The 71,737-nt window shown below is 43.1% G+C and overlaps 2 protein-coding genes across 5 annotated transcripts; one reads left to right on the top strand and one right to left on the bottom strand.

Annotated features, from left to right (window-relative positions):
* Positions 1–12,607: 12,607 nt before the first annotated feature.
* On the bottom strand, positions 12,608–33,153 carry Znf274 (zinc finger protein 274). Of its 3 annotated transcripts, none has more exons than XM_005414379.2 (8): positions 33,061–33,153; positions 32,812–32,884; positions 31,897–32,023; positions 31,100–31,198; positions 17,871–18,359; positions 15,471–15,571; positions 14,425–14,551; positions 12,608–14,098 (listed from the first exon to the last, which is right to left on the bottom strand). In XM_005414379.2, the coding sequence occupies exons 2-8, from the start codon at positions 32,842–32,844 to the stop codon at positions 12,948–12,950; spliced, it is 2,127 nt and encodes a 708-aa protein (XP_005414436.1). In that variant the 5' UTR covers positions 32,845–32,884; positions 33,061–33,153; the 3' UTR covers positions 12,608–12,947. The 3 variants fall into 3 exon arrangements, with proteins under 3 accessions (XP_005414436.1, XP_005414437.1, XP_005414438.1); XM_005414380.2 differs by having other exon boundaries at positions 33,050–33,140; XM_005414381.2 differs by lacking the exon at positions 31,100–31,198.
* Positions 33,154–58,019: 24,866 nt separating this feature from the next.
* Positions 58,020–70,691, top strand: Znf329 (zinc finger protein 329). Of its 2 annotated transcripts, none has more exons than XM_005414382.2 (2): positions 58,020–58,442; positions 68,050–70,691. In XM_005414382.2, exon 2 carries the CDS (start codon positions 68,058–68,060, stop codon positions 69,678–69,680), a length of 1,623 nt encoding a protein of 540 aa, XP_005414439.1. In that variant the 5' UTR covers positions 58,020–58,442; positions 68,050–68,057; the 3' UTR covers positions 69,681–70,691. The 2 variants fall into 2 exon arrangements, with proteins under 2 accessions (XP_005414439.1, XP_005414440.1); XM_005414383.2 differs by lacking the exon at positions 58,020–58,442 and adding an exon at positions 60,228–60,317.
* The last annotated feature ends 1,046 nt before the right edge of the window (positions 70,692–71,737 follow it).

Below are 71,737 nucleotides of genomic sequence, written 5' to 3'. Positions count from 1 at the left end.
GGAAAATTTCATGGGAAAAAAATGAGGCTATATCTCACAAACCTCATCAGCAAAGTAGGACATCAAACTTGAATCTTTCTAAACTGACAGGCAAGAAACAGTGCCTCAGTGCACTGTTGTAATTCAAAATTGTAATCTGGATATCTTTAATTATGAATGACAATTTCTCTTAACTGTGAGCATCTGTAACCTCACGTTTAAGAGCTGTACTAGGAATAGTATCTTGTAATATAACTTACAAATTACAATTCTTCAATTTGTAGTTCTTTTATGTTGATACTAGTGTTGCATTTCTTTCATACAAAAATTTACTTTCATATCATCAAATTATCATTAAATTTATTGATGGCTTCCTTTGCTTCTGGATTTTGGTTCATAGGTAGACAATAATATCATGTTATAAGAAAATAATCTCATGTTTCTTCTCATACTTCTATGGCTTCAAATTGAACACTTAAATAGTTGATCCTCTTGGAATTCATCTCTACTTATCATGTGATTTCATATCATCATTTTCCATATGACTGGGCAGTTTCACCAACTTGTCTTAATAGTCTACATTTTTCCCACTTACTGTGCACTAAAATTCTACATGCAGTTGAGGCTGTTTTCTTTTCTGTTGGTTTGTCCATGTGACATTATCACAATTCTGAAATTACACTTGTGCTATGTTTTACTATTTTAGTAGACCCAGCCTTCCCACATTACCCTTCTGCTACGGTTTGTTTCCGGATGTGCCCTCATGCAGTCGCTCTTTTATGTTGATACTAGTGTTGCATTTCTTTCATACAAAAATTTACGGCTGAATCTACAGTTTGTGACTGATTTGTGGTCCAGCGCTGGCATTAAGGCGTACACCTGCCCTAGGGCGGGTAGCCTGCATACAATATAAGGCACAGAAAGAGTCGTCTGTCTCTCTCTTGTTGTTTTTGCTGTCTTCTGCTGCCATGAACGGCTGCCCCTCTGCCATGTGCCACCCTGTGTGGGAGCCACCTGATGACAGACTGAAACCTCTATAAACCGAGCTAAATAAAGATTCCATCTTTAACCTTGGGTGTTGGGTATTTTGTCTCAGCAATGAGAAAAATAACTAAGACACCTTTTCAGGATATTTCTGGCTGTCTTTGAATGTTTATTATTTAGCCTTTCTGCATTATGGAGAACTGAAAGAGGAGACAGTAGTAACAGTAACAGTAACAGTACCAGAGAACAAGGACTTACTAACTGCCAGACTGGGGAACCACGCATATTTTCTCAGTCTGTTGCTCAGCAACCTTACAAAATGGATGCTACATTATTTCCCCATGGAACATAAAAAGGAAGACAGGCACAGAGAGGTGAAGTAACTAGCCCGAGGTGGCACAGCTGGCATATGATAAGTCCACATATAAACCAAGGCCATCTTGCTCCAGAGCCAGGGCTTTCCCTGTTACCTACCTGCGTTAGCCCAGATTCCCTCTTTTCCTGACTTGGTCTTGGCTATGCCCCTCTCCTCCTGGAGATTCCACCTCTTTGTTGCTGTAGGAGAAGCCCTCAAGTGGGGCTGGCACAGTGGGAACAGAAGCTTTGTGCTGGTGCCCCTGGTTGGAGCCACTGGGCTCACATGGAGGAGGTGAGAGCACAGGCAGGAGTGCTGCATCTGCCAATGTAAACAACAACCAGAGATTCTGCAGAGTAATGTTACATGTGGGAATGGAAGAGGACAGGAACGCATGTGCCACAGTAAACAATGAGTGTATCCAAGGGAAGGGGAAGCCTTTGAAGACAAAAATGAGAAGGACTATGGACGATATTTTGAAACAATAATCCTTGACCACAGAACTAAAGAGAAGAATAGCGTGAATCTGCTACTGAACAGATAGTTGCTGGGCAGATTTCCCTGCAGAAGTTATTTTTGTGTAAGTTTATGGTGGCCTTTGTGCAATGTTGTGGTTCTGTCAAAGTCTCTTGTGATAATTACTGTCAGAAATTATGTAAGAACCCTTTTTTTGTTTGTTTTCTTTTTTCCGGCACCGGGAATTGAACTCATGACCTTGTGCTTGCCAGGCAGGCGCTGTGCCGCTGAGCTAAATCCCCAGCCCCAGAACCCCCCCTTTTTTTTTTTACAACCTGGCTCTTACTTACTTACCTATCCATTTTGTTAGAGTTGACATTTTGCCATTTTCCTACTCCATTTAGACATAACTTCCACACACCTCAGCTCGGGAAGGGTGGAACATCGCTGACCAGCTGTCCTTTGACCCTGCTGCCGGTCCACCGGTGTGCCGATCTCCAGCAACGCATGGCCATTTACAGTCCTTGGCTGGGCATTCTGTGCACAGCTGCAGGCGCTGCTTCTGTGTGGGTGCTGCTCACACATCCTTTTTCTCCCCATTTTGTGAATTTTTAGCTTCTGAAACCTGCCTTTTATTCTCCTGGTGTTACAAACGGAGTTCCCTCCCAGTGTGGGAGTACTGCAGTTATCCTCTTCCATGCACCTGGAGGCAGGGACTCTCCCTGTGGGGCAGGAGGCTGGCCTGCCCCCAGGACCTTGGATGCTACTGCTGTGTCCTCTGTGCATGAACACGAGAGTCTCAGTGAAATTTTTTGTTAAGAACTCTATTTCCTGGGGTAACGGGAACTTTACCCATGCCCTGTATGCCTAGAAAACAGCAGCCGTTAAGGAAATGTCTCCACTCTTTGTATCCAGGGATCATCTCACTGCAGAGAATCACCCTTTCCCATTTGGGCAATGCCCTGGTATACCTGGGATAAGATAGGTACTTTCCCACTCTTTTTTTTGGGGGGGGGGTAAATGGAATCAAACTCAGGACCTTGTACTTGCCAGGCAGGCGCTTGTGTCACTGAGATGTAAAGCCCTCCCACTCTGTCTTATACAGCACTGGCTGAGTTGTTTGTCCCCACTGACCAATCACAGGAAAATACTGTTGAAAGATTTCTGTTACTGTTCTCTCCTCCTCACAGGACCCTGAACTTTGACTCACTTTTAGCCTGGACCAGGATCAGAACGTGGACTAGTCCCTCATTAATAAATCAGCTGATAAAAATTAAAAATAAAAAAGCCAGATTGTGCTTGCTTCGGCAGCACATATACTAAAAAGCCAGATGTGGTGGCACACACTTATAATCTCAGACACTTGGGAAGGTGAGATGGGAGGATCACTTGAGTCCAGTTCAGAGCCAGGATGGGCAACATAGCAAGATCTTGCCTCTTTTAAATACATACATATATATGTACATACACACACACACAACATACATGCAAACTTTCCTGATCTACTGTCCAATCCCTTAATTCCAGCAAGCCTATAAAACCAACATCTTTTTCTCACTTTTGCAAGGCGTGCAGATCTTGATGTCAGAGCCTCTTCTTTTTACAAGTCTTTTGGAGTGTCTTCCAGATTGTACCAGTCATCAATGAGGATTACTGTTGCTATATATACTCACCAGCAAATGGTATTGTCAGTGTTTTGGATTTTAGCCATTTTAATAAGTATGTGGTGATACATCACTGTTGTTTTAATTTGCAGTTCATCTAATAACATGATACTGAGCATCTTTTCATATGCTTATTTTCCAGCTGTATGAATATTTTGATGAAATACCTGTTCAGATCTTTCATTGGACCATCTTCTAATTGGACAAGTGCCCCAACTACTATCACAATTACTGTTTAATTCACTCGGCCCAAGCAGATCTATCCCCTAGCTCTGTGTTTCTGGTTTAGTGTGATGGTTTCCTGGCCATGGGGCCCCAGAGATGAGAAAGTTTTCCTCTGTAAGCTCAGTGAGGCTCAAGCCTAGTCTACAACTGCAGGAATCTCACAATGGAGGGGAGGCACTGGGGACTCTTGCTTACTGAGCTTGTGTCCCATGAGGCAACCCATCAGCCCCTTCTTTAAGGATCAGTGAGAGAAACATGTTTTCACTCTGGTCCTCCTGCAGTCCTTCATCTCAGGTTCAAGGTAGAGAAGACCTCAGCTTCTGGCTGCACAATTAAGGTTTGGTGATATGTTACAGTTGTAATTCTGAGAACTTAAATGGCTCTAATTCTTACTACTATAAACCTTTTAAAATCAAGAAATCCCAAAACCTATACAATTCACATATTAAGATAAACCCCACACTTGTGGTTGCATTAAAACTTCAAGTGAAGCAGGGCACACTCATTTAGAAAGAGTTCCAGTTACTTCTTGTTCCTATTCAAAATGCAACCAATTATGTCATTCTAATTCTAATTATTCTGCCATGAAGTAGACTGTTTGTATCAGTCAGTGTTTTACTAGAGAAACATATATAACACAAGGTATAGAAAAGTATATGGAATTACAAGTTCAGTTTATGATGGTCACCCACAGAGCTGGATGAGGAAGTGTGCAGAGGGTAGCTGCACACTGGAGACCAAAGGTTTCAGTCCAAGGTCTGGAGTCCACTGCAGTGTCCCATGCAAGTCTGTATCAGGAGGCCAATGGGCCTGTGTTGAAAGGCTGAAGAGTCTACAATGGAAAGTTTGAAGGATCTGAGAAGGCGAAGAGTCTGTGCTAAAAACCAAGAGATGACATCCAAGCTGAAGGCGAAGACTGGAGCTCCTCTGAGGAACAGAGCACATCTCTCCTCCCTCATTTCCCCTTTTTACTCTCCATGTGACGAGCTGTCCTAGGGAGGGTCCTCTACACTCTAGAGTGTAAAATTGCTGAGCTGATTTAGTTAAGCTTCTAACCTTCTCAAAGTGACACAATCAATCAACTATTACACTATTCTTTTGCTTTTTACTCATTTGTCTAACCTCTAAAGCCAATTTATTTTCCTCACCTACTTCCATAAATTCTTGATGAAAAAAGTAACTGTCTTAGTTCATGAAATGTCGAGAGAGACAAAAAAGAAGAATAGTGGACAGTAACTAGGGAGAAGGGGAGAGGAGTTAATACTGCCCAGACCCATGCCAGTCCAACTTGGCAGCTGGAGTATCTTTCCCTACCTGAGCCCTCCATTTTCCCTCCAGAGCTGGATGCATTCTCTTACAGAATGCCCTCCCTCCCAAGGATTATTTATTGTAATTTGGGGTCTCTTCTCAAGATGGGAAGACACAGTAACTTTGGTCCTGGACCATACCCTCTCTTGGCTGGATGAAGTACTGCTGACAATGAATCTTGTGTAACACATCGTTTTCCAATTTTGCCATCATTTTATAAAATTTCTTCTGGCATTTTAGGGCAAGGAAGGCCAATAAAGTAATGCAGGGTTTGCAGGAACTGTGGCACAAGCAACCAACTATTTTCTTGCTCCAGCATTTCCTGGGACCCATACCCCTGTCCCGTCCTTGGATTGAATTCTGATGTTCTTCTTTCATCAACACCCATCCCAGGGAGAGAAGCCTACTCCGCCTCAAGCTCTGACTAATCTCAGCAGCTACCTGGTTAAGTAGATGTAACTTGAAGATGAGTGCTATGCAGTGGATCCCGAGCACCTGAAATACAGTGGTCCTTCCTTCCTGATGGCATATTATGATTATGCTGTGACTATTTTTCACAGAAAACAGCATGACATGTGTGGGGTCAGGTCATGGTGGACTTATATTTCAACTGAGGCAGCAAAAGAGGAGAGACATCTAGCCAGTTATGGAGATCGTACTTTGTATCTAATAGTGCAAAGTATCCAGAAGATGCCTAACTCATACTCAGCTTCCTAAGGATTTTCTACATGAAAATAAGAAATAAGTGGCTTGTTGTGAGAATTCTGTCAGGCATCTGCTGACACTATGTAACTTGCCATTTCTACATGCATAGAAGAAATACGGATGAACTGCAGGCACACACCACCCTGTTGAGAAACATAGACATACAACACTTACAGGACTAAAGCAATAGGCCCAGTGCACCATGAACTGAAACTTCATGAGCCTAAACAAACTTTTTCCCCTTTAAGTTGTGTCTGCTAGGTATCTGGTCACTGTGATGAAAATCTAACATTCATACCACTGGTTTTTCACTGGTATGAATTTGATGATACATATTGTTTTTGATCTACATATCCCCTCAAAGGCGCATGTGCTGAAGGGGGATTTTTGGAAAGTGACTGGATTACAGGGCTCACAGCTTGTTGGGGACCACAAATTATAAAGTGAGTCTAGAGCACATCAGAGGCTGTCCTTGTCCTTCCCTGTAAGCCAGACTGCATGTGGAAACTCTCTGCTTTGTCCTGGTCATTAGCTGAAGCCTCCAGCTAGTGATGCTGTGGCAATCACAGGGTAAGATAAGACCTGCTGAGGACAACAAGGATCTTTAAAGCTAAGTAGAAGCAGTACTAAACGCTTCTCCTGGGGAAACTACAGTTTCCTTATTGGCCCTTGTCTCATCCTCGCAGGAATGCTTTGCTCTTTTACTAGCCCACTGCAACTGCCTTACTGTTCCTGGAATCACTCACTACCCCTCCCCACGCACTGGCTAATAAAAATAGTGGCAAGCAACAAGTCTTTGTTTTTACCCATCCTCAGGCATTGACCTCCCAGCCCCACTTTACATACTACTAACTTTGTTTTTTTTTTTTTTTTTTTTTTGGTTTTTCTCCGGTACCGGGAACCGAACTCACGACCTTGCGCTTGCCAGGCAGGCGCTTTGCCGCTGAGCTAAATCCCCAGCCCCCATGCTACTAACTTTGTTTCTCTTGTTTCATCCTCTACAGCACCCTCATACCGACAGTTGGGGATCTTGGCCACGTTGCAACAGCTGACTTGGCATTAGAAGGTGGGGGTCTGAGGTGAGTCACTGGGTCAATGCTCTGGGAGGTTTTGTCTCCCTCCAAGCTTCTGGATTTATTTCTCCCTGCTCCCCAGTCATCACACCATAAGCAGTTTCCCCCTAACCTTCCACCATGTCACTCTGCCTTGGAGCCAGGCAACTATGGACTGAAAGCTCTACAAACTGTGAGCTAAAAATAAACTTTCTTCCTTTAAGTTGTGGGTTTCGGTACTGTGTCTCAGTAAACAAAAAGTAACTAAGACACACAGTAAGTTAAGAATTCCATCTGAAGAATTTCCCAAATTAACATTTAATGAGTTTCTCTCTAGTATGAGATTATGAGATCTCTGGTATTCTGTAAGGGGAAAATCCTCACTGACAGCATTTCCAACCTGGTGCTATTCATGAGGTTTCTGTCAGTGTCAATTTTTTTCTGATGCCTAGTAACAAAGACTTTGACACTCCAATGACTTTGACACTCAGGACCTTAAGCCATTTCTCTGTGGTATGACTTCTCTGATGCAGCAGAGAACTCCCAACTGTAGCATTTTGCAATCTGATTACACTAACACAGCTTCTCCTTTGGGTGAGTCTGATGGAAATAAGCCCTAACATTTGATAGGCCTTCTCAGCAATTACCCTCATAAGGCCTCTCTCAATTTTTATGTTCTTTGATGTGCATTAAAATCAAGGATATGTTGGGAAGGTTTCTCACACTGATTACAAGGAAAACGTTTTCTTCTGTGAGTTCCCTGATGCCTGCCTAGGTGAGAGCTCCTCCTGAAGGCTGTCCCACCTCATGACATTCATGAAGTGTCACTTCAGTATGAGTTTCGTAACATCTCATGCATTGGGAATGCTGGCTGCCTTTCCATATAGATCATTACATTCTGAGAGCTTCTTTCCAGCATGAGCTCTGTTATGTAAAACCAAGTTGGAGCTCCAGCTAAAGGACTTACCACATCCATAGGGGTTCTTTCCAACATAAGCTCTTCCTTTGTGAGAAAACCAAAGCTTTTAAAGGAGGTTTTTTCTCTCATTTATTACAATCACAAGGATTGCTTTCAATGGGTCTTGCCTGGTATTCATTAGGGCAATATATGTATTAAAAGCTCTCAGATTTTTATACTCAAAATTTTTTTCTTCTGCTTATTAAAGGATATATCATGACTAAAAGAATAAGCATTATATTTGTAGAACTTTTCTTCTATTTCTCTTTAGTTGACTAAGGGGAAAGGTCTGACAGACAGCTGTATACACTTATTTTTTAACTTCCATAGCTTGCCTGACGACTTGAAAAGGACTCATTTTTCAAACATTTTGAAGGTCAGGTTTATCTAAATGTTGTATACTATAAATCTGGAACTCAGCAAATAAGAGAAAATGTAACAGGGAATCCCATTTAAAATCAATCCACTGTTTCCACATGAGTAACTTTATATAGTTCCTACCCCAGGAAATTTTAACATATTTAGAAAACTTTAGGTAAACATACATAAAGTCTATATACATATTTCCCATTGTATTACTCAGCTTTCCCAATGTTGAGAGTACTGGACACTCAAAATTTAAAGGAACGAATTACTGGGCTCATGGTTACAGAGGCTTCCATCCATGTTCAGCTGGCTCCAAGGCAGAAGCATGGCAGATGTCCATGGCAGAACAAAGCTGCTTGCTTCGGGGCAGTCAGGAAGCAGAGCATGGGGGAAGAGCTCCACAGAAGAAAGGGCTAAGAATTAGATACAGAATTGAAAGTCATGCCTCCATTGCTCCACCCAGACACAACCTAGAATGTGTCTTACTAATTTGGTGGGTATCTCAATCCAGTCATGTTGACAATCACAATTAACCAGTCACATTCATGAACAGTATACAGCAGACAGCCTTTTATTTTGGTCCAGGATATTTTTCCCTTCCCCATTTACTCTCCTCCATCTCTCACACTTTCCATCACCTCTAAACATATACAACATAAGCAATGCAGTCGTAAGTAATCTTAGAAATCTGTAACTATTGCCTTCATTCTGTAGGTCAAATGACTGCCCATGTTCAGGAATAATTACCAGTAGGTATTGCAAAATGACTTTTAAGGTACTTCTATAGCTATTTTCTTTAGGGTTTTTGTCATAAATGGATAGTTTGATTTTGTCAAAGGCCTTTTCTGAGTATATTGATGATGAGTTTTTGTCCCTGCTTCTATTCATGTAATTAACATATTGATTTGCGTATGTCAAACCATCCCTGCATCCCTAGGATAAAGCATATTTGGTCATAATGTGTGATCTTTTTCAAGGTTTGTTGCATTGTTTGCTAGTATCTCCTTGAGAGGATATTTCCACGTATGATTAATGAGCTTGGCTTAGTTTTCTTTTTATTTGACCCCTTGTCTGTTTTGTTATCAATGTAATGCTAGCTTCCAGGAGTGAGTTTGATAGAGCCCCTTCCATTTTAATTTCATCATAAAGCTTAAGGAATACAGTGGACCCTTGACCTATGAGCTCAATTCATTTCTGAGTGCTCGTTTTAACTCAAGTTGCAACTTGAAGGCTCAGGCTCCTCTACACAGCCTTCAAAGTCTCTCTCCTATATACAGGCAGATCTCGGTGTCCTTAGAGAGACACTGGCCCAAGATTTCTTAATTAACCCTGAAAGGAAAGGATGTTTGAATGTTCCTTCCAGAACTCTTTTAAGGGTTAAATCTGGATGTGAGACCACCTGGCAGCACAAGGGGCTAGCATTCGGGTCATAACTCAAGACTTTGATTGTAAAATTAAAACTAAAATTCCAATCATAATGCAAGTTGTTTCTACATCAGGCTGGTCATAACTCGAGGGTCCACTTACTGGTGTTAGATCTCCCTGGATGTGCTTGTAGAATTCAGTGGTGACTCCACTGGGTCCCAGACTTTTCTTAATTGTTAATTTTTAAAAATTACTACCTTAATTTTCATTGCCTATTATTGGGTTATTCAAGGGTTTTATATGTTTTTGGTTCACTTTTGGTTATTCACATGAATTGTTTTGTATTAAATGTTTCTTGTATACAGCACACTGTTGGGTTCTGTTTTTGAATCCAATCTGCCAATCTGTCTTATGATGGGGAAGAGACCATTCACATTGATAGTTATTAAAATTTTTGGCATTGCTGGCTTCTCTCTTTCTAGGATATTCTTGAGAATTTTTGGGGATCTGGTTTGGTGCTTTTTAACTTTTAAGGTACTCTTTGTCATGGAAAGACTATAATTCTCTGTCAATTTTGAAAGATTGTAATGAAAGAATATGTAATTCTGGGTTGGAAGTTGTTTTCAAGCTCTCCTGGCTTTTAAGGTTTGTGTTGAGAAGTCTGTTACAGTTCTAACAGTTTACCTTTATAACATTTAGTTTCTTTTCTCTAACAGCTTTTTTCAGTGTAAAAACTTGTATACCACTTGTATCACAAATATTTTTCTCATCCCATTATATTCTTTTCCTTATGTTTTTTGGCACACAAGTTCTCATTTTAATGTAGATTATGTGTATCCATTATTTTATAAATGAGTACGTGTTTCCTTACTTTTTAACAGTACTGTAATCCATATATTTATATAGGATCTTAAACCTTGAACTTCTTTTAAAACATGGACTTCATCAGCCTAGCAGTAATTACTTTTGTGTAAGGTCTGACGCAGGTTTAAGCAACTCTAGACACCTGAGCATCCTCCACTAGCCATCTAATGGCTGAGAAACACAACTCTTCTTTGGCAGCTGTCCCCGGCCTGGTCCCCCCAGCCACAGCGGGTGTGGGACATTGTGGGACATTTGGCACACAGGTCATGGGAAGTGCCCTCGGTGGCAGCTCCCCAACCTCACCATGTCTTGGGCCCCACTTTTGCCTTAGTTTCTCTCTCCCAGGGACCTCAGCTCTTTCTCCCTAGTTTAGTCCAAAGAGCAAAAAGAACCCAATTTTAGCTGGAAAGCCTCTACGCACAGGAACTGCCAGCCCCAGAACACTAGAAGTAGTTTGTCAACTGCCGGGCTTAGGACAGGGGATCCCTAGGGTTAGTCTGGCCTCATATGGCTGGGACCCCTAAGGGCGCAGACCCTTCTTGCCAGGGCCACTGACCAGCTGCTGGCCACAGGCTAAGGTGACTCAGCCTGCTAAGTCACCCAGTAGCCCCCAGGTCACACTCTTTCCTGAACCAGCATCATGCCCACATTCTGTGGGAGTGACTCTTACAGGGAGATGAAAGGCTATCCAGTGGAGGACAGCACAGTGCCCGCCTCTGCACAGGAAGGTCTTCAGGTCTGACCTGCAGATTCTGTACATGAAGAGTGGATGATGAAGACAAGCAGAGGCTGCGTATGTGAGCAGACAGGCTAGACGTGGATCAGACAGGGCTGTAAACCTGGCGGTACCTTTTTAGACATGTAATGTTCAGCAGATGAAGGCACCTATGGTCCAGGTTTCATGTGTCCATCAGCAGGCTCCCTGGGAAGGACCATTTGGCCTCAGAAATCATGGAGCAGACAACTGTTCCTATGTTTGCCTCTGAATTTCTCCTCCACCAAATCCGAGAGATAGTAAAGTATGTCTGTAGTTTCCTCCTGGTAGATTTGCAGCTGCTGGTCCCATAGATCTATGCAACCATATTCCTCACTGTCCCTCCAACTGGCCTTGCATCTTCTAATCCTGTTCTCCCCTTTCTCCATGCTGCTAGCTCCTAGCCAGTGATGGTGAACCTTTTAAACACTGAGTGCCAAACTGCAAGCCAAAACCCACTTATCGCAAAGTGCCAATAATGCAATTAAACCTGAATACTGAGGGTTCAGTTTAGAAAAAAGAATTCCACATTAAATCTTTGGGCTTAGTAGAAAAACACACATGAGCCACAGGTTCACCACCACTGTCCTAGGCTACCTCGATTTGGGACCTAGTTCTAAGAAGTTAGTGAGTTCTGACTTTAGTCTCATCCCTTAGTTCACAGAGTGCTGAGGGGAGAATGTAGAACTGAGGACGCTCCAATGCTGGGGACACATTACTGGGCCAGTTCTTGAAGATGCTAACACTCAATCCAGGTTGCTGGAATGACTGACTGCCTTGTAACAGTTATGTCCTGTATCTGACACTACGGCTGCTGGTGTCCTCTTAGCACCTCACCTCCCGAACCTACACCACTCCTGTCTCCAAAGCCTGCTCATGTTTGCAGAGAAGAGTTAAGCATGTTCACCATGGAGGACCTAACTACACCTGCTTCAGATGCACAAGCTCATGTACAGCAGCACATGTCTGCTAAATGCATTTCTACTTTAGTTTTGGAATTTTTAAAATTTTGAGACAGGGTCTTGCTAAATTGCGGTGGCCACACTCCAAACTGATCCTCCTGCCTCAGCCTCCCAGAGTTCTGGGACTATAGATATGTGTCCACCAGACTTATAGAATACTTTTACTTTGGGGAAGCTAGGGACAAACCAACCCAGGGCCTTGTGCATGCTCTATTCCTGAGATACACCCCAGCCCTAAAATGTTTTTAAATGCCACACAGAACTGTGAAGAGCAACGGTAAACTCTTGGATGGAGTGTTCTCCGTGCTACAGGCTGTGCAACTTGAAGACAGACTCTCTGTGCATTTGTGGTAAAAGCAGGGATCAAATACACACCCTAGTACAGCCTGCATCCTACTGCTTTACTTTCTAGAAGGCCCCTTGCTCAGGGGCTTCCTGCCCTCTGGGCTGATTCCTCAGCAAGGGAGTGACTCTCCTGTCTGGACTTACCTGCAATTCTGGGCCTAGGTACTGCAGCTGTGTACAGCTGTGCTGGAAATGTCTTACAAGCTCATGCTCAAATGTTGCTTATTTTAAGCATCAAATCACTGTGTAAGCAAGGAACAAGTTCTAAACAGAAAAATATAGTTTATTTATCCATTCTCTTAAGACTCTGCTTGCACAAAATTATTTTATTACAGATATATTAGTGCACAGATTTGGTACCTCACTTTTTAAATTTATAAGCGTTTTCAGATTTCACTAATAGTACTTAAAAAAAAATAAATCTTTTCTTTCCAATATGTGTACTCATTAGCAGGGCCCCAGTTTGCCTATTCACTCATCATGTGCTGAGCATACTGTGCGGGTGTCCTCTGCTCAGTCACAGGATGTCCTCCGGCTTCCCTGTCACGTATCATCCCAGGTAGAGGCATCGCAGGGGGTGCTGGGATGGATGCTCCCACAGGGGGCTAGGAGGCAGGGGGTGGCTGCTTCTTGGGCTTCTTCTTGTGCTTCCTCCTGCCATGCGTGTTCTGGTGGCCAATGAGGTGGGAGCTCTGGGTGAAGGCTTTCCCGCACTTGCAGCACACATAGGGCCGCTCTCCAGTGTGTGTCCTCTGGTGCCGGGTGAGGTGGGAACTCTGCCGGAAGGCCTTGCCACAGTCCTGGCAGGCATAGGGCTTGGCTCCTGTGTGGGTGCGCAGGTGCTGCGTGACAGCTGAGCGGTCATTGAAGGTCCTGCCACACTCCTGGCACTTAAAGGGCCTCTCACCACTATGCACCCTTTGGTGCTGCGTGAGGGAGGAGCTCTGCACGAAGGCTTTCCCACAGTCCTGACAGACATACGGCTTTTCTCCTGTGTGGATTTTTTTATGTACTGAAAAGTATCTTGGATTTCGGAACAACTTCCCACATGCGCTGCATCGGCAAATTTGGCTCCCGCTGTGGATTTTTATAAACACGACCTGCTGAACCCGCTGGCCGACAGTTTTCTTACCAGCACTGCTCTCTCCAGCTTTCATCTGCTTACGGGCCTTCTGGTGAGCTTTCACACGTGAATGCGGTATCACCTGCCCATGGCTCTCCCTGGCTCTCCCTGGCTCACAGCCCCGCTGGTGGAGTTTCACTTGTGAGTGGTGGGTCACATGACCACCGCTCTCCCCAGCTCTGCCCTGCTCACAGCCCTTTTGTTGAACCTTCCCATGTGGACTCTGGGTCATGCAACCACTGTTGTCCCTGGCTTTGCCTAGTTCACAGCCCTTCTGATCTTTTGCGTGTGAACTCTGGGTCACATTTTTACACTGGGAGAGTGTTTTGCGCAAACATTTTCTAAGAGGAATTTTCTGAGGTGAAGCTCTGCTTATGTCAAGACCAGGTTCTGCCTGTGACTCAGGGTTTTCAGTGAGGTGCTTCTGGGGAATGGCTTTATCCTGAGCAAGCTCCTCTTCTTGAAGTGTTGCATGTAGAACTTCTGTGACACCACATTGCAAGATATCTTCCAAGGTAGAGGCCTGGGTGCCTTCCCTAGGTAATTCACTCACTTCTGGGTTATAAATGGGTTCTTCAGCAGGAACATCAGAATCAGGAATAAACTCTCTGTTTTCCACTGTAGTCTCCCACCCTGAAAGAAACCAGAAGGTGTGCAGTGCAGACATGGTGCCAGGATGGGATCCATACAGTCATTCAAACCAGGGAGCAACTGCGCAAGTTGAGAAGCAGTCAGGAGGGGAAGGCTTTGTGACCAACGGACGGCCAGGGGCAGGAAGTGCCCTTAGATTCTCCTGTGCCCAGGACGGGAGGACAGATTCTCCCTATCCGTCCACGCTTCTACGCTATAGGCCTGTGGTTCCAGTTAAAGGCCCTGAATAAAGCAAGAGACCTCGAGTGCATAGCCAGTCCCAAAAGAGGCGTGAGGTCTCCAGCACCCGGGAGGCAGCGCGGTCTTACCCACGGAGACCAGGTTCCCGAAGGTCTCCAGCATCACATCGTGGTACTCAGTCCTCTGCACTGGGCCCAGCAGGCCCCACTCCTCCCGGCTGAAGTCCACAGACACGTCCTGGAAGGTCACTGGCTCCTGTAAAGTCACATCTGTGTGTGCTGTGCCAGGGACTCTGCTACCTTGGGGGTTTGTTCAGTGATACTAACTCTGGGCCCACAAGTCCACTAGGACCCTTCACACAACCAGTGCCCGACAGGGCGGGAGGCAGAACCGCGAGAGTAACAAGATCTGCACCCTGCTTAGCCACGGCATCCCGCTGGGTGTTGCCCTGCCCCACATGGTGGACAAAACCCCTGGCTTCATGGACGGTCTGACCCAGGCTGTGCCATGCTGAGTCCTTTCTGGACAGTTGACCAGGACTCTCCACTCCCTTTGCCTGGATCTGGGAGGCATTTTGCCCAGATGGAGAAGAGCCCACTTGAAAAGGAATGGGAAAAAGCAGAGCCACAAGACGGGCTGGTTACAGATTCTTCCCATTACCTGGGGCACCTGGATGCAGCCTGGCCTGAAGCCTGACCCTATTACTCATTACACAAAAGCCAATGAATTCACTCAAATCTCTGAGCCAGTGTAAGCTACTTACAATGCAAAATGCACTAAGCAACACCATATACACCATTAGAGTTAGACCAGTCTTGCTGGATCCACATCCCAGCCTGTGGGAGAGGAATCTCAAACTTAATGGCTCACTCACAAACCCCAAGTTCTTTCTGCAGAAGCAGGGCTCTCATTCCCCACATCCAGCTGGTTGTCACTCTTCTTCTCTGTCAGCCCCCTTGTCCTGTAATGGGTTCTCTCTGCTCTAGGGTATGGTGGCCTGTCTTGGTCTTCAAGGATGCCTCAGCGGGCACAGCCAGTGCTGTTCTAAGCTTGTGCTGTTCTAAGCTTGCTTCAGAGTAGCCCAGCCTACAGCAGGCCTTGAAAAGCCAGAGGCGGTGGGGGACTGTCTCAGGGGACATTGTGCTAGAGGAGCAAAGGGTAAGGGCCCACTCACCTCAGGTGGCACCTCCACTGGCAAAATGGCTACATCTTTCTCTTTCCTCTGCTGCTGAATGGTGCCCTTGGGAAAGCGGGCAGGGACCTGAGCAGGCAGTGCTAGAAGAGACACCGCACGCAGGGTCAGCGTGGCGACAGCTTAAAGACAGCATGCCCTGGGTTTCCCTACTCTCAACCCTCTAGCCACTGCCTCTCACAGCTTGTGACCACACCCCCATATTCCTGGGCCCTGACCTTTCCTCAGGGACAGCCATCCTTCCTCATGCCTCAGGCCCCCGGCCTGGTCCGGTGGATACCCCGCCTGCCCTCCATCTCTTCTGATGCCTCAGGGAAGGTGGGTCTTGGCTACTGCAGTCCCTGTCAGTCTCTTCCACCTCAGGAAACACCTGCCCCGCCCTGCCCAGCCTCCAACTCTGTTTCTTCACATGTGGTCTTCATGTGTCCCCACATGGTCCCGTGACTTCTACCTGCTGTCAAGGGGGCACGTGATGTGACCCAGGCTGGCCCACCAGCTCTCTTCCTCTTGGAACGTACCCATTTCCTTCTTCCTTGAGCCACTCCGTGTAAGGTTTTATGGCAGTCATACTGAGTCCCATAACACTGAGCACAAATGCAGTATTTTTTGAGCTCTCTGGAGGCTGCTTCTTTTCTTTCTCTGTGAACTAAACAACTCTGTTCATCCTTCAGGTGTTAAACACAGGGTGACTGACCTCAGGAGCTCTACAACTGTCTCCCTAACATCTGTTTCAGTCACCTACTGGGGCTGTAACAAGTTGCACATTTAGTGGCTCACATGACACAAATCACCTTGAAGTTCTAGAACAGAGGGCTGGCATGAGCCTCACTGAGGTAAAGTGAAGGAGTCAGCAGGACTGTAGTCCTTCAGGAGGTCCAAGGGGAAAATCTATTTCTTGCTTTGTCAGCTGCTGCAGGCTGCTCCAAAATCCTGGCTCATGGCCATTCCCTGTATCAACTTTACTCCTGTCTCTTTCTTTTTTTTTTTTTGAGACAGGCCCTTGGTATGCAGACCAGGCTGGCCTTGAACTCATTATTTAGCCTAGGCTGGGCCCGAACTTGCAGCAGTCCTCCTGCCTCAGCCGCCCAAGGGCTGGGATGATAGGTGTGTGCCACCATGCCCAGCTGTTGTCATTCTATCTCCTTCCACGACTCCATGAAGTCCCTGCGGCCTCATCAGTTAACATCCTCTACTGATCTAGGTTCGGAAACATGAGCAGCTTTGAGGCAATGACTCTGCCAACCGTAACAGTTAGTGTATCTGAAATGCACAGCTCCTGTTTCTGCCTGCCTGCTTCTTTCTTCCTCTGCAAGCACAAATGTCAACTAGCCAACTATGTCTTCACTAGAAACATCTCGTAGGCACCTGGGCACGTGGAAAATAAAGGTGAGCAACATAAGAGCACTCATGCTCCTAAAACTCAGCCTGATGAAGAGTCAAGTCCCAGAGCCTCATCTGCAAACATTCCAAAGTGCCCTTGCCCCACCCACCTTTATCCCTGCAAAACCACTGGTCCCCACAGTGACCACACCATTGGCTCTGGGGTGACCAATGTCCCCATCCTCTACCTACATGCTATAGCCAGGAGACTAAGGCTCACATCAGAATGGGCTGCTCACACCTGTACCTCAGGGACAGATACCCACTGTCATAGCATAATACTGTCCAATGCTATAAGGCAACATGCAAATCCCTACAAGCTGGTATGCTGGCATGTGTGGTAGTTTCAGCTACTCAGGAGGCTAAGCCAGGAGAATCACCTGCACCTTGGGCAACAATGCAAGTACTGTCTCATTTTTAAAGAATAAAAAGAACCCTACTAGAACTTTACTAGGCTAGCCCCATCTGGCTTCTACCCCACCACAGATTGTATTATGATCACATCCATCTTGGGACCTCATAGTTGATGCTATTTCTGCTTGGCACATCCTTTCTGCCCTACTTCTTCACCTGACCAAGTTCTAGTTCACACAGGTGTCAGCCTCCGTAAGTCTTGCCGGTACCCTTGGCCTCTTTCCCACCCAGCAATGCCACAGGGATACTCATTTGTCACAGCTCCACCTCTCCTGCAGGGCCTCAGGCTCAGCAAGCTCTGCCTTAGTCACTACTTCATCCACACCCCTTTTGAAGATGTGGATGGCTATGTGTAGCCTGGATCCCAAAGGGATTACAGGAAAGAGCTGTATCCATGAGCTTCTGCAAGAAGCCTGTGGAAGGTTTGTTAAAAAACACACTGTAGGGCATCACTGTGGGATTTCAGTTACTCTGGCTAACACGTACGGGACCAGGAACCCTCGGTCTGTAAAGTAGGAATAGTCCTTCCCCTCCTCTCTAGCACGCTCTCAGAAGAAATCTCTCACCCCACCATTCTACTGTACTCACCGCCTTCCCTGGATATAGAGGTCACATCCTCCACCAGGGCTATGGCCGCCTGGCAGTCCTCAGGGTGCCGAGACTCTACCCATGCCTGGAACTTCACAGGCAGTGCACCCAGGAACTGCTCCAGCACCAGCAACTCCAGGATCTGCTCCTTGGAGTGCACCTCAGGCTGCAGCCACTGGTGGCACAGCTCACGAAGCTGGGCCACGGCCTCCCAGGCACCTGTAGCCTCATCATATTGGAACTGCCGGAACCTCTGGCGAGCAATCTCAGGGTCTGCTGGATGCTTCTCCAGTTGCTGGGCTGGCTCCCTGAGGGTGTCTGTGCTCAGGCCACTGTCTTCAGCGTAAAGGGCCTGGATCTGGGCATTCCGGGGACCAGCCACCTCCTGGTTCAGGGTGAGGACCTCAACAACCTTGATGTTTATTAGGGGATTCTCAGTAGGAAGAGGACTCAACTGAGAGTCCAGTGGAGACTCAGCACCAGGACATCCTGTAAGTGAAAAGCAGAGGAAGACAAAATGCCCCATAAACACAAGAAAAGATGTTCAAGGTTATTGCCCACCAAAAAAACTACAATCAAAGCCACACCCACAAGGATGGTTAATATCAAAGATGGATGGTGGGGCTGGTGTAGTAGCTCAGTGGTAGAACACTTTCCTAACATACACTAGGCCCTGGGTTCAATACTCCGCACTCAAAATAACCAAAAAACAAACAAACAAAAAACAAACAAACCAGAAACTCTGTAGAAATACAGAATCCTATAACAATTTAACTTAGCTGTTAGTCTGTTTCACATAGTTATACAACCCAGGAACTCTCCCCCGCCCTATTTATATATACCTAGTAGACCTTATACTAAAATGTTCATGACAGCATTATTTCTAGTAGCTAGAAACATGGAATCCCACAAATGTCTGTTACTTGAACATACAAAACCTCTTGTTTTATGATCACAAGCAATCTAAAATTTTATTAGTTGAAAATGTACTTCATACATCTAACCTACCAAATATCACATTACAGTTTCTATCAGATGCACAAGGTTTACACCATTAAGTCATAGAATCATTAAATCAAACTACCATGAAGCAAAGTGTGGTCTTTCATAGAATGAAAAGTTTGTCAATAAAAACGAATGAAAGGCTAATATGCCACAGGGACAAACCTTGAAAACATCTCCCTAAGTAAAAGAAGCCAGATATGAAAGACTACATGTAGTATAGTTATGTTTATATGAAATGTCCAGAACAGACAAATCCATAGACAGAAAGTAGATTAGTGGCTGTCAAGAGACAGGAATTAAACCAACTGGAGGGTGACAGCTAATGGATATAGATATTTTTAGTGATTAAAAAGTGTTCTGTAATTAAATGGTAGGGTGGTTGCACAACTTTGTGAACATACTAAAAACCATTCACACACTTTACAAGAGTCAACTTCCAAATATTTAAAACATTACAGCAAGAAGCAAAGAGGGTTGAGAAGATACCTATAAATACTGCACATGTACAAAACCTGAGACGAACCTACTTCTGCTTCCACTGGGGCCAAGAACAAATGCCTCCGAGAACAACAGGCACTCTGGGTCCCAGCGTAGCATCTACAAGAGCACACCTGATGAAATACACTCTGTGCCAGTCCCAAACACCTTGGGAGCACAAAACAGTAAAACAGTAAAAAAGAAAGGAATCTATCTTCCCCCCGAAGGAAATGCTACCTCTTAATGACTAAGGGAAAATTTTAAAAGTAGAAAAATATACATAAGCAGAGTATGACTCCTAATTATGCTTGTAATGCTCAATGGCATAAATGAAGTCAAGAGTAAACTTGCATCTGCACCCTTGAATAAATGTGCAAGTTAGGGAGTGTAGCCCTCAGTGCTTTGTCTTGGATTCCCAATTCCTGTTCTCTCCCAGCTTCTAGATCCTTGCCCTTCTCCCGCTTGTGAATTTTTTGACTCCCCATGATGGCCTGTGCTGGCTTTCTGGTATTCACTTCACAGACCTGACCTATAAAGTGATGCAAACTGCTGCAAAATGGACAAGTGAAGCCCCTTGTTTCTAAGTCTCAGCCATGGCAAAGTCTCTTGTCTATATTTCATAAGATTAATCAGATACACTGGAGCACCTGTTTCTAACCTCTCCCCAAAATAAACTCTTTTCCAGGGGTAGGTGGTAGTGGGCTGTCTCTTCAAATTACTTCTCAGGTGCTTAGTTCCCTTCCTGTTATGATTCCTAGAATTTTACTCCTCTACTCACACCCCTGATGACTAAAAAGTTTGTTCATTTATTTTCTTTCAATTAATACTCTTAGGCATACTTATCCTAAGGGTGACTCAGGAGGCCAGGAATAGGAATTTGTTAGAGACCCAACATCACAAGACTAAGTGCCTGGAGTAACCTGGGCTCCCTGGTGGATCTGTGCAGATATCATTAAGTGACTATTATAAATGGCACCTAAAAATAATTTAACTCTCCTTTGCTTCAAAGATTTATAACTTCCAAGGTTTTGTTTCCTTAACCAAGGGGGATTTTTATTTAGTGCTTTACCCCCTAGAAAATATCCGCTGAGGCTTTCTTTACTCTATTCCATGTGATTTACTTATCTTTTAATCTTGATCGTGTGTACTCTTTGGGGGCACCCAGGCACTTTTTCAGTATCTTTCATTGAGGCCCCACTCAGAAATGTCAATTAGTGAAGCATGTCCACAAAAGCCTGCCCTGATAGAGCCTCTGAGTATGGGTCTGGAAGTGAGGGGCTCTGCAGCTCTGTCCAATAGGTGCTGGAAACACGGTGGACATACAGCCACCATTCTTCTCCTGCCCTGTATCATAAGGCCTCAGTTATCTAAGACACCTACTGCGTGTGGTAGAACGAAGGACACCACAGTCAGTGAGACTAGCAATAGGCCTAGAAACTAGTGAGCAAGTGACTGGCCTCCTCATTTTATGCACATCAGACCTCTTAACCCAAGAACCATACTCCAAGACCTCCAAGGTAAGCCTTACCACTCTCCACGTCTGGAAAATATTTGCACTACTTCATGAAAGAGACAATGCTAGGTCTTAAATTCAAAGTCTACAGAGGTGAACCTGGTTTCCGATTCACTCAGTCCACAGCTGTGACTCACCCACCCACCTATCTACCTGGAGCTATATAATACTTATTAGTATGTGTCTAATACAATGGTCCAAAAATATTAAATGAAAAATTCCAAAAATAATTTGTTAGTTTTAAATCACATGCCATTCTTAGCAGGATCACAGAATCTTATGCCATCTTGCTCCATCCTGCCCAAGACAAGAATCATCCCTTTGTCCAGTGTACCAAAATACACGTTATTTAGTAGTTGTCACTTAGTGGTTTAGTCCCTGCAATGGTTCACACATTGTGTCAAGAGAAATCTACAAGCTTACCTAAGTAATTAGGCACTTCTATATCCTAGGGTGTAAAGGACATACCTTTACCCCTCTAGGATGTTCACTGTGTCAACTCGAGAAATTTAGAAGTTTAACTAAGTGACTCAGTAGGTGGTCAGGGTCTTTACTTTGTAAACATCCTCAGCCTGTGTAAGAGGAGGGCAGGGAGATGGTGTGAGTGCTATACCTACCCTGGGGGTGGGGTAGCCTGCTTACAATATAAGGGAGGAAAAGAGGCTTGCTTTTTCCCTCCTTTTTTGATTTTTTTTTAAATTTTTTTTTTTTTTGGGGGGGCTTTTTGGTTTTTCTCCGGTACCAGGAACCAAACTCACGACCTTGTGCTTGCCAAGCAGGCGCTTTTGCCACTGAGCTAAATCCCCAGCCCCTTTCCCTCCTTTTCTGATCTTGCTGCTTTTGATGTCTTTTGCTGCCTTGAACTGTTGCCCCTATGCCATGCCACCCTGACTTGGAGCCAGCTGATTAGGGACTGAAACCTCCACAGACTGTGAGCTAAATAAACCTTTCCTTCCTTAATTTTGGGTGTTGGGCATTTTGTCCCAGCAAAGAGAGAAAAGTAACTAAGAGAGAATTTGGTACCAGGAATGGGGTCAATGCTGTGCCTATACCTGACCATGTGATCCAAGAGCCTCCGGGAATGACTTGTAGGAAGATTTTGGAAAGGATCAAAGATGTTGCCTGAAAGAGTAGCTCTGGAGCACCTTAGGCTGTTCTGTATGGGAGATTCTGGTCAGAGCTCAGACCAGAAGGCTGACAGAAATCCTGCCAGTAAAGACCAGGTTTGGGAGGTTTCTGCTGAGAAGAAGGACTGCACTGGCTGTTGGAAGTCCAGATGATTATGTGCTATGGCTTGACAGTTTGTCTGCATTTTGCTTGTGTCCGGAGACTGCCTTAGACTGAGACTAAGGGTGGCAGACTAATTAATCTGGTGGAAGAAATTTCAAGGCAGTTGAAGGTAGAGGCTGTGATGTGGCAATTGTTGGAGGCTTTCAGGCAGACTTATGTTGCAAATCAAGAGCACAGATGGATAATCTAAAATGTTGTGAACTTGGCCAGAAAGGGAGTTCCAGTAAAGCTGTGGACTGCAAAGACAGGAACAGAGGAGATCTTAACTGCTGAGAAGAAACAGAATATAAAAGAAGACCTGAGGGCATCACAAGAAGCACCAAGTCTCCACCCTTTGCAGCCTCAAACTGCAAAAGTGAAAGACTTTGCTTTGAGGAGAAAGCCCCAGAGCACCATGTCCCAGAATGGTGGCAGCATAAGAAATTTTTTCTCAGAATTGGATTCAGAGTGTCCAGTGATCCAGGTGCTCAACCCCTGCAACCAAGACAGAGGAAAGCCTGGCTACTGCTCTAGCTGGCAGCAGACCTTGGCAGTATCCACATGGTGGTGGTTTCAGGCACATGTAGAATGCAAGAGCTGTGGTGTTAAGAAGGCTTCCACCCCAATTTCAGAAGGCCTGGGAGGCCAGGCAGTGTGCTTGAAAGGGCAGAGTATAAGGTGTGAGTGTGAAGCCAAAGGTGCAATGGAGACCTCTTAAGTCTGGAAAAGCCAGGAATGTGGATTGTCTGAGGAAACCTCCAAGGAGGGAACAAAGCCAGCCTGAGAAGCCATTGGGAGCTACAACCACCAGAAGTGCTGTAGGAGTAGAGCCACTAAAGCTCCTCTGGAGCTTACAACTTGCCACAGATTGCCTCAGATGTTTGTGCTGCAGGGTTGTGGACTTGTTTTGGTCTCATTCCTTTGTATTCCCTTGTCTAACTTTTGGAATGATAATGTTTACCTTGTGCCACTGAATGTCAGAAATGTCTAACTTTTCATTTGTACAGGCGCTTGCAGCTAAGAGTTTGCCTTACATCTTGGAGGAGACTTGGGACTTGGACTTTTCAGCAATGCTGAAACTGTCAGAAGTCTGGCAACTCTCGCAGATGGTCTAAATGACTTTTACATAAGAGGATGTGCATGACTCTCTGGGTCGCCAGGGCAGCATGTATGTTACAGTTCTAATGTAATGTAATGTAGATAGTCTTAATACTGGTTCTTAAAGATTATTAAACCTATATTATAATGTTCAAGTTGTGAGATGATAATAAGCATGTCTTTGTATCTGGAGACCAGCTTAAAGAAACGTGTCTGGTTGTCAAGTTGACAAAGGGTTGATTGTAATGACTGATACGTTGAGTTTAGAAGTTTAACTGAGTGACTGAGCAGAGGACCAGGGTTCTCACTTTGTAAACATCATCCTGTGCAAGAAGAGGGCTATAGATGGTGTGAGTGCTAGCCTGCCCTAGTGGGGCTGGCCTGCTTACAATATAAAGGAGGAAAAGAGGTTTGCTCTCTCTTTTTGCTCCTGTTGCTTTTGCTGTCTTCTGCTGTCTTGAACTGCTGCCCTTCACCCTGCCTTGGAGCCAGCTGACTATGGAATGAAACCTGCACAAACTGTGAGCTAAATAAACCTTTCCCTCTTTAACTTTGGGTGTCACATATTTTGTCCCAGCAAAGAGAACAAAGTAACCAAGACAGTCCCTTAGTCTTATCTCTCAACTACAGACTGCAGTACTTCTGTACTTATGTTTAGCTAAGCCTTAGTTCATTTAACTAAGCACCAAAGCAGTGATGCTGGCCATTTGGATACACAGAGAAGCTGTCAGAAGGTAAGAAGTTTATCTTGTGGATACAAGTATGGGGAAAACCAGCATATACATACGTAAAAGGTCTGATAATATATCTACAACTTCAGCTATCACTAGGGACCATGGACACATTGGCTTTCAACCCAGCAGCTGATTGATCCCATCTAATGGAGTCCCAGACCTCTAACTCCCAATCCTCTTGCCTCTACCTCTTACAGAGCCAGGATTACAGGTGTACACCACCACAGCCATCAAAAGACACTCCTCCTTGAAAACACTCTTGTCTTTTGCAATTTGTGTAGCTATTTATACACTCAGTAATAGATTACTGAGCTCCCAGTAATTGTTATTGTTCTTACTATGGGGACATAAAATCTAAAGATACTTGTTCTCATCTATATTTAATACCTGTTCTAGACAGTAAGGTCCAGTAACAAGAAATTTTTTTTTAAATTTTATTCTAAAGAGAAGAAAAAAAAATTTCAAAACAAGGTAATAGGAGAATAACAATGATTAATGTATTGCATACTATTATCTTTAGTTATTCAGAGCACAAAATATAGGCATTTGTCTAAATAATATTAGCACAAACCTTTCTTTAATGAGTTAAGAAAAATTAGTAGTGTAACTATCTTAATTAGACATATACATATATATAAAACAAATGAAAATTTCAAAAGATAGGATTTTTTCTACTACTTTTATATATTACACTATTAAGATTTTACTTAGTAGTTTGCTTTCTGTGCCGTATCTGATGTAAAGATAGGATGAAACATTTCGTTTTACTCTTCAGTGGAATTCTGTTTAAGTTTTTTTTACTTTGTCAAGAAGGTAGGAGGCAATGCTAGTGATTTGCCTGCAGAGATGACATTCCAATGGTTCTTGCCCATATGAGTTCTCTGACACAGAATACAATGAGGACTCCTACTGAAGGGCTTCCTTGTCATACTACTTGCAGGTCTGCTTACCAGTGAGTTGACACTGGATGCCTTCCTAACACTGATTATGTTCTTAAATTCTTTGTCATACCACTCCTATGATGGCGGGAAAGGAAACAATGCACATTCCCACAGCAATCACTTTCTCTTGGTTTTACAGCTCTTCAAAGTTAATTACAGTATTTGGTGTAAGAACTTTTCCATACTCAATGCAACTGTAATTTTTTTGCCCAGTATGAATTCTCTCAAAGTAAGACTTGAGAGCCCAGAAGTCACCTGCTATAATCATTCCTGAGATTTCTTCCCTGGATGCTTTTCAGGTGCTGAAAAACTCATGAAAGACACTTTTCCCAGCCAAAGTCTGTATAGGTCAATTTCCTGTATGAGCCCTCTTTAGATAAGATGGCCACACTGCACTGAAATTAGGATTTCTCACATTAATCATTTATTCAACCTTGTTCTTTGAAGAACTATGTTTTATATAAAACAATTGTTTTGTTGATTTCCCATATTCTCAAGTTTACTCTTGAAGTCTATGGGACTCCCCTCAGGTTACATGAAAGATGAAATCCAGAGAAGGATTTGCCTCTCTTACTTTAAAAAACACACAAATAAAAAGTCCCCTGTTATTTTTACTAAGCTTAAAATACACACACAATCCATTTGCAAGGTTTATTTCATGGCGCCCCCCCACCCCCAATAATGAGTATTGAATCCAGAGTGCTCCCATTGAGTTACATCCTGAGGCCTTTTGAGATAGGATCTCACTAAGTTGCCCAGGCTGGGCTCCAACTTGTGATCCTCCTGCCAGAGTATTAGAATTATTCCTCTTTAATGTTTTAAATTGAAAATGAAGATCTGCAAGCTTATCTCTTCTCTGCACTGCTTTCCTAATAATTAAACGTAGTTTACTTTCAAGTATTCCACCCAAGAGCCATGCATGTGGCAATATTTTCTTGAAGGGACACTAACTGACAGCATATATGAATACTGACTATTTCAATTTGAGTACTGGCTGTTATATTATCTTGACCAATGCAATGCTTTCCTCAAAATGAATGCCATTTGTCATAGCATTTATCCAGTTGAAGTTGCAGAGTCCCTGCTACCATCTTAGCTATGATGGAAAGCTCGAGAAGCACTCAGAGCTGAGTTTTCAAAAAGGTCCATCGTTGCATTAAAACCCAGTTCTGTGCATTAGTGAGAGGCAAAGCCACTGTAGTGTTCGAAGAAAGGCTACTGCAGGGGTGGATGTTTCATTTAATGGTAAAATATGCTGTTCTAAAACTCTTGCATTTTTATGTGCTCCATGAACCCACTTCTGAGGTCTAAAGAGATGCATACAAGTAGCTCTCCAAACCTCTTTGCTTGCCTCCACAGTCCCCTCAAGCATGTTTCATGGGAAGAACCAGTAATGACATAGGCTGTTTCAAACACTTAAATCAAGGTGCATGATTACTGCAACTTTTGGCTAAAAATTATTTCCATGTTAAAAAAAAAAACACACACATATATTTCTGCACTTGAAAGTATTCTATGCCTTTGCCAGACTTTTCCATGTAATTGGCTAACACAAAAATTTAGGAGTAATTTTTTCTCCCTCGTATGTTCAAAACAAAACAGAAACATATACAAAAACAGAATGCACTTTTATGTTTAAAGGTTACAAAGTTCACAGGAAATCCTGTAATGTTTTAGCTCACCAATGAGAATTCCTGGCAGCTTTCTTCTGTTCCCCTAAGGCAGTTACTTACCTAGCTTCACTGAGTCCCCTGTGAATCAAATTAACTCTGCTTCTCCCCAGCCTGCTACTATTCTCTCAAGCACTTCTCCCTTAGATGACAATGCAGCCTCCCATCTGCTTGTCTTTGCCTTTCCGAAGCTTTTTCTTCACAAGCTGCCAGAGCTGTGAAAAGCCACATCACCACCTTGCTCAAGAATGGAAATCAAACTCCCCTCATAGCTCATGAGGCCCTGGGGGTTCTGCCAAACATAACTTCCATGTCTTCATGCTCTAGGTACCTTCCCTGAACTCACTGGACAATTTTGTTTGCCAAAAAGTATCTAGGTCTTTCCTATCTCATGGTCATTCCAAGTGACATCTCCATGTCTGGGAGCTCTCTTCACCAGACAGCTTCTTTAATGTCCATAGACTTCTTTTCTGAACACATCAGCTAAATGTCAAGCCTGCACTGTGACAACATACCCCCTTCAACGACTGCTCCTTGCTGTTTCAATCGACATGTTTCCTCCTTTTTGGTGCTTCTCACACTTTGCCATTATACCTGAGGAACCTGTTTATAGGCTGTCATTTACTAGACTATAAGCCCTATGGCTCCAGGGATTATGTTTGGTCTTTGGTTTATTACCTGTTTACTGTATTGCAGAAAAAGGCAGAAACCCTCCATAAATATTTGTGAGGTGTAAGGAAAGAGAAGGAAAATATCTCATGAAAGACCCTCTGACAGAGCTGAGATGATTCAGGCCCCCATCATCTCAGGCCCAGCCCCAAGAAACTTCCTCACTTGGATTATACTGGCTGTATAAGGATTATCCTTTCTCCTCTTATCTGAGAAGCTAGCTCTCTTCAAATGTGGAGAAATGTAGATATCTACAGTGCCTCCTTCCTCAGTAGCCAGATTCAGGTAACTCTAGATCATGAAAAGTGCATGGCCAGGACATGGGATTTGGGCTCCAGGGAGAAAGGGAGAAGTGGATTGGAGCAAGAGGAGAAACCAGGGGGCAAAAACCAGATTAAGAAGGGTGTGTACTACTGGAGCTCTGGCAGATAAGGAGATAATGTACTAACAGAAAAATTTTCAATGAAAGGAACAGAAATATTTAAAGAGAAAAGATGGGCATGTTGGTGCAAACCTGTAATCCCAGCACTCAGGAGGCTGAGACAGGAGCATCACTATGAGTTCAAGGCCAGCCTGGGATATACAGGGAGTTTAAGGTCATTCTAAACTACACAGGCAGATTCTGTCTCAAAAAAGGGAGGCCTCCCAAAAAAACAATAATCCTGAACTATCAAGTTAAAATGTGGAGAAAATAGAAATAGGGTCCAGAAAAAGAGCCAAATATCCAGAGACTCCAGTCCATCCATGTGGTGGCAAATTAACGCTGGTGGCTAAGTGGAAATTTTATAGCTAAACACACCAGACGCAGGTGGTTCCAATGCCATTTATACCAAAGCCCAGGGCATAGAACCAGCCAGTGTGCTTTGTAGCCAGCACACTTGATGAAGACAGCAAACACAAAAAGAAAACTACAGTACCTTCCTAATCCCGTAAAACTTAAACAGAAATTCTTTCTTTCTTTCTGTTTTTTTTTTTTTTTTTTTTTCAGGTACCGGGAATTGAACTCACAACCTTGCACTTGCCAGGCAGGCGCTATGCCACTGAGCTAAATCCCCAGCCCTTAAACAGAAATTCTTAAAATCAACAGACTCCAGCAGCACCTTACACTAAACCTCTATGTCTACTATACAGCCAGGACAATTCAGAGGTAAAAATTCCTAGGCCTACCTTGGAAGGATTTAGAAGGTAAACTAGGAGTGTTAGTTGTTTTCATTCATTAGGAAAAACTAGATGACCTTTTTTTTTTTTGTCTTTTTTTTTGAGACAGGGTCTCTCTAAGCAGGCTGGCCTTGGGCTCACTTTGTAGCCCAGGCTGGTCTTAAACTAGCAACGATCCTCCTACCTCAGCCTCCCAAGTGCTGAGATTATAGGTATGCACCACCATGCCTGGCTTAGATGACTTTAATCACTGAGATAAAAACTAGCCTGGAGTGGTGGCACATGCCTGTAATCCCAGCTCTTGGGAGGCTGAGACAGGAGGATTGTTGCGAGTTTGAACTCAGCCTGGGCTACAAAGTGAGCTGAAGGCCAGCCTGAATTGGATAGCGAGACCTTGTCTCAGAAAGACAAAAAACAAAACAAAACAAAACGAAAAACTGATCTTTACAAAACAGATTTCAGCTGGGAGGGGATATAGCTCAGTGGTATAAGTGCCTGCCTGACAAACACAAGGTCCTGAGGTTGATTCCCAGTACCAAAAAAAAAAAAAACCCCAAAAAACCAAAAAACAGAATTCAGAATCATGCTCTTCAAAACCCAGAAACTTACCAATTTATATCAGCCTAGATACCCACTCTTTACAACTATCAGCATGTTTTGGAAATACCACTGGTGATAAAACCAACTGCACTACAAGACTGTTCAAAACAAAACTATAACTGCCTCTCCTTTTATACACATTGGTAAAATGACTTTATACCAGGAAATCTAATGAGAAATGCAACTGGTACAAACAGAAAGAGAATTTCGCAGTATGACAAGTTCATCTAGAACAATTGTGCAAGGCCCAGAATCAAGTAACACATCAGATAACAACACAGCCCAATCAAAAGTAACACATACTATAATAGGATTTTCTCAATTAACCCAAACAAGCTAAAGTACGTGATTACCTGAAGAACTAGATGGTCAATGACAGCTGAGTTGTTTTTTTTACTCTATCAGTGGAATAAATATTTATCCAAACTCATTATGAAGCTCTAATTAGTACAGCAATGTGGTTTCCTCACAGACAAGGTCAAAGGAACCCAGAGAAGGCCTGTGCTCTACAAATTTAATCCATGCAAAGATAGTATTTCCAATAAACAAGAACTGAGTCAGAAAATGATGCTGAACGAACCTGTGCCCCATGCCATATACTGAAGAAAATCTCAGACAAATTAAAAACTTTGAGTTACAAAATTTCTGCATAGAGAGTGGCACACACCTATAATATCAGCATATCAGCATTCTGGAAGGTTGAGGTATGAAGACTGCAAGTTTGAGTCTAGCCTAGACAATTTAGAAAAATGCTGCCTCAAAAACAAAAACAAAATCTTCTGTATGGAGACTACTATACTTAAAAATACAACAAAACTGGACATGGGGCACACACCTGTGATCCCAGCACTTGGGAGGATGAGGCAGGAGGACTGCCATGAATTTGAGGCCAGCCTGGAATACACAGCACAACCTTGTCTCCAAAAGAACCAAACAAACACACAAAAATATTTGTCTGATATATACACTTCAATACGAACAACTAAAATACATAGGACCCTGCCCCCCAATAAGATCAAAGGGTGAAATAGCTGGCCATGATGGTATATGTCTGTAATCCCAGCAACACAGGGAGGTGAGGCAGAAGGATTACAAACATCAGTCCAGCCTAGACTACTTAGTAAGATCTTGTCCCAAAATTTAAAATAAATTTAAAAAGGGATAGGGATGCACAGTACTTGCCTAGAATGTGGGAAGCCCTGGTTTTAATCCACAGTGCCACACAAGAAAGGAAAATAAAAAGGGAAAGGTTAAATATATGAGCTTACAAAAATCAGTCATTTTGTCTGTCATGAAAAAAATGTGAACTGAACTGAACACATTTTTCTTCGCCTGTAAGATATACAAACCTTAAAAACATCATTACAAACTGCTGGTGAAGAGGACTGCTAGTGTACTTCAGCAATGACCTGTATTAGGAAGGCTTTTAGACAGTGACTTATTGCTACCAGATTTTTAACCTACACATTTGTGAATCTTACCAATTCTAGAAATACAACCTACAAAAAGCCCAACTTAGACACACAGAAAAATGTATACAGGGAAGTTCTTTACAATAACTTGAATATCCATGAAGACAGGAGAAATAAAACGTGGAGTCCTTTAAAAAAACTGACACAGGACCTGCCTGTATTGTGTATAGTACTAGAAAATGTATTTGCACGCACACTTATATCAGAGAAAAGCCTGCCTAGCTGGGCATAGAGGTTCACACATGTAATCCAAACAATCAAGAGGCTGAGGAAGGAAGATCACAAGTTCAAGGTCAGCTTGAGCTACACACTAAGACCTTGTCTCAAAAAATCCCCAATAACCTGGCTAAAAAAACCACACCAAAATTATAGAAGATTGTACAAGGAAAGAACAGTAGATGATGAGTAGAAAAAGTGAAGGACCCCACATTAACTACCTGCCACTAGCAACAGGTTCACTTTCCACTAATCAGGATGTTGCTGAGGTCAGAGGAAAACTTGGAGCTTGGGTCTCCCCACAGCACCTCACCTGGTTCTCACACTCTCCATCTCTTCTAGGACACCAATCTCTGCTTAACCAGTTGGCCCATGCTCTGCAGAACTCCCATGTGCCTGGTTCTCACCTGGAATTGTATGTTGAAGAATCTCTCTCTCCACCGGCCAGAAGTCTTCTGCCTCCTCTAACTGAGATACCACATCTGGCTTGGAAAGCTGATGCTCTGCTTAAGGGAAAAGAGATAGTACTTGGGGAAGTCTGTGTTCAGAAAAAAAATGCTGTCCTGGTGCAACACACACTATCTCTAGTTTCTTCCTTTCTAGGGCATGAAAAGATTTTGGTCTACAGCAGTCACACAGACCACATCCAAACCTTTTGTATTTCCTAGATTCCTAGATTCCCTTGAGAAGAGAGGTGGCTGGGGGTGAAGATATGACAATCTGGGGAAGTTTCTGCTTTTTAGCTAAATATAACAGCTGTGAAAGAGCTGGACAGGGCTGTCCCTTTCCCTTGTTTATGCCTTGAACACAGATACAAAGACTGGAGCAACAGGGATGCAGTGCGCAGCCTGACAACAGAAAGGTTCACAAAAACCACAAAGGCAAGAGGGATCAGGAACTTTGATGAGCACAGTATACATCTGAGCTATGAGACCTCACCCTCTGGAACCATTACAAAACAAAAACATCCACTTCTGCAGCTGAAAACATCCCCAATAAGCCAACCCTAGTATTCAGGAGCTTGGAGGGATAGATTCAGTGAAGCTTCAGAAAGCATACCGAGAAACTGCCTTTTTCCAGTGAGTACAAGGAAAAGCCCTCTCTCTCAAGCTTAAATCCTTCCATTCAGACTCCTGAAGCCTGAGCCCGAGCAGCCACCTCGGTGCTGCAAAGCACGTATCTTTGGCATGGAGGCCAGCCTTACCCACTGAGACCAGGTTCTTGTAGTTCTCCAGCATCACTTCCCTGTACAGGGACTTCTGTTTGAGGTCCAGCACTCCCCACTCCTCCGGGGTAAAAGCCAGTGTTATATCTTCAAAGACCACCGGTTCCTAAAACCCACAGGATCCTATTCAGCCGGGGCAGAACCTCCTCCACGGTGACAGAAAGAGGGGCGAGGATGACTTAGAGCCTTCTTCCTATCTCATCTTAAACTCCTGTTTTCACACCTTGAGAAAACCTAAGCCTGGCCCTATTTAGGTCACAGTAAGGAGGGCACGTGAGACCTCTGGAGTGTGAAAACCTGTTCACTTAATTTGGGAATCTGACTTTTAAGTTTGGTGTGCACATACCTACTTCCTAGGGAATTCCCTGAGTTAAATCACCACACTCATCCCCCACCTCTGGCCCTCTTGCTTCTACCTCCTTCACCTACAGGGGATCCATCCCCACCTCTCTGTTACTCAACTAAACACACTCCCCCTACCCCTAGTACTGGAGATTGAACACAGGGCCTTCGCACTGAGAAACATCACTAGCCCTTCTAAATTTTTATTTTTAAAAATTTTGCGACAAGATCTCCTAAGTCCCCAAATTGCCCAGGCTCAACTCGTTATTTCGATCTTCCTGCTTCGGCTTCCCTGCTGGTATTACAGGAGTGTCCCACCCGGAGCGACTTCACATTACTTCATGGTTGATCCCAAAGTCAATGTTGAAGTCTAAGCATAAGCCCGATCCCTGCTGGGACAAGTCCTCGCCCGCGCCTTGTAGATCCACCCCAGGAGAGCACAGCAGCTCCTCCCGAAGGCGGGGTCCCTCTTGGGGCCTCCAGGGAGGAGGAGAATTCCACCCGCCGCCAACCTCGGGGACGAGGACTCAGAACGCAGACGCCGCTACTTACAGAGAACCACGGCTTCGGTAGCCTGGCGGCCATGCTGTCCTCGTCCTCAGCGACCCTCGCGGCGAGCGGAATCCTGGGAAACCGAGGTAAGGATGGCGCGCGGGTTCAGGGCGGGAGGCACCGCGGGCCCCCAGCGGCAGAACGCCCGGTTCGTGTCGCCTACGCCCGACCTCCCAGCACCACACACGTCACCCCCGAAGCTACGCCCGACCTGAGGACCCCGAAAGGGACAGCCCACCTTGTACTCACCGGCGCGTGCCGCACAATGGCGCCCTACAGCCGAGGTGAAGTGCGTCAGCGCGCCAGCCGGACTACAACTCCCAGACGCCCCTGCGCCCCCCAGTGGCGGCCATCTTGATGCGCCGTCTGGGAGGCCGGCGAAGCAGTGGTCCGTAGCGACGGGGTGTCGTCGGCTGCCCAACGGTGCGGAGGGAGGACTCGGGTGCGAGGTACCTGTGTTAGGTTGTCAGGGGCCAGCACCTCCGTGGGCAGCGACTGAGGCCGGAAAGGAATCGTGCTTTACCCCAAGGTTGACCACGCGTGGGCAGAGCTGCGCGGAGGAAAGGGGAGGCCCGACGAGGGGCGGGCCGGAACTGGCGCAGGGCGTGGGCCCGCTGAAGGCCTCGCGCTCGGAGGGATGAGGACGGAAGTGCGGGGGCGGGCCTCGCTGGCGGCGCACCTCGGGTGCGGGGAGCCGGGGCGGGGCGGGCGGGAAGTGTGTGGGCGGAGCTGATGTTCCCGCTAATTCCACGACGGGGCGGAGCTAGGCACCACCCTAAGCAGGTTCTGTGCGGAGAGGGCGGAAGCCCGCGGGACTTGGGACTGGAGTCCGCCGGAGTTTACAGGCGCGGCGGGCGGTGCCGGGTGTTCGCCCGGGTCGAGGTTAGGTTTGGGAGGGGCGTGGCAGACCGAAAGGTGCGGAGGGCCGGGCTAAGAGTTCCGCTAGTGCCTGGGAGCGGAGGGCCGGCCAGAGGTGTGAGTGGGGCTGAGCGTTTCCCAGTCCCGGGGAGGTTTGTCCTGCAGAAGCCTCCCAGGTCTGGAGAGAAGCGCACGGTTCACTGTAACCCAGGCCCTGTGAGCGGGTGTGCGCAGCAGGGGCCACCCACCACGACCTCACCTTGTAGGCGTGACAGCCAAGTGATCGCTTGTCTTCCCATAGACCACTGTCCGTGTTTTCTTCTCCCCCCACCCCGCCCGCCTGTGTGGTCTTGGCTTCCACTAGACTGGGCGTTCTAATGCTCTCTCCTGCTTCGGACGTAGGGCTCACTGACACCCATCCTTCTCTGCTCTAGGGTTTCCTGCAGGGTTTCAGAGCCCCGTGTCTCCCCATGCTCCTTTGCCCACTGGTTGCTAAGCTGGTCCCAGGGAGTGTTAATTTTTATTCCCATGGTGGAAATGACCCAGACTTGGGCTACGTATTTTTCACCTTGATTGTCGTTGCAGTTGGTAAAGTCTACATTTTTGTCTAAATTTTACCTGGAAACCAGTGTCACAGCCTTTTCTCAGAAAAGGGGCATTTTGGTCTATCTTTTATTGCTATTTGTATGTTCTTTACCTGTTTACTTCCAACATCAAAGATAAGGCCAACAAAATAATGTACACTGGACCTAGCACAGGAGAAAAGGCCAAGAATTTGTGAGCAGAGGCTGAGAACAACCTCCAGAAAATTGTCTACTTGAAGGTGTAATTTAGAAAGTCTGTAGAATACAGGACACAGGAGTGAAGAGGGTTTGGGATAATCAAGTTCATATCCTTCTACTGTATTTGCCAGGCTGTGATTGGTTGCAGATAACTGAAAAACCACATAAACAAGTTTCTTGACAGAATGGAAAGTTTGCAGGTGTGTGATTCTCTGTGCTGCTTCTGACGACTGATGTCATTCAGGACTGGGCTCTCGCTTTTCCCCTTGCTGTCCGCAGTGTGAGGATATCTTGTCTTTTGGCCACTAGAATGTAAGGAGCAATCTGAATACATAGGACTGCTGATTCTGAATACAACCCTGTTTAGCATTTCTCCTTACCTTAGAAAGTTTACCTTTTCCTCTCCGAGGAAAATTGACTTCTATTTTTCTTCAGTCTTTTTCATATTCTGTTTAACAACCCTGAATGGTTATGTACATTCAAACCAAAGAAGAAAAGCTGCTCTCACTAATCTGAATTTTAAAATTTCTAGTTGTTCTTCTAGTTACAAATAAGCTTATGAAAGGCTTAAGTACTATAGTGGAAGATCCCAAAGTCAGGATTATCCTGTGTACCTTAGGGATTTAGTGAGCTCTGTGGATTGTAGCTCACTGCAAAGGCCCTGGGTGCTTGTTCTCTGTGTTTCTCTTTCTCTCTCTGTTTCTCTCTGTCTCTTTGTCTCTCATTTTCTCTCTGTCACAGTCCCAAAGGAAAAGTCTTAAAATCACCTGAGATCAAAATAAACCAGGCAGATCGAGAAACAAAGTGGCATAAATCAACACTCAAATATGTATACGACGAATATACTGGGAGAAAAGACTTTCATAGTAGAATCATAAAAAATGAGATTGATCTGTTGGGAAATGCAGAGGGCTTATGTAAAAACAGGTTTTCGGAAATAATTGTAAGTTTACGTAGATGAAAATGCTTATGTTCCAGGACAGTAAGGCCAATGTTTAAGTGTCAGTTTTTCCAAATTTATCATCAGGCCCAGTAAAATAGCTAATAAAATTATAATAGAGGGCTAAGAGGCTTAGCCTGTATACATGGCTTTGTAGTCCCTTCCTCAAAATGTGAGGGAAGGAACTGCTGGCTTTCACAGGAACAAACTGGATTCAAACTTGAGAAATGCCCATATAAATTACTAGTTCAAAAGGGTTTCAGCTGGGTGTGGTGATGCATTCTAGGAGGCTGAGGCAAGAGGATTGCAAGTTTGAGTTACCCTGGGCAACTTGGTGATTTAGTGAGACCCTGGCTCAAAATTAAAAAAAAAAAAAATTAAGAATGGCTGGGGATGTAGCTCACTGCAAAGGCCCTGGGTTTAATTCCCAGTAGCATAGAAAAAAAACTGCTTCTCACTGCTTCCTGCAGCTTGATTTCCCTCCAGACTCTTGGGACTCTGGGTTATTATCTTTTTGTCACCTGCAACCCCATGGCTGTGCCCCTGAGATTGCAGCTGAGGTTTCCTTGGCCATTCCTACTGAACACAGTGAGTCTCTGCTTTGTGGTATCTTCGTCCCAGGGAGTGATTCTGAGTCAGGCTAGTGAGGGTCAGCCTGCCTGGAGGGCCTGGTCATCTGTGAGGGTTGCCTCTAGCATGCCCAGATCCTGACTCAGCATGACTGGTGGGTAACAAGGGATGCTCATCATGTAAGATATTTTTTTTGGCCACAGGTAATGGAATGTACCACCACTTTGTCTTAAATTGTGTGAAATCCAGAGGCAGGGCCCTCCAGGGCTGGTTCCTAGGCTCATCTGTGGCCTGCCGCTAGATGTTGTTCATCTTTGGTCTCAGCCCTGCTCAGTGTATTGTCTCAGTTAGTCCAAGGCTTAGGTCTTCATGGCCTCAAGGCCCAGTTCACAGTATCGCAGGGAAATGTGCAACATTTGACTGATGAAGTTGACATGACTGTATTTGCTTTCAGTTATCACTGTAACAGATATCAAAATTGGGTGGCTTTAAATAAGAACAAATTATTTCACAGCTCTGGAAGTGAAAGGTTCAAAATTTGCTTATTGGACAAAAATCAAGGTGTCAGTAGGGATGCTTTTCTTCTGGAAGGTCTAGAAAAATAAATTTCTTGGCTGGATATTTCTGCATTTTCTAATAGAGATGTGGAATGAAGAGTCAGTTTCTAGGGAGAAAGCAGAAGATGGGGACCCTGGTAGGAGTTCCAGTGAGTGCTGGAAAGCCAAGTTGGCACCAGGGAGTGTGAAGGTGGAGTGTGAGCTCCCCCTTGTGTTCAGGAAAGAAGGCAGCACCTCAATCTCAGAGTGAGATCTTCAGCTGTGAGGTACTCCCACTCTTCCTTCCCCATGAACACTCCAGTAACCCTTCTGGGAAGCCATAGGTGTGGTTGCCTCTCAGTCTCAGCTTCAGGGGATGGTCCCCAGTGGATTGGAGACACATGGCCTTATTCTGTTTCCATTGCCTCAGTTACTAATGCGGGTGCTCTGGCTCATGCCAGTTGGTGCAACTATTCTTATGGTGCTGGGGTTTAAGGAATGAATTTAAGATTGGAGTGGAGCCCAAGGTTTTGACTAAAGGTTAGGACAGTGGTGTGGTAGGATGAAAAAATGGCTTCTAAAGAGGCCAGGTCCTAATCCCTAGACCCTGTAATTGTTACCTTGTTAGAACAAGTATTTGCAGTGATACTTAAGCCTCTGGAGATGAGATTACTCTTGATTATGTGTGCAATTACATGTATTTACTAGAGAGAGGCAGAGAAGCAAGGATTATCCACACAGAAAAGAAGAAAGTGATGTGACCAACAAGGCAAAGATTGGAGTTACACTGTCATAAACCAAAGAACGATAGCAACCACCAGAAGCTGGAGGAGGCAGCAAATGAATTATCTTTTGGAGCCTCTCACAGAGTAACTGCTGAGTTTGTTCAGTGACACTAATTTCATACTTCCCACCTCCAGAATGACGAGAATAAATTTGTCTTAAAATTTCTCTCCCTATCTTCTCCCCTTTGTGGTATTGAGGGTCAAACACGTGAGTACTCTGCCATAGAGCTACATCCTTATCATATTTATTGGTACTAGAGATTGAACCTGGAACTTCACACTAAGCTACATCCCCAGCCCTTTTATTTTCCATTTTGAGATGGTTTTACTAAGCTGCTAAATTCCTTAGGCCTTCTAAAGTGCTGGAATTACAGACCTCTGTCAACATGCCCAGCTCAGTAGATTTTTATGTTGATACACACTTACATATCCATCACACAGACCAAAACTCTTGTATTTCTAAAACCCCATACATTTCCTGGGCAATATCACTGAGGTAACCAACTAGTTTTTTGTTTTGTGCCTAGCTACTTTCACTCATTACTTTTTATTTTTTTTATTTATTTTTATTTTTATTTTTTATTTTTTGGTTTTTCTCCGGTACGGGGAACCGAAATCATGACCTTGCGCTTGCCAGGCAGGCACTTTTGCCGCTGAGCTAAATCCCCAGCCCCCTCACTCATTACTTTTTAGTTTCTTCCAAGTTGCTGCGTGTACCAGTAGTTTTTTTTTTTTTTTTTTTTTTAACTGTGAGAGTGTTCCACTGTGGGTGTCCTTTATTTTGTCTATTTATTTTATTATTGAGGGAATTTTTTTCTTTTTTCTTTTTGCCTTTTGAGACAGGGTTTCACTATGCAATTCAGGCTGGACTTCGGCTTACTTTGTAGCCCAGATTGGCCTCGAACTTGAAATGATCCCTCCTGCCTTAGCCTCCTGAGTGCTGGGATTACAGGCATGTATCACCACACCTGGGGAGAGACTCTTTTTAGGCAATGTTCAGGCTGCCCTTGAACTCATGGTGATTTTCCTGCCTCAGACTCCCAAGTGCTAGGATTTCAGGCATGCCTCACTACTCTGGGCTATCAAGGTACTTCTGGGATGTATCCAGTTTTTTTCTTATGACTAAAGCTTCTCCAAATGTACTTTTGCATGTGTTTTGAGGACGTGACTCATACTTCTGTTGTGACTAGTATTATGTTATTTGTGGGAATTTTTCTGAGCAAGTGTCTAAATGATTATTCTCTCCTCTACACAAATAATACCTGTGTTACAGAGTATAAAATTCTAAAATTAGAATATTTTTGTTTCTGGAATCCTTGTCTTATAACATCAGGATTCAGAAGAGAAAATCAATCTTGTTTATACCTTCCATTTTAAAAAGGGTTTTGGTTGAAGCTGTGAGCTTTGTATTGTCCTTGGAGTTTGAACATATTACCAGGCTGTGGTATATTTTCATCCTTCCTGGGCACTGGAAATGACCTTTGAAATATGAGGTTGCACACAATTCTTTATTGTACCTCTCTTTAAATAAACAGAATGCCACCGACAGAATATTGGTAAGTTAGCATAAAGCTCTTATTTGTTATAAGTGATAACATGGAGTGTAAAGGAGAAATGTGGATGGCATACCATTCAGCCCTCTTCTTTGAATATTATAAAATCATGTATATATTGGTCCCCATGACCCCAAAATGTAGAATTACTGCATAAGTCTTCAAAATTGGTGGTTCTGTGATTGGTATATTATGTAGAAAGATGGACTTGCTGTTTGCATTGATAACATTTACAATTGATTATGTATGGCATTTATTTCTGTGAGATATTTTGAGATCTAAACCATCACATGGTGTTTCTATAGCAAATCAAGGGCACATCTAGAGTAGATTTGTTCACAGCCGCAGCCCGTGACTGCAGGAAGTTTTGTGCACATAGTCTTGGTACATATGGGTAGTGTATTTGTTTACAGATCAAAAATAACTTGTGGGGGCTGGGGATTTAGCTCAGCGGCAAAAAGCGCTTGCCTGGCAAGCGCAAGGTCGTGAGTTCGGTTCCCGGTACCGGAGAAAAACCAAAAAAAAAAAAAAAAAAAAAAAAATAACTTGTGGCTTTTGCTTCCTTTATGATTTGTCTCTGATGTCCAATAAAAGAATATCAGCCAATAGTTTTTGCATGTTGATTATGTTCAATGAGTTTCTCTAATCTGTATAAATTTCCCTGTGTAAAATAAGATAAAAGCTACAGCTGAGAACTTGCCAACACAGATTCCTGGGGTTCGTCCTGGATGTTATGTTGGATATGTGAGAACATCTGAGGCCCTTCCCTACTGGATAGACACAAGGCATCCCTAGTATGAGTTCTCTGATGCTACATCATCAGGGCTGAGCTTTGTCTACAGCCTTCCCACAGTGACTGCATCCATTGTTCTGTTCTCCAGTGTGCATCCATATGGTAATAGAGGAACAAAGTGTAAAAGATTACATAGGATTATAGGATTGTCCTCCTGTGTGAGTTCTGAAACATGCTGAAAGAATCTTTCTCAGGAAAAATGCTTCTACTCGATACACATGAAAGTACTGTCTCCTGAGAAAGTCACTCATAATTTGACCTTTACATACATTCCATGTGTGGGAGCTTTCTCCAGTATGACTTCTCTGATGTCCGGACATGTATATCCTGAAGGCAGTTCTCTCTTTAAGGATATCTGTGGGGTCGATTAGCAGTGTGAGTCAAAGATGGCAGGAGATTTGTGTGTGTTTTTCTACATTCCTTAAATGTAAATGGGATCTCCTGCATGCCTTCCATTAACCTAGGTTTAAATTTTTCAAATTAATCACATAGATTTCATCTGTAAGGTTTTCCCACTATGAACTATTTTCAGATCTTAAGCTGAGTGACCAGGGGATGGTGGCACACATCTGTAATCCCCACACTCTTAACAGGAGGGTTGAAGGTTCAAGGCCAACCCAGGCAGTTTAGCAATTCAGTGAGACCTTGTCTCAAAATAAATAAAAAGGGGTTGGAAATGTAGCTTAGTGGAAAAACCATGGGTTCAATCCCCAGTACTGAAAATAAATAAATACATACATACATAAATAAATTCGCACTCCCTTTAAATATATAGTTCCATGTGTTTTGATTAATGTATACAATTCTGTAACCACTTACACAATCAAGAGAGAACATTTCCATCACTCTAAGAGCTCCTCATGCCTCTTTGTAGCTCACTTTCCTCCTCCGACATAAGACCAAGGGGCAACAGGGATCTGCTTCCTGTGATTGGAATTTTTTCTAAAAATTTGTGTTGTAAAACACTGACTGATACATATTTTGGTACCAGGAGTGGTTGTAGAGAAACAGAATTATAATGACGAAATTCTTGCATGGCTTCAGGGCTTCCTGGAATTGGCTCACTTGAGGACACCTAAAGACACCAGGGTCTCTCCTAATTCTATGGGGAATACTGATAGCCCTTGGTATGAACTGTTTAAACTAGTATGCTGTGTAGATCCATTCAATTATCCTCATTCTCCACTTATGAGATGTAAGGAATTTAGTGACTCCATACATGAAAGTTTTGAATATCTTTGGCAGAGTAGGGAACAAATAATGCTGGCTGGTTGGTCTTAGCATCCCTGGACAAACTAGTGAAGGAAATGCTTAAAATACCCATAGGAAGTCTAAAGTCTTCTGGCTGTGAGGCCAGATTAATAAAGGAAAATAAGGAGTTTAAAGATTGAAATTCCGTTTCAGACACACATAAGAAATTTAAAAGTTTCTAAGTGTGTCCTGAAAGAAAACCTCTCTTAACCACAGGGCTGAGATTACTGAAACCCAAACACAGGCCCTCATAATTTGATTGTCTGAACTACAACATAAGTTTAATGCTCAGCCTCGAAGGGTATCTGAAGCAAAGGTGAGGGCACTGATTGGAAAAGAATGGAGTCACATAAACTGGGATGGAGATGTGTGGGAGGATCCTGATGAAGCTGAGGAGTTTCTAGATGCTAATAAGACTATTTTGTCAGAAAAGAGATTTCCCCACCCACAGTGGCAGAGTCATCCCAACCTCACCCTGCTGTGGTGTTGGCCTCTTCTAGAATAGCTGGGGAAATGAATTCTGTGTTGATGAAGCAGGATAATGCTGATACTCCTCAGAACCCGTTCTTGCCACTCAGTTTTTCTCTTAGGCCTATAACCAGGCTTAAATCACAGAAAGCTCCTAAGGGTGGTACATAGTGTGACCCATGAGGAGGTCTGCTACTCTCCCAAAGAACTTGAATTTTCTAATTCTCTTTTTTCTAATTTTTTTTCTATTTTTTTTTTTAACTCTTTCTAACTCAGAAGCAGAGGCTTAATGAGCAAGTATGGAAATGGATTTTACATGAGTAAGATAATGGTGACAAAAAAGATACACCTGGATCAGGCTGAGTTTGCTGATATGTGCCCATAAGCAGGGTTTCTGAATTTAATGTTGCAGCTTGTAGAATTATAGCAGAAAATGCCCACCCCCCAGCCAGTCAGTTTCCCAGGTAACACTTCTGATACAAATTCCTGTTCTCTTTCCTAGAAATGGCTGGTCACTGTGATGCATAGCTGGTCATTGTGATGCATAGCTTGTCACTATGATGCATATTGTAAAAACCAATCAAAGACAGCCAAGAACTCTGCTTCTGTATTTCCTCCTTGCTTATCCCATATAAGCCCCAAACCACCAGAGATCAGGACCTGACATTTTTATAAGGACTGATTACTTGTCAGTGTCTGTCTGATGTTAAATAAATCTGTCTCCAAATCCTGGGTGTTGTTTCAGTGTTTCTGTTGCCATAGCAGTATAAAGAAAGGTGTTAACAGTGTACTTGACGTTGGCAGAAGTATGGGTCAAAAGATTGGATTTGAGCCAGTTACAGACCCATATTTTGACCCACTATGAATGTGTTAGAGATGCTTGATATTCCTTGATGAGAGGATTCAAAAGCTTAGGGAAATGGGAATGCTGGAGTGGATCTGTCATGTTAAACCTAATTCTTCACACAAGAATGATCCAGAAAATGTACCCTTCACTAACACTTTGAGAAACAGATTTGTGAGGGGAGCACCAGCATCCCTGGAGAGCTCTGTCATTGCTCTTCTCTGTATGCCAGACCTTGCAGTGGGGACCGCAATTACTCAATTCGGAAATTTAAGGGCAGTAGGCTTGATTGGATCCCGGAGTGGCAGAGGGCAAGTGACAGCACTTAATTGCCAAAGGCAGGGTCCACATACTTACTGTAATGGACAGTAGAAGCAAAACAATGACCAGAATAATCTGATGTGTAGACCTAAGGGTTTTGCTGATCAGCCATGATGTTCCCAAAAGTGAAATAGATGGGAATCCTACAAAAGTTTTTTACTAGATTTATATAATCCAAAAAACTTAAGGGCAAATGAACAGAAACCTACTTGAAATCCTGGTAACAGGGAATCACAGTTTCTCAACCAGTTTTGGATTTGAGCCAGTTTGCAGACCCAGAACCCCTTGAATGAAAAGTAGGCCAGGTCCCCATGAGCAAGGATTCTGATGCAGTAAAAATTTATATAATCTTTCTCCCATCTTTCCCCAGAGGGACCTAAGGCCTTTTGTGTGAGGGTATATTGGGGAAAGGGAAATGATCAGACATTTCAGAGACTTCTGAACACTGGTTCTGAACTAACACAGATTCCAGGGGATCCAAAACATCATTGTGGTCTTCCGGTAAGAGTAAGGGCCTACGGAGGTCAGGTGATCAATGTAGTTTTAGCAAAGGTCCGAGTGACAGTAGATTTAGTAAGTCCTTGAGTCCATCCTCTAGTCATTTTCCCTGTTCTGGGATGTATAATTGAGATAGATGTACTTAGTACTTGGCAGAATCTTCATGTTGGTTCCTTAACCAGTAGTGTGAGGGCTATGGTTGGAAGGGTCAAATGGAAACCAAGAGAGTTACCTTTGCCTGGTAAAATAGTAAACCTAAAGCAGTATCACTCTCCTGGAGGGATTGCAGAAATTTGTGCCAACATCAAGGACTTGAAGAGGTGGTAGTCCCCATCACATCGCCATTTAATTCTCCCATTTGGCCTGTGCAGAAGACAGATGGGTCTTAGAGAATGATGGTAGATTACTGTAAACTAAATCAAGTGCTGACTCCAATTCCAGCTGAAGTACCAAATGTGGTTTCCTTGCTTGAGCGGATGAACACATCTCCTGGTACTTGGTATGCAGCCATTGATTTGACAGATGTCTTCTTATCCATACCTATCCATGAGAGCCATCAGAAACAATGTGCTTTCAGCTGGCAAGGCCAGCACTATACCTTTGCTGTCCTACCTCAGGGTTATATTAACTCTATACCCCTGTGTCACAACTTACTTCATAGAGATTTTGATCACCTTTCCCACAAGATATCACACTGGTCCATTACATTGATGATGTTATACTGATTGGGCCAAGTGAGCAGGAGGTAGCAACCACTTGATTTGTTAGTAAAGCATTTGTGAGCCAGAGGATGGGAAATAATCCAACAAATATTCAAGGTTCTTTTACCTCAATGAAATTTCTAGGAGTCAGTGGTGTGGGACATGTAGAGATATTCCTTCTAAGGTAAAAGATAAGTTGTTGCATCTCGATTCCCCTACAACCAAAAAAGAGGTATAACACTTAGTGGGCCTGTTTAGATTTTGGAGGCAACACATTCCTCACTTAGGTGTCTTAATGTGACCCTTTACCAAGTGACTCAGAAAGCTACTAGTTTTGAGTTGGGCCCAGGACAGGAAAAGGCTCTGCAACAGGCCCAGCCTGCTGTTCAGGCTGTTCTGCCACTGAGACCATATGATCCAGCAGATCTGGTGGTACTTGAGGGTGTCAATGGCAGGAAGAGATGCTGTCTGGAGTCTCTGACAGGACCCTCCCCCACAATAGGTGAATTGCAGTGGAGGCCTTTAGGACTTTGGAGTAAGTCTGCCATCATCTTCAGACAACTATTCTCCCTTTGAAAAACAGCTCTTGACCTGCTACTAGGCCTTAGTGGAGACTGAACACTTGACCATGGGACACCAGGTCATCCTGCATCCTGAGTTGCCTATCCTGACTTGGTATTATCTGATTCACTGAGCCATGAGGTTAGACATGCACAGCAACAGTCTGTCATTAAATGGAAATGGTATATTTGTGATCAAACCAGGGCAGGTCCAGAGGGTAGAAGTAAATTACATGTGGAAGTTGCCCAGATTCCTATGGTTCCTATGCCTTCTGTTTCCCAGCATGCACCAATAGCTTTGTGGGGTGTATCATATGATCAGCTGTCAGAGGAAAAAAAAACGCTATGGCCTAGTCTATGGGTGGCTCTGCATGTTATGCAAGTACCACCTGCAAGTGGACAGCTGCAGCATTACAGCCTCTTTTCAGGACATCCCTGAAGGATAGTGTAAAGGGAAAGCATCACAATGGGCAGAACTTTGGGCAGTGCACCTGGTAGTACATTTTTCTTGGAAGGAGAAATGTCCAAATGTGTGACTGTATACTGATTCATGGGCTGTAGCCAATGGGCTGGCTGGATGATCAGGGACTTGAAAGGAATATTACTAGAATATTGGTGATAAAGATGTTTGGGGAAGAGGTACATGGATAGATATCTCCGTATGGGAAAAAGGTGTAAAAATATTTGTTTCCCATGTAAATGCTCTTGAAAAGGTGAACTCAGCAGAAGAGGACTTTAACAGCCAAGTGGATAAAATGACCCATTCTATGGACAGTGGTCAATCTCCTTCAGCCACCCCTGTCATTGCCCAATGGGCCCATGAACAGAGTGGCCATGGTCGCAGGGATGGAGGTTATGCATGGGCTCAGCAACATGGATTCCCACTTACTAAGGCTGATCTGGGTATAGCCACTGCTGAATGCCCAATATGCCAGCAGCAAAGAGGAACACTGACTCCCTGATATGGCACCATTTCCTGGGGTGATCAACCTGAGACCTAGTGGCAGGTTAATTACATTATACCACTTTCATCATGGAAGGGACTGTTTTTTGTTCTCGCTGGCATAGACACGTATTCTGGATATGGATTTGCTTCTGCCCAAACTACCATCTGTGGACTCACAGAATGCCTATCCACCATTATTGAATTCCACATAGCATTGCCTCTGACCAAGGAACACATTTTCTTCATTTTCTTAGCTGTTTCCTTTTTTTCAGTTTATAGAATTTGTGCTATTGTGCTTAGCACCTTCCTCCCACCTCCTGTTAGTTTAGTCCATGGTTCTTGCTATGTAGCCCAGTTTGGCCTTGAATTTATGATCCTCCCTTTTTATCCTTCTGAGTGGTGGGATTATATGCATCACCCCTTGCCCAGCTACTTAACCTTTGATCTTTCTTGAGAGTTTCTTTTTAAAATTACATTCTTTACCTTCTTTTGGGCAGGTGGTACTGGAAATTGAAGCTAGGGCCTTTGCACTGAGCTGCTCCAGTGCTTTATTTATTTTTAATTTTGAGACAGGTAATCATTAAATTGACCAGGCTTGTTATTCTCTTGCATCAGCCTCTCAGAGGCCTGGGGATACAGGATTTTTTTTTTTATTTTAAAGAGAAAAAAACAATAACAAAATAACAAAGACAAAAACAAAACAACACAAAAACAATAAAAATGGTACAGAATTTCAAAGCAAGATGATAGGACTTAGTAGTGGTTATATTACATATTGTTATCTTCAATGAAGTTGCTGAGTTACCAGATGTAAGCAAGATTGATCAAACAAAGAGAATAAAATGTAATAATAATAAAAAACATTACAAACGATACAGAGCTTCACTAAACAAGATGGCAGGAATTCAGTGGTTCTTATATTGCATAGGCTTGACTAATTTTGCAGGATTTTTAAAGTATATTTATTTATTTTACTTTTAAGTGACATAGGCGTTTACATATTTATGGAGTGTAGTGTGATATTTCTTTTAAATCTTAAGTAGAACAGTGACCTCATTAGCCTCAACATTTTTTTTTTCAGTCAAGTTTTTTATTGTTGGTTTATTGAGACAGGGTCTTACTATGCAGTTTAGGCTGGCCTTGTACTTCTGTAGCCCAAGCTGGCCTCAAGCTCATGGGAATCCTGCCTGCTAATGGTGGGAACCACATCTGAGTCTTCTTGTAATGTTGGAATAAGTTTATAATTGTTTGGTGTTCAATGTGAAATTATGGTTTGTTCAGATGGATTTAGGAGCAGAAGGTATTTGTTGTTGAATTGCCATTGGTTATTCAGGGAAGCCCACAAAGCCACTTTGGAGACTGTTAGTTACTTTTCTCATTGCTGAGACAAAAGACTAGATGCTCAAAATTAAGGGAAGGAAGGTTTATTTAGCTCACAGTTTGTGGAGATTTCAATCTATAATCAACCAGCTCCAAGGCAGGGTGGCATGGCAGAGGGGCAAGAGTTAATGGCAGCTGAAGATAACAAAAGCAAGAAGAGCAAAAGGGGAGGAGCAAGTGTCTCTTCTTCCTTTATATTGCATGCAGGCTACCCGCCCTAGGGCATGTGTAGCACTCACACCCCTAATCCCAGCACTAGACAATGAACCAGTCATAAACTCTAGATTCAGCTGCTTCTGATAAGCCTGCCCACCATGACCACATGAGGCTTTGGGGGACATTCAGACACAAACCATAGTAAGGACCCTGTGCTTCACCCACACCTACAAATGTGTTTCTTCTGTGTGTCAAAGTTTACAGTACTATCAATGACATTTTGATATAGTCAGATGTGTCAAATCTGTGTTTTGTGCCTTTTGTGTGTTAAAGTGTTATTTGTTTTGTATTGCCTCAAGTTGTCTGCATGTGTGGGGTCACATATAGATCTTTCATCCATTTGCAATATGTAATGTGTGTTTGAGAGTGTATATAAACTAGGATTTGCAATTTTTGCATCTGAAAAGGCAGTAAGATAAATGCATACTTCTACTGAGATATGAGGCCACCTTTCCCACCTATCAAATTAGGCCTAGTATAAGTCCTTTTGGACCACTCTCTTGTTCCTTTCTCTTCACTGGGCTGCTTAGTTACTGGAACTTTAGAAGAGCTTTTACTCTGTTAGAGGAATTCTGAACTCCTCTTCCTCCCTTCTGGTTCTTTTTTTTTTTTTAATAATAAACATGGATCCATTTATGAAATAGGATAGGAACAATACAAACATTACAGAGTTATGGATAGATTAGTAGGAAAATATCAATGACTGCTGTAACACATGGTGGTATCTTCAAAGTGGTTTCTCAGGAAGACAGAGATAGACAAGAAGGATCTAACAAGTAGTTACAGCCTAAGGGTTGTCAAAAATCAAGTGAGTCATCTGGGGCGAAAGCCATTTTTTGTAGCGTTTTCTCTCCAGCCTCCCATCGCATTGGGACCCCACAACCAGTTAGTGTCCTCTCCCCAACTGTCAGCACAGGCAGCAGGAATCCTGCTGCAGACTTCTCCGAAGCTCCACCACAGCCTGTACTGTCAGGGGAAGAATGGCTTCCAGGGAGTCTCTGCAGGTATTGTGCAAGGTCCTCCTGGTTTACAGCTTTCGAGTGGCTCTCGTGACCCCAGTCCACTGGACCTCTGACCCCTCAGGCTTAGTCTGCATTCTCATGTTCTCTGAGTCCTTGCTCAGCAGCTGCTCCTCCACTGGCTCTGGACCTTTCTGGTTCTCAATGGCAGGAGCAAGAGTGGCCCGTTGTATGGCATGTATTCCCAGGGGTTGTTCAAAGTTTGAATGATTCACACACATCCGTGGGTGGGCAACTGCAGTCGGTCCTTGGTGGGCCAATTGTGTCACTGTTTCTCTGTGTCATGATAGATCTCGATTGAGCGGCGGCAGCGGCCGGCCTAAGGGCCGGCGCACAACAGCGCTTGCCGCCACATGGCTCCCCATGCGCTGGGGGCCCTCCCTCTGGGGGCCTACGAGGCAGGAAGCTAGCCAGCCGGAAGACCGGCGCTCCCCACCCGTGGCTCCTTGTGCGCCTCTTCCTTCTGGTTCTTAAGGAATGGTCTTGGATACTTCAGTAGCTGTGCTCTTTTTCGTGATTTACAGGAACTGTTTGTCATACTCTAGTAATGTTCCTCCAGAGGTTTGCTGTACGAAGGTATTGCTTTCACAGTTTAGTCTAGCGATGGTTGTTGTGGCTTCAATATTTGGTTTTTTCCAACCTTGCACCAGGTTCAACTCCCCACTTAAAGAATCTTTTGATACTGATATAGGAAGTAGGGTATGGCAAGCTGACTGGACAAGTGGATGGGGCCTATAAATTACAAGACCCGAGGGTGGTACCAGATGATTCTCAGGACCCTGTATGTAGAACTTACGGCAAGCTCCCATGGCATGTGGAGGGCATAAGGAAGACCAGGTGCTCTGGGTCATTTTGCTCTTTTTCTTTTTTCCTCTTTTGGTTGGCCCAAGTTTGCTCTGCAGAGCCAGTTTTTCCCTTACTCCTTTACTCCCTTATTTATTTATTTATTTATTTTTGGTCTTTTTGAGGCAGGGTCTCACTGTGCAGTTTAGGCTGGCCTTGATCACTTTGTACCCCAGGTTGGCCTTGAACTCAAAGTGATCTTCCTGTGTCAATCTCCTGAGTACTGGGATTACAGGCATGCACCACCTTGCCTGGCTCCTAACTTTTGAAATAAACTTTTGGCACTATTTTTGGCTTGTTTTGACAATTCTTTGTTTGAGGCAAAAAGGACATGGAATACTTTTGTTTGGTGAGCCATATTTATTTATTTATTTATTTTTGAGACTGTCTCACTCTGTAGTTCAGGTTGGTTTTGAACTCACTATGCAGCCCAGGCAGGCCTCAAACTCATGGCAACCTTCCTACCTCAGCCTCCCTAGTGCTGGGATTATAGGCATAGACCACTACATCCAATAGGTGAGCCAGTTTTGGGGAAACTACCTGACAGCAATATCTTCAATAAATTTTTTAAACTTCTCATCACAAAGATGGTACATAATTTTTTTCTTTTTCTTTTTTTTGTGTGTGGTCTTTTTTGGAGACTATATATTTCAGTCACCTTAGTCTCACTCTGCAGCCCAGGATGACCTCAAATTCACAGCAGTCCTCTTACCTCAGCCAGGCTTCATTATCCTCTCCTTTTGTGGTGGTTGGATTACAGGTGTGCAGCATCATGCCTGCCAGCCACCTTGCCTCTGTTTTTTGAGACAGGGTCTTGCTATGTAGTTCAGGCTGGCCTTGAACTCACTATGAAGCCCAGGCTTGCCTCAAGCTCATAATGATCCCCCTGCCTCAGTCAGGCTTCTTTATTCTCTCTTTTTAAATTTTTTTTTTTTTTCTGAGGAGCTGTGGTGGTAGTACTGAGGCATAAACCCAGTACTTTCATACTGACCTACATCCCTGTCCCTTTCAAAATTTTATTTATTTTGAGACAGGGTTTCACTACATCTCTGAGTTGCCCAAGCTACTCTCAAACTTGAGATCCTCTTGACTCAGATTCCCAATGAGGTAGGATTACAGGCCTGTGATTTTAAAATATCCAGATTTTTAAAAATTTGAGTATTAGGTGAGTATTGATTTTGGGTATAGTTATCCTTAGGAAATGATTATTGCCAGGCATCTGAGCTCCTTCTATAAATTAAGTGGACACAAATCCCTGCCACAGTATTGCTTATGAGTTAGGACACCAGTTAACCTTGTTGAGTACAAATATTTTAAGAATAATTATCCACTTGTTTTAATGTGTGAAGTAAAAAGTAAATGCCTAAATGTTATGGCCACACTGAACATTTCTGGCCTAAGTGTTATGGCCACACATAGATTTCTGCCCCAAATTTGGTTCTGGTTGAGATTGATGGTGGCACATACACAGATGAAGAGGGTAAAAGGCTTCTTACCTGACAGGGCAGGCTTCCCAAGCACATCCACAAACAGCTTCAGCCAGCAGGAAAGGAGAAGGGGTGGCCTCTCATTGTGATGAAGTATGGGGCTGTAGCCTGTGTTGGTCTTATGTGGAGGTAGCTTCCCCTTGCTACCCCCCAGGTAGGAAGCACCCAGGCCTTTCTTGGTAATTTGCTATGATGTCGGGCAAAGGAATGGTCTTAAAAGCTGTCAACACTCAGATATCAAAAATGGAATCAGGCTCTGTCACATTCAGCAAGCTTAGATGGCTGATTTTATTAGGACAGGTTTAAAGTTAGTGGCAAATGGTTTCTGTTAAAGTGTGTATAGTTTGAAGAGTAAGGTAAATGTCACTATGGCTAGTCCATGGGATGTAAGTGTTGTGTGGATGGTGTGGTCTGCTGAGCTCTGCAGGTGTCAATGTCAAGAACACTGGCATTAAGCCTGACTGGACCCCACTGCAGGGTCAGAAGGACTAGGGGAGAACTCTGCAGAGGTGAGTGCCTGGGAATGGAATTCTATATCAGCTCAGCACATCCTCATACTAACCCTAACTTTAAATCATTTTGGCTGTTTTCTATAGAACTAAACCCTGCTTTTGCTTTTTTTTTTTTTTTTTTTTTGGTACTGGGAATCGAACTCATGATGTCGCGCTTGCCAGGCAGGTGCTGTGCTACTGAGCTAAATCCCCAGCCCCTGCTTTTACTGTTTTGAATGGCTTTCTTTCAGCACTTTGAAAATAACCTTGTAGTACTTGTGGTTTTTTATTTTTGCTCTTTTTTATTTTGATGTAAAGACAGATTTTATTAAGACAACTTATTTCCTTTTCTTTTTCTTGAGAAGCTTTCTATCAAGGACTGATCTCATGGAATGTCTAACTCAAAAACACTCATTTCACAGAACAGACTCAGTTCAGAGGTGGAAGAAGAGAGAATCTTAATGTCAGGGCCAGATAACAAGTGTGTTCCCCCCAGGGACCTGGGATGACCATTCTTTCCTAAATGGTGTCTTAACCAGGTCCTCCCCATCTCTTCACTAAAATCCTTCTCTCCACCGATCAATAATGCCCATTATCTGCACTGTGGTTGAGAAATGAGCAAGTAGGGGAGAGGCTGAGTCTCAGTTTCTTACCTTTCTCTGTCCCAACTTCTCATGCCTGTCTGCTCAGGCTAATTACACAAAGACAGTGAGGCTCAGGCCCTTTGGCAGGCAGCTGGAGGCAGGAAGACTCAAGTTTTCTACAGTTTCCTTTCCTTATTTCAGGGCTCCCTTCTCATTCACCGTCCTAACAGGGAATGTGGGCACGCATGAACATGTGTGCACATAGACAGAGAAACACAATTCATCTTTACAATGTAATAATGTCTTGATATTCTTAGTATCCAATTGTAAGCATCCATTATCTGCATTCAGAATGGCAAGCATCCATCCCATTATGGCTCCGCTCAGTAGAGACACTAAGCCAGTCCTGGGGAAGGTGGGCTTTTTCTACAGCCTTTACTTGGCAGTCTTATTAGGGAATGAGGGGGATTCCCTAATGAGGGGGACTCTCCATGCCTTTTAATGGAGGACAGGGAGGGCTTTGATCAGATTCCCCTACTGCTTGTATGCCCCGATGCCTGCAGGGATAGATCTGGGGGCCTCAGTAGCTCTCAGTGTACCTCCTTGTCTATTGTAAGTTGCCAGAAATAAGAAAAAGAAAAGAAAATAGTTTTTCAGTGTCTTCTCTGTTTTGGTTTCATCTTCACAATAAATTATTTCTTTTTCTGAAGAGGAATCTGAGAAGAATGATGTCCTTTGCTTTAACAAATCCTAGGAAGGTTCCACTGGCCTTAGTAGCTGGAGATCTGGTCAGGATCTGAGAGAAGAAAGTGGCTCCTTAGGCATCCCAGTTGATAAGTTCTTCACAGGAACATTGGATTAATACCCAAAGGAAGAAGCCCAAGGACGGCTCCTGTCATTGGACTGAACTCTAAAGGAGCCACAGGATGACACGTGGTGGCCAGAGTTCCAGCAAGGTTTGTGTAAACAGCGTCTTCCTGAAGGAGCTGGCACCCTCGTGGGCTGTGAGCATAGCCTGGCAGAAGGAAAGGCTGCTGCATCCCCGAGGTGGGGCATTTGCCAGAGACACATACCAAGGCACTTACAAAATTGAGGCTGCTGGTCAAGTTCCAAGGATCCTTTTTAAGACTGGGCACAGGCAGGGGTGGCCACGAGCAGCCCTAGGGCGCCTCACCACCACTCCAAGGTTTGGCTCAACAGAGAAAGTAGCAGATTCAAGAGTACATAAAATGCAGGTTCTTTACTGGTGCTATTGGCAGAGAATTTTGAATTCCTCCTTGAGGGAAAGGATGATGAGATCAAGAAAACCACAGGGAATTGGAGAAGTTGGTATGTTCCTGGGATTTTTCTTTTTTTTGGTACCGGGAATCGAGCTCATAACCTCACGCTTGCCAGGCAGGTGCTGTGCCACTGAGGTATATCCCTGGCCCTCTGGTATACTATTTTAAAAATATTTTTATTTTTAAAAGATTTCTTATTTTATTTGCATATATACATTTTTACCCTAGGCAGCCAGCTCTATTTCAGGAGTCCCTAGCTCTCCTTACCCACCCAGCACCCAAGACCTACATAGGAGGATGAGCCCTAGATAAGTGCCCAGGACTCAAATACCAACCCCACATATGGTAACAAAATTCACATACCAAAAACGGGGATAGGGATCAGTATCCCTGCCCTTTTGTAAACACTGACACCCAGGCCACTGGAGCCTGGGGAACGTGTGCAAATATGAGGGCCACAGACACGCTGGCAACCATACCTGTGAAGTCCTCAGGGTCTGCCCCCACTGGAGCCTAACAAGTGCTAAGGGCAGAAATGAGGCAGATACTCCATGCCTAAGGGTTGACATCAGACAGTACTGATGCTCTTGCCCATAGGAATTCCCCCTCAGGGCATCTCCTGGGTGACTTTGGTAAAGATGCTTTGAGTCAGCTGATTCTGTCAAGCAGATGACTCTGTAAATGTTGCACCCTAGGACTCTGCTAGCTTCTTCCCTTGGACTACCTCCACTTCTCTGTCCAGAGAAAGATTTGCCTGGTTCCCCACTAGTGCCACTGGCAACAGGGTTTTCCCATGGCCTTGGTGTAGCCTCTGGTACAGACTCTCAATGACCTGGAAACTATGCAGAGAAGTTACAGAATAGATAAGCACGTAACCATGGATCCCAGTGATGAATGAATAAGGCAGAATGCTGTCTCATCTATTCTCCACTGTAGGATCCTGGCCTTCCAAGAACTTGTCTTCCTCAAACTGACGTGCTAAAGATGTCTTACTGACAGAGCAGTACTCCAGGATCACCACCTTCCTGTAGCAGACCAGTGGCATGGGAGGAACCAGCCCCAAGTGGCTTGTGGAACCATGCGCAGAGAGAGCCTGAAGGAGAGGCCAGGGTGTAGGAGGTGCAGCAACCAAAGCAAGAAAGTTGCTTGTGCCCCAGCTGCCCCAGGCAAGCTAAAGAAAAACTGAAATAAGCACTGCTCCTTGAGCTGGCTACATGATCACTGCACAACTTAAAAATACTGTTATTAATTTATATATTGGTAAATGTATGTGATAATGACCAGTTTCACGGTATTTGGTACATGTACATAATATATCTTGATTCTTTTTGTTTTTGTCCCCTTTCCCTCCTTTTCCCCCTCCCTTCATCTCTTGTTCTCCTTCCTATCTGTGTATTTGCCATGGTTCCCTTACTTTCCTCTACCCTATCCACTGAGTAATGTGCAAAGTATTACTGAGTATACTGCTACAGGATGGGAAGGGAACAACAGCCTACTGACTAAACTCTCAGAGCATATGCCCTTTAGAATTAATGAGCAATACAAGTGAAACCCAGGCCCAAATGGAGAAGAACAGTGATGAGAACGAGGGGAGGGGGTCAAAAAGGATACATCTGTCTCTGAGCCTTTGTCTCCACCTAGTTTTTGGTCCTCCCATGTTGCATGGTCACAATAAAATTATTTGACCTGACTTCCTAAAATGGTATGAAACACTGTGGTAGCCCTATTGTGTACTCCATGATCCTCACCATGGTGGAATCTAGATACCTAGATTCCCAGGTAAATACTACTGGCATCCTACTTCATCAGGTTGCTTGTGTTCTGCTGAAAGAGCATACTGTTACTTAAGGAACTGTGGTTCTCTAGGCAGTGATTGCAGTCATAGGGAGGTGTGCAGCTCTGAACCCTAACCCTGACCCTGACCCTGACCCTGACCCTGACCCTAACCCAACCTCATTCATGAGAGGTGACCAAACTTATGACCTAGTCATCTCTCAGAGCTCCCACCACTAAAAACACTGACAAGGGGAATTAGGCATCAACACATAGATTTGAGTGGGACACAAACATTCAGTCCATTGTAATCAGTCCATTGTAATCACAATCTCCAGAGCAATCAATTAAAAAATAATACAAATATGAGGTAGGAGGGCAAGAAAGGTGATGGGGGTGAAGATGATCAAATGTACCAATCTGCCAAAATGAAACACATTGCTCTCATAACTGATGGGCACTAATAAAAAATATAAAGTTATACAGCTAAAGTGCCACTGGATAATCTAATACGAAGTGCTACAAATTTCTTTAACTTTATAAAGATGTTTATTTCACTTAAAATGCTTACCTTGTCAGGTTAAAAAATTAGAGGCAAACTGGCTTACATTTTAAAATAGATCATTCCCCTAGTTCCAATGAAAACAATGTAAATACAAGCAGTCTGTATATCTTGCTCGTGAATTCACATCAATACTTCAGTTCTCTGATCATTTGACCTTATCTATATGTCTATATATATTTATTTATATCTATATATCTATCGATACAATTTTTTTTTGAACACAGACCACAAGAGTCTTTAAAATTAAAAAAAAAAAGACTACCGGAGTGGAGTGGGGTTGGGGCTTAGAACATAGTGATATGGCTATTTGGTGTGATTTGTTATTGCTCACCCTTGTGATGGTCCACTCCCATCACTGCTAACATGAAGATTTGAGATTTAAGCCCCTGAGCTGTAGGGCTTTTAATCAGCTTTTCTGGCATCAGCATTTTGCACTGGTATGGCTGGAGAATAGGAGCCCAAAGTGAACAAATCACTGTGTAAGTACAAGATGAGATGGGAAGGTTCTGTCCCGTCCATATAAAAAGGTATAACTGGTGTCATCAGGCATATGGAGCTACTGTGGAGATGTTTTGGGAATTAGATCCCAGAAAGGCAGTTCCAGCTTTAAATCTGTAAAAGCTTTTGGCAGTGTGCCAGCAGCTTTAAAAGAGGAAGAAAGTTCCACTTTAAAGTAATCCTGCAAGTGAAGAATTTGTTCCACAGTGATCCTTTTAAATGTTGAGATAAAAGGTTGGCATAGGTAGTTAGGGTTTAACTAGGAGACTGTCCACAGCCAGAGCTCAGTAAAACCAATAGTTAACAGTTTCTTTAGCTTTCTAATTGTCACAGAAATAATTTTTAAAGATGGAATTATGGCCAGAAAGATAAATACAAGCCCCCCAACCATTTGGCAGGGCAGACTTAATAAAACTGAGTGTAAAAGCCCAGAGGAAAGTCTTAACCTACTACTGAGAAGAGGAAGTCTTAAGTTTGGGTCTCTGTGCTTGAATTTTAATCTCCCTAACACACCTGTCCTTTGTTGGGTAAAACTGGTTTGGTAGACTACTTACACCTGCTAGTCTCCTTTTCCTCTCAGCTTGGATAAATATTATTTCATGGTTGTCTTCCATTTATAACAAATGCTACTAATTTTTTTTCTGGAAAGTAGTACAAATCTTTCATGTATATAATTTTAGTTCTGTTTAAAAATATAAGTAGTGACACAGTGTAAAGATTGTGATGTCTGGAATGTCTGAGGTTTGAAATAAGTTAAAGGAAGATTGTCTAGGAAGGGCTAAGACTACCTTAGCTTTTCATGTATGTGGTATCCAAAGTCTGAAGGTGGGCATCAGGACCCGTATGATACCATTACTACTGGGCAAGGTTTTCATATTTCTTTTTTTTTTTTTTTTTTTTTTGGTTTTTCTCCGGTACCGGGAACCGAACTCACAACCTTGCACTTGCCAGGCAGGCGCTTTTGCCGCTGAGCTAAATCCCCAGCCCCGGTTTTCATATTTCACATAAACAGAAAATATTATAATAATACAAAGAAGGCAGAAAAGGGAAATCAGGAATAAAGAAAAATAAAAGTGACAAACACAAAAGAAATAAAATGGTAGACCTAAATTGAACTGTATCAATAATTATGTTAAATGTGAGCACTCTAAACACACCAATTAAAAAAAAATTGTCATCAGACATGGTGGTGCACACCTGTAATCCCATCAGCCTAGAGGTTGAGGCAGGAGGATTGTTGTGAGTTTGAGGCCATCCTGGGTTACATGGTGAATTCAAGGCCAGCCTAAACTATATAATAAGACCTGGTCTCAAAAACCAAAAACAAAAATTGTCACAATTAAAAAAAAAAAAAAAAAACAGCAAAAAGAACCAAAGACCTGTTTGCTATCTATGAAAATTCTACTTGAAATATAATGCTCTAGATAAGTTTAAGCAAAAGTCTGGAAAAATATACATGGCAAATATAATAAAAGGCTGGAGTGGCTAGGTAATTATTAAAGCTACTATTGGGTATAAGAAAGTATGCTCCATAATTATAAATGGTCAAATTAATGAAGAAGATGCAACAATTCTATACTCCATAATTATAAATAGTCAAATTCATCAAGAAGATGTAACAATTCTAAATACATATGCACCTAATAACAGACCATAAAAAAACAAAAAACAATGGTGGGCATGGTGACATATGCCTGTAATCCCACCGACAGTACTTTGGACCCGATAAAAAATTAAATTTCAAGGCGGTGACACTGGTAAAATTAAAAGGAGACCTGTAAGGTTTTGGCACTATTGAGAGACACTGCCGGAGATAAAAAACAAGGCTTTATTGCAGGCATGGGAGAGTTGCAGGAGATTGCAAGGACCCTCAGAGGAGGGAGCTGGGGAACCGGTTTTTATTAGGTTGAACTAGGGGTAGAGTTAATATGGGCAGGCGAGGTGTCCTATCTGGAGAGGATTGGAGGATTGTTGGCATGCACATGAAAAGGGAGCAGGAAGTTTATTTTGGACTAGAAGAGGAAGAAGACGGAAGTTAGTCTTAGAGGGACACGTTGTCATTCTGAGGCTTAATGCCATGTTGGATCACTGCCATGATGACCCTGGGATGACCCTGGCAGAGTTTCATAGGGGCAGAAACCCATCAAGACCTATATCCACAATTATAGTTGGAGCCTCACAGTCTTTTGTCTATAACTAGTAGAAAGCCAGTAAGGATAAAAACCCAAAAAGCACTACTGGAGTTAGGACTGGAGCTAGGGCTGGAGCCCAGCGGTTGAACAGGTGCCTGGAAGGCAGGAGGCCCTGGATTCACTGCCAAGTCACAAAAAACCTAAAACCCCTCCAAACCCAACACAGCCCCCAACTTCACTAGTTTGTGATTTGCTTCTATCATAAACTACATTTCTGGCCCCATAAAGTTTCTCAGGCTGGCCCTCTAATTCACACTCTTGCCTTATCTTCCCAAATAGCTGGGATCACAGGCGTGTACTACCACGTCCGGTTGCATCACTGATCAATCTACAATCCTTACCTGTCTTAATCTAAAAATATATAGTAGCCGGGCACGGTGGCTCACGCCTGTTAATGACAGCACTCGGGAGGCTGAGGCTGGAGTGTTGCAAGCTCGAGGCCAGCCTGAACTGCATAGTGAGAACCTGCCTCGAAAAGGGAAAAAAAAAAACTTGCTTAATTCCAAATTAATTATATTGTCAAGTAATGAGATGTCCTGAGCTGAATTTTAACATAGTTTTCTCAAAATAAATTATGACGTAAAAATACTCTGGCAAATTATGTAGTAAATTAAGGCCGTACAACATACACAGACAGCATAGTTTAGCACGCCGGGAGGAATGGCCGGGGAAGCACAGCGAGGCTCAAGAAACAGCGGACCAGTGGCTGCAGAAGGAAACACACAGGTCCACACGCCTGGAAAGACTGGGCCGCTAGCCGCAGAGTGAACTCAAGGCGAGAAGTCCTGCTCCGTCCCCCACCAGCCCGACAGGGGGCGGCCGAGAAAGCGCACATCCGGGTAACAGGGCTCGCGCTTGCGCAGTGCCTGCGAACATGGCTGCCGCCGGTCGTCTGCGGTGAGTCCCTCCGCGCGCCTTCGCGGTCGTTGCCTCACTTTCTCCCCAGGGGGCGGCGTGGGAGGGGCAGCCGCCTGCTGCCGGTGTGGCGGCGAGCGGAGGCTCTGCAGACGAGTTTCACGTGGGCAGTGGGCGTCTCGGGCCGGCCCGGGCGGGTTGCCCTGACGTGAGCAGCTGTCATAGGGGTGTGGATGTCCCTGGACGCTTGGGTCGCCCGCCAGTGCGGACCCCTCGCTCCTGGCCCGGCCGGTGAGCGGCCCCGGTGCGGCGCCGTCCTCCGCGTCGCCTGGGAGTTCTGCGCCGGCCCGGCCGCCTGTCCCGCAGCGCCGCGTCGACCCGCGGACACCTGCAGGCGCCCGTCGCCTGGTCCCACGTGACAGCGCTGTCGTGTTTACTGTTCCCGCACGTTTTTTGTTTTCTTTTCTCTTAGCCAAAAAAAATGTTTAAACATTTACTGAGTAGGTTTTAGCATCTGATTGCAATTCTCGTCTTAATCGGGAAAAGTAAGTTATAAATTCAATCCTCTAAATCCAAGGGAAATAAAGCAATTATACATTTAAAAGTTTACTCAAATGATGCTTCTTTTCATTTTTATTAGTACATGTTTGCAGTACCTGATTGCATCCTTCATCCTTACTTGTTTAGCAGCCTTTTCACACCTTTGGTTTACAGCTTTATTTCCTTAGTCAGCTCCCCGCTTCCAATATTTTATGTTAAAATTTTCCTGCATATGGAAGAACTGAAAGGCCTGTGCAGTGAACGAACAATCTCTGCTGCAATTTCTGTGCCGTCTTTTTTTCTATGCATCCTTTTCGCCGTGCACTGATCCTTCTTTTTTACTACATTTCAAAGTAAGTTACAGCTCTCACTGTATTTACTCCTCAGACATTTCCTTGTGCTTGACATGAATTAGAGTTAAGTATTGCTTTTTCGTTTTTTTCTTGTTGGGTGATGGAACCCACTGTTTGGCACTTCCAGCTCCTTTATTTTTAAAGTTTATTTTGAGACAAGATCTTGCTAAATTTCTGAGGTTGGCCTCAGAGGTTGTGATTCTGTTTCCTCAGCTTCCTGAGTAGCTGGGGTTACATGCATGTGCCACTGTGCCTGGCTGGCTTTAAAATTCTGGTTTTGGAGGCAAAATTGGCTTACTGTGAAATGTACAGATCCTCATGGTGTAGTTGGCAGAGCTTTGATACATGTTAAACCTTTATCAGAATTACAGTTACCCAGGAAAAGTCCTTTATTCTTTATCAATGTTAAAATTTTGGTTGTTAGCAGCTCAGGCTTCTAAAAATATGTTTTGAGTACTAACTCCCATTTTGTCCTCTTTTTTCCCCCAGCACCAAGCAACTATACGTTATTGCTTGTTTCTCCCTTACCACCCAGTTTTTTATTTTGAAAAGTTTCATTCCTCCAGGAAGGTTGCAGGAATCATCTAATGAATGCTTGTAAACGCATCCAGATTTATAGCTAACATTTTTACTACATCAGTTTTACTTTTATTTCCATTTTTAAAACACACATTTTCACTACGTCAGTTTTACTTTTTTTTTCCATTTTTAAAACACACACACACACCTCCATGTTTTATGCATACAGTGTGTGATGCAGTCTGGTGTGATACAGGCATATGTTTACATACACTTATTTTTTTATTGAATTACTGAAAGTGTATTACAGACATCCTGACAGTTTACCTTGAAATGCTTTTGCCTGAGTAGCCTAAGAAGACCATTCTTTTTTTTTTTTTTTTTTTTCTGGTACAGGGTATTGAACTCACGACCTCGTGCTTGCCAGGCAGGCTCTGTGCCGTTGAGCTAAATCCCCAGCCCCCATGAAGAGCATTCTTGAGGAAACTACAATGCTGTTATCCAAGTACTTTATTATTGATAATGAGTCCTTGTCTAATATTATACAGTATAGCTGGGCGTTGTGGCACATACCTGTAATACCAGTAGGGATTAGAAAGAGAACTAAAAAATGGGGAGGCTGAGGCAGGAGGATTGCTGTGAGTTCAAGGCCAGCCTGGACTACATAGTGAGTTCAAGGCTAGTCTGGACTAGAGAGTGACACCTTGTTTCAAAAAACAAAAACAAACAAAATATACACATACGCGCGCACACACACACACACACAGTATGTATTCAGTTTAATCCAGGAACATGTATTGTATCTAGTTGTTAGGTCTTTTTTATCATTAGTGTACTTTTTTGTTTTTGTTTTTTCTTTTTGGTACTGGGAATTGAACTCAGGACCTTGCACTTGCCAGGCAGGTGCTTGTGCCCTATATCCTTGGCCCCTGTTAGGTCTTTTTAAGTCTCCTCCAATTATTTTATTTATTTATTTATTTTTTTAACTGGTGAGGGAACCTAGGGCCTTCACACATACCTAGCCTTTCTTGTTTTTTGAGACAGTATTTTGGTAAGTCTCTAATTTAGCAGAATGGTTCCAATCCTCCTGCCATGGCCTCCCAGAGTGTTGGGATTACAGGCCTGTGCTACTAGGGCTGGCTTCATCAAGTTTTAATCTGAGTGTTCTTGCTTTTTCTTCTATAACACTAATTTATTAACATTTTAATTTAACTTTTTTTTGGTTTTTATGAAGTAGGATCTCACTATGTACTTCAGGCTGGCCTTCAGCTTGCTGAGTAGCCCAGGCTGGCCTCAAATTCACAGCCTCCTGCCTCCTTGTGAGTTCAAGTCCAGCCCAGGCTACAAAGTGAGCTCAAGGTCAGCCTGAACTGTATAGCCCTGAGATTATAGATGTGAGCCACCATGCCCAGTGACATTGATGTTTTTAAAAGAACTACCTAATGGGCATAATGGCTCATGCCTGCAGTCCCAGCTACTCAAGAGGCTGAGGCTGGAGTATTGCAAGCTTGAGCCCATCCTGACCAACCTTGTGAGATCCTGTCTCAAAATTTTAAAGGGCTAGGGAGGCAGTGTGGTGGCAGGGCAGTTTTGTAGCATGGACAAAGCCCTGGGTTCAATTCCCATTACCACAAAGTCAAAAAATGAAAGATATGGGTAGGTTCTTTTGTACATTGTCCCTCGGTGTTAGTTAATGGTCACATAAATAATTCATGTTCTGCAACTTGTACAGGAGGGTGTACAACTGCAGGCATGTCCTTCAAAGTGGTGCGTTGTATCAGGAGTTGTGAAGTTGGTGGTGGGCACACAGGTCATGTAGTTAGTGCTGTTTGCCAGTGATCTCCACATTTCCCCCCTTTGTAATTAGTAAATCATCCTGGTGGTGGTACTTTTAATAATTCCTTGTCATTTTTTCATTTTCTCTTAATCTCATATTTGTGATGTGTTGTGATTTTGATATATTCAGATGTTTCAAATCTGTATTTTGTGCCTTTTATGTGTTAGGACACTCTTCTTAATGTAATAATGGAAAGGTGTTTTTTAGTTCTCTTTCTATTCATTCTCAAGGTTTTTTTAATGTGTGCACATATTTGCCTGCATTGTCACATATTGATGTTTTGTTCATCTGGAATGTATAATTATGTGTGTTTGGGATTGTGTATAAATTGGGATTTGTAGTATTTTTTAATATAAAAAGGCATTAAGAGAAATACCCACTCCTACTAAGGTATGAGGCCATCTTTACTACCTACCAAGTATGTTTGGACCTCTCTGTTGTTCTCTTTCCTTTGATGGGTTGCTTAGTTACGGAAACTTTAGAAGAACCTTTACTCAGGCAGAGGAGTTCTGTGCTCCTCTTCCTTCCTTCCTTCCTTCTTTCCTTCCTTCCTTCTTCCCTCCCTTCCTCCCTTCCTTTTGCTTGCTAAGGGGTGGCCTTAGATATTTCAGGAGCTGTCCTCTTATGTGTGATTTACAGGAGCTGTTTGTCATGCTCTAATAAAATTCCTCCTGAGGTTTCCTGTAGGAAGGTATTGCTTTTATAGTTTTATCTGGTGATAGTTTTTGTGGTTTCAGTGTTGGGTTTTGTTGTACTTGAACCAGGTCTAACTCCCCACTTAGTCAAAGTTATCTTTTAAGATCAAGTATAATTTTTCTTAGCTTTTCTTTCTTATTTCTTTGCTTGTTTCTGATTTATTTATTTATTGTAGTGGTACTGGGTGTTGGGCTGGGTTTTACTACATCTCTGAGTTGCCCAGGCTACTCTTGATCTTTTTTTTTTTTGGTCTTTTTGAGACAGGGTCTTGCTATACAGTTCAGGCTGACCTTGAGCTCACTTTGTAGCCTGGGCTGGACTTGAACTCACAATGATCCTCCTGCCTCAGCCTCCCGAGTGCTGGGATTACAGGCGTGAACCACCATGCCTGGCTGCTCTCAAATTTGAGATCCTCATGACTCAGCCTCTCATGGTGATGGAATTATAGGACTGTGATTTAAAAATGTTTAGACTTTTTAGTTGGGTATTGTTTTAAGAGAAAATTGATTTTTGGTTTCAATAGTTATTCCTTAGGAAATTAATATTGCTGGGCATCTGAGTTCCTTTTAAACATATACAAATCCCTACCATGGTAGTACTTATGATCTAAAACATCACACATTTTAAAATAGTCATCAATCCCACCATTCTCCTCCAGTTCATCACCCAGGGTCATTAATCTCTCTAAAGCCTTTTAATAGTTCCATCAGGAGCTGTATTATTGGGAATGAAGGTACAACATTTCCCACACATCATGACATAGACAGCTCTTTTTTCTGTTGATATATCTGTGCAATTGTGTTTTCCTAGCCCATTTGACTGGTGGGATCTAGTTGACTCACTGTTCCTTTTAGGGCATCTCTAGTATAGTTATGAGTCTTTGTTAATTATAATATATATATTTAATCCAAACTATATTTTTACTAATTGTGGACCACCAGAAGTGTTCTGACTCAAACTGTGCAGCTATTTGATTCTGGTGCATTGGGAACTCTTTGAGGGACTCCAATTGAATCAATATAGACCTTTGAGTCAAATGAATCAGGTATTGCCCTATCACTCCTGTGGCTGGGATCCTTTCTGGGCTGCTTGTGGAATGCTAAGGTGAATGGGATAGCCAGTTAACCTAAAGCACAAGTTCCTGTCTAATTAGATGGTAGTCTACCAAGAAAGTTCCATTTCCCACAAAATCACCAGATGTCAGCCTAGTGTACACAGAAGGCAGAGTGATTGTGACTATCTGGTCCTCCAGTGACATTCAAGCTACAGCTCCCCTATGGGTTTATAAAACTCTGCCCCTTGCCGAGAAAGGCAAGATGAGTGATTCACATTGCCTGTAGAGAAGGAGAGGCTCAGGTCAGACCTTTGCAGTGTGGAGAAGACCAATGGCAAGTTCTTAAAGGGCTCATTTCCTCAGGCATGATTGTCTTGGTACAGAGTAAACATGCAGCACCATCCTTGGTGGTCCATATCTCTACTGAGGGGAAAGGGAACAACTTGTACCTTTGAATGATGGGCAGCACATGTATAGCAGTTGCTCTTAATAAGGATATGCACTGAGAATTTTACCCATTTGACTCAGGCATTTGTGTCTCCATATCCAGTGTCTATCTCTAGACTTTGTCTATGTTTAACTTATACTGTTTTTATTCTTTGAGGGTCATTCTGAGGCATCTCTTCTGGACTTGAGGTGGGAATCTCTTCAGTCAAGTTAGTTACAACTTGAAGGTTTAGGTATCCTGTGGGGTCCTCCCTAGAAACATATGTCACTAGACTGCAGATTGTGTGCTACCCCAGAGTTCTGATCCAGTGAATCTGGTTTATTCATAGTCAGGAATATTGTATTACATTGTAATTTCTGACAGTTGAAGGGGGAAAAGCATTATACAAGCATAACTTTTTAAAACCACTTTGCACCTTTAAAACCACTTTACTCAGCCACTTATCCCTGGTTTTTAGTGGTCTGCCATACATCATTTCAAGTGAGGGAAGAGGATGTGGAACATCTGTGCACCTCCCCATCCTAACACTGGGCAGAGGTGTTTATTAGTTTGTGAGAGTTGTCTCTGGCTTTTCAAATTCTCGTAGGACAGAGTCTGACAGGAATCAAAGTTAATGGTTTGAGGGCTGGGGATTTAGCTCAGTGGCATAGTGCCTGCCTGGCAAGTGCAAGGTTGTGAGTTTGATTCCCAGTACCGGAAAAAAAAAAACCAAAAAGAAAAAAAAAAGTTAATGGTTTGAAGTTCTGAGGTTCCAGTTATGTTTGTTATCATCCTAACTGGATAGTAATTACCTTATTTTTTTAGGCTTTTGGTACCTTTTTATCATTAACTTCCAGTCTTTTTTCACCTATAGGCTATTAAACTGCTCAGCTAAACCAGGCATAAAAGGAATGCACCCTTCATTATTGAACCGTTTTGATCCCTTTTAATTTTAGTCTCAGAGTGTCCTTAGGTGATTCATACATATCCCACTGACTTTGTTCTACCCCTTCCCAAGTTTTTACTATTAACCCTTTAGCCCAAGTATAGTGAGTCCATCCTTTTTTCTGCTGTTGTTATTGTGGTCTCTTTTCAGGAGCACTTGATTAGGCCCTTCTCAATTCAGATTGAACTAATGCTCTTTTCAGGTCTTTATCAACACCAGGTGACTGGGTTGAAACTGATGAATTGTGAACTCCAGCAGTGGGATGTAGGTTAGGAGACCTTTCAGCATGAGGGAAGATAAAGCAGAGGATATGGTCAATTCATACTTTTTTAGAAATTGGTCTTTCTTTCCAAAGTATGGAGTTCTGTAGCTCTGCCCAAATATGGGAGTGTATATAGCAGTTTATAAGGGGACAGCCCTATATCACTCCTTGTGTATTTTTGGAGAGAGATAAAGGGAAGAAGAAACAATGGGATCCTTTTTAGGTCCCCTATTTAGGTCCTGTGTGAACTGCCTGATGGACCTAGAGGTCACATTGTATGTGCAGCCCAGCCCAAGGCTGCAGCTTGCTTCATTTTTTAGTCATGACTTGCCTATGTATCTTCACCAGTCATGTAGAGATCTGCTGTTTATACCTAGAACAAGCATCCTTGTTGCTAGTACCGATCTATTTTAATCTTTATTAGCAGATGAGGAAGGCAGGAAAAAGGAGTTATAAACAACAGCTGGACTTTTACCTAGAAATTAACCTAAAGGTTACCTAAAGGTAAACCTAAAAATTACCTAAAGGTTTTTAGCCAGGTGTGGTGCAGCACCCCTGTAATCCCCATACTTGGGAGGCTGAGGCAGGATTGTTGCGAATTTAAGATCAGCCTGGGCTACAAAGTGACCCCAAGGCTAGCCTGAACTGCATAGCGAGACCTTGTCTCAAAAACAAAAGACAAAAAAAAGATTTTTATATCTAGGGATTTGTAACTTATGTAAGGAACTCATGGAGGGTTTAAAAAGTCTGGAAATGTCACTTAGCAACCATAAGTTATATACTGTTTTAACACAATTATAAGCAAATATGAAAATTTTTACTACCATAAACAACTTTAGTTGGAAAATCACCAGCATAATATGTTTTTTCAGCTTTGCATGTTTGAAGGCTTGGACACTTGGGAATTGCAAATATACTTAATACACTATTAGGTTAGCAATAATTAGTGTAACCAAAAGTTTAACAATGGAGAACACAAGAAACTTAGTACAATATAGAACCTTTGAATAATGAGGGGGAAAAGAAGGGGATATAAATAGAATAAAGCTATGCCATGGACAGGAACCTAATAACCTCAATGAATGTAAACATTATATGCCATATGCATGAGCTAAAATTAATAATATCAACAGGAATGAGAGGGTGGGGATTTAGCTCAGCAGCACAGCGCCTGCCTGCACAAGGTTGTGAGTTCGATCCCTGGTACTGGAAAAAAAACAACAAAAAAAAAAAACAAAGAAAACCAAACAGGAATAAAAATGGAGAAAGGGGAATTAGAGGAGGTGGGAGGAAGAAGGGGGTAGAGAATTAAAAAAATGGAAGCAGATTGGATTTTGTTTTTTGTTTTTTGTTTTTGTTTTTGTTTTTCTTCTGGAACCAGGAATTGAACTCATGACCTTGTGCTTGCCAGGCAGGTGCTGTGCCACTGAGCTAAATCCCCAGCCCCTGGATTTTGTACATGTACCCACTTTCCAAGATGATTGTAAAAGGCATGTACTGCAAACATGTACTAATAAGTAAAAAAGAACTTTTGTTCTTTACTTTTGTAAGTTTAACTGAAAGCATCTTAATATCTTAAGAAAACTTAATTGTTTTACATGGAGGACTTAAACTTTTGATTATGGCCAACATAAATGTATTACAGTAACATATTTAATCACGTTTATTGGGGTATATCACTATAAGACTCTGGGAAAATTGCCCAAGTCCTGTCAGTAAACAAAAACTTCTTGTTTTATGCACTTAGAGGAGCCTTGTCCAGCAGTTCCTCTAAACCCAATTATTTTAGATAAGAGCACCAATTATAAGAGTTAACATGTTTTAAAGTTGTATGTGTTATCTTTTGATGAGGGGAAAAACCCTTAAGTTATTGTATGTAGATGACAGGTGGCAAACATTATCAAGCTATTTCTCCGGACTAAAAAAGAAATTAAACAAAAATATGTATCTATTCTTAATATATAATAATAAATAAAGTGATATTTTTATAGTAAGACATACTGCTTTAGGCAAGTTAACACTACAACTGATTTTTTGATAATTCAGCTAATCAGTCAAATCAGTTAAGTAGTAAAGAGAAAATTTGAGATTTAGTAGCTCTTTTAAATATAACATAAATTCCTTCATTTTATAAATACTTTGTACATATTCATTTTAGTTAAAAATGACACCTCTATGTTAAAATACAAATAAATCTTCACATAAATGAAACTCTAGGAATAAAGGACAGAATATGTTATTGGTAGTTGGTGATATACTTAAGTAATATCTCCAATGTCAGAGACTCACTGAATAAAGTAAAATAGCATATGGCTTTTATTATAATAAACATTTTAATTAAAAAAGGTAAAAAGTATAGGGAGCCAGCTATCTTAATATTATGAAGTAGGAGTGGGACAGGGTGGTGAAAAAAAGATTGACAGTGATGAAGATACTAGGAGATCTTTACAGAATGCTGTCCATCCTCTAGGCTGGAAGGTGCCTCAGGATCCAGTTTTCCTCAAAACAGTAACCAGCTTGTGCTGTCTTTCCAGTAAGAAGGCAGATTTCTGATCACAGAGCTAGACAAGAACTTTTCACTCTGTGCTGTTTCACACAGGATATGTATGGATTGTTAGAAATACGTTGGGAATATGTATAGTATTGGGAATATGTATGGGTTGGTGGTATGGTTCCTGGTGCTGTGAACACAAATGCAGGGGCCAGGATGGTGACCAGTGTGACTAATAGTATCTGGCCTCAGTTCCCCACATCTCAAGCTAATCCTTTTGATGATGTTTATTCCTGGTGCTGATCGTGACTGGTCTCAGAAAGGATGAGATCCTGTGCCTTTCTTGGAAACTGGTTTTGGCTTTATTTCTCAGATTTTATTTTTGCCTCTCCCTTTCACAGATGTGAATTTTAAAAAGGGAACAAGTAAAACTACACAATCACACATTTAGCCCATCATCCTTTCCGTTCTTCAAGATACAGATTTGTGAAGCTTACTTTCCCTTTTTTCTCTTTTCTTCTCAGCTTTGGACATGAGATTGGCAATGGTGGCTCAGAAGGTTCCCATGGAAGAACTGTCTTGTGACATGGAAATGGAAAGATTTGTGAGAGATGACACCTCCTTGCTGGTTCTGGGTGAGAACTGGGACTGTGAGAACCACAAGAGACATTTGAGGCAATCTGCTTTACCCCAGGAGAAGCCAGGGGTTCAGGTAGCAGTCTCTGAATATCTTGGCTTTGAGGAGCATTTGAGTGCAAGCTGGGGCCTTCCACCATCTCAGAGAGTACCTACAAAAAATGGTTTACATGATGCAGATGCCAGAATGTTGGATTGTGACCAGCCCTTACACAATTGCTCCAAAAAGTATGCAGGCAAGAGAACTAGTGACAGTGATGCCTGTGGAAAAACCTTACACCACTCCTTAGAATTTACTCAGTTTGGAAGAAATAAAGTGAAAGACAAACCCTGTAAATACCCTGAAAATGTTAAATCCATCAACCATTTCACCCATGTTGGCAATCAAAAAATAATGAAAAGAGGAAAGAAACTTTATGAAGACAATGACTTTGGGCACATCTTTGCCCTGAGCTCATCTCTAAGTGAAAACAGGAGGAGTCACCTCACTGAGAAACCATATAAGTGTACTGAATGTGGCAAATGCTTCAAACGTAACTCTTCTCTAGTTCTGCATCACCGAACTCACACTGGAGAGAAACCTTACTCCTGTAACGAGTGTGGAAAATCCTTTTCTAAGAACTACAACCTGATTGTGCATCAAAGGATCCATACAGGTGAAAAACCATATAAATGCAATAAATGTGGAAAAGCATTTAGTGATGGGTCAGCTCTGACTCAACACCAGAGGATTCACACAGGTGAGAAGCCTTATGAATGTCTAGAATGTGGAAAAACCTTTAACCGAAATTCATCTTTGATTTTGCATCAAAGAACTCATACAGGAGAAAAACCATATAGATGCAATGAGTGTGGGAAACCCTTCACTGACATCTCTCACCTTACTGTGCATCTCAGAATCCACACGGGTGAGAAGCCATATGAGTGCAGCAAATGTGGTAAGGCTTTCCGAGACGGCTCGTACCTTACCCAGCATGAGAGAACTCACACTGGAGAGAAGCCCTTTGAGTGTATAGAGTGTGGGAAATCCTTCAACCGTAACTCCCATCTCATTGTGCATCAAAAAATCCATTCTGGGGAGAAACCCTATGAGTGTAAAGAGTGTGGGAAGACATTCATTGAGAGTGCATATCTCATCAGACACCAGAGGATTCATACTGGTGAGAAGCCCTATGGATGTAACCAGTGCGAGAAGCTTTTCAGAAATATTGCTGGCCTCATCCGGCACCAGAGGACTCATACTGGTGAGAAGCCCTATGAGTGTAATCAGTGTGGCAAAGCTTTCCGGGACAGTTCCTGTCTGACCAAGCACCAGAGGATTCATACCAAGGAATCTCCATATCAGTGTCTGCAATGTGGGAAATCCTTTAAACAGAACTCTCATCTGGCAGTTCATCAGAGACTGCATAACAGGGAGGGCCTCCACCAATGTCCTCATTGTGGGAAGTCATTCAGGAGGAGCTCATCCCTTGTCCGACATCAGAGAATACACCCTGAAGAGCAACCTGTGGAAACATAAATGCTGATGACCACACTCTTTTCCCAGTTGACCCAAAAACCTGCACAAAGGTGGTGTGGCTTCTGATGTGACTTTCTGGTCCTAAAGATACCTGGAGAATTGGTCATTGTGAGACATTTTGCAGCCCAGTTATTCCCATTATTGAGGAACTCCTGGAGAAAACATTAGATGATGGTAAATGTGAAAAAAGCTTCAAGAATCATTAAGCCAGTCCCAAACATGGTAGTATGTATACAGGAAGAAAACATGAGAATGTGAAGAAGATGCTTCCATCAAGATGTCTACCCATCTTTTATTCAGCATGCTAGAAAGAACTCATGGATGTAGTCAGTAAGTGATCAGTAGGAGGAATCCTTTAAAAGGGAGTGTCCACCTACTTTCCAGAAGCAAATGCTTATTAGAATCAGATCTTGTGAATGTAGTCAGGAAGAGAAGTTTTTAGAAGGAGCTTTTAATCTTTTCTTATCAGCAAAGACATCCTGGTGAGCAAACCTACATACCTCTCAGCCCACAGCAAGGACAGAATTAGAGCTGGAGTTTGCCTTGTGGAGGCATTTCTGTGTTACAGTCCTTCTAGGACTCATGGAGGAAAGGGGAAACTGGACAGAACAGTTGCTTCTGAAGGAGTGACATCATCTTTCCTAAAACTAATACCTGCCTCTAGGATTGAAAGGGGTATTTTCAAGAAATATGATCTATTGCTTTAGTTGTGGAAACTATGAAATAATATGTTATGTTTTCCTTATTTCTTCCCTAGTCCCATCTTTGTTTTTCATTGAGGACCTCTAATTTATTCTGTTCAGCCATTCTGACTCATAATTACAAAGGTTTTGTTACCATGTTGAAAATGCTTATAATATGGCAAAAAGAAGGCATAAGATAGGAGATTTACTGTTTTTACTGTTAAAGATGTGCACATATGGGTATAGATTAGAAATAAGTGATAGAGAAATAAAGACGTCATTAGGGGACTAGAACTGTGTATAGTTCTTTCCTCTATTACAAATCATACATTGTTGGTATACTAACTTGAAGGATTGTTAGTAAAAGTGTGAAGCCTGAAGAAGTAAATTTGGGGATTATTTGGATCTTCTCTACCAGGAGGAGCTAGATCAGGGCTGTAGGAGCTACCTCATCAGCATCAAGGCAGAAGTATCCCTGTGGTCAGACAGCCCAGGGCACCAGAATCATTTCCTCCTTTGGGACTTGAACTCTAGGATTTTTTTCATTTTTCATTGTGGAGAAGGTAGAGAACTCTAGGAACTAGAGTTTTTGGAGAAGCCTGGGACAGCTCTAGAATGGCCCTTCTGAAGGCTACAAAGCCAGGAGAGTTCATGCAGCCATCAAGCCCTGTGAGTGGATGCCCTGGGGATTTTGACTGCCTACACACCCCTGAGTTCTATATCCTGGCTTGTATGGCAGGAGAGTCAGAGTGAAGACCTTCCTGAGTCATTTAAGGCTATGAATTACATTAATTAGAAACCAAACAAGTCAAATACACCGTACAGTGTACTTGTCTATCCTTACATCTACTTGGGAGGCTGAGGCAGGAATATTGAAAGTTCAAGCCCAGCCTGGGCAATTTAGTGATTTAGGAGACCCTGTCTAAAATTTTTAAAAGGCCTGGGAATATAGCTTAGTATAGAGGCCCTGGGTTCAATCCTGAGCACTATAAAAAACAAAACAAAACCAAAAAAAACCAAGGCATGCATCTCTGTATGCTTGCCCTTCCATGACAGAACCATCAGATGAATCGCATAGAGGAGGCATGAGGATGGCCTTGGTAAAGATTGCACATTGATCTGTGTAGATGTCTGTTTCTGTAGACACTGTCTCCCTCAAATTGTCTAAGAGTGGGTAAGAAATATAACCCTTAGATTTGTTCTGAGCTGCCATCTCCAGACAGGTTGTGCTTGGGACTGTGTCAGCATAACTGATGCCTTTTAGTACTTGGCATGGGGACTGTTTCTGGAAGTGGTGACTAAAGGGAGGAAGAAATGCCCTGTGAGCTTTCTCACAGTGTCAGGTCCATTCCTCTGCATGTACACCCCTTAGAT

This window comes from Chinchilla lanigera, unplaced genomic scaffold (genome assembly GCF_000276665.1).
Source record: "Chinchilla lanigera isolate Chin_1 unplaced genomic scaffold, ChiLan1.0 scaffold00183, whole genome shotgun sequence".
NCBI lineage: Eukaryota > Metazoa > Chordata > Mammalia > Rodentia > Chinchillidae > Chinchilla > Chinchilla lanigera.
This window is presented reverse-complemented; position numbering and strand designations above follow the sequence as displayed.

Coding starts and splice junctions, on each gene's coding strand:
- Znf274 (XM_005414379.2), bottom strand. CDS start 32,844: ATGGCCGCCAGGCTACCGAAGCCGTGGTTCTCT. Junction 31,199..31,896: donor CAAGAACCTGGTCTCAGTGG/GTAAGGCTGGCC, acceptor TTTTCCCTTAAG/CAGAGCATCAGCTTTCCAAG. Junction 18,360..31,099: donor TCTTCAACATACAATTCCAG/GTGAGAACCAGG, acceptor TTTCACTTACAG/GATGTCCTGGTGCTGAGTCT.
- Znf329 (XM_005414382.2), top strand. CDS start 68,058: ATGAGATTGGCAATGGTGGCTCAGAAGGTTCCCATGGAAGAACTGTCT.